Here is a 72,089-nt window from a genome sequence, read left to right on the forward strand (position 1 = left end):
TACTTTTTTGGGGAAGTAATCAGTAATTAGTTACTGATTACTTTTTTCAAGTAACTTGACCAACACTGATCATAACTACTCTGTCTGATACTTATTACAAATGGTTGTAATCTTTAAAGCACCAATGATTTTATTTTCCTTTGGTTCAGTTAGGATATTTTCAGGGTTTTTTTTTTTTATATCATATTTGATGTGTATCAAAAGTTGATGGCCAGAACTAAAACTGAAATGTCACCTGAAAACCAGGAGCCCATCCTTAAAATTTAATTATATATTAAGATTATGTTCTTTCAAACAATTTCAGTTTCATTTTTTTAATGAAGACTGACCTACCCTAAAAATATCTCTGTGAGAACACTATGACATTTCCCTCAACTCTTGTTATAAATATGATTGAGGCAAACCATGTATAAAGACTATATTAGACTAAAGAAGACTGGAGCACCTCAGTGGCCAAACAAAGCATTGTTCATTTCCTGTTTCAAACCTAGGCTGGCAACAGCTTTGGACAGAGCTATGGACAGGGGCTCATTGTGTGTCTTTCCCACCCAATCAAAAGTTTAAAAAGGAGAGAGAAAACAGGAAAGGAAACACCATTACCATTTAACTGATTGGGTATGAACCATACACTCTGTTTCCAAAGTTGCTCACTGCTCACTACTTCCCATTACGGTCAAGTAACATAAGATCCCTGAAGCCGAACTCATCTGCCGCACAGAATTAAATCTGATGCCTCAGACTGCTCACACACTGCTTACGAAAAATCACACAATGAAATGCATGGAGAGAATTAGTGTTTAACTAGTGCATTTTTGGGGCATTGTGCAAAGTTGTACCTTGAGAAATGGGCTCTTTTCTCTGGGCTAAGGTAACACATACCTTCCGAGTTGCTCACCTATTATTTTTCCAAGTACATCGTGATAACTGGCTAAAAGCAGCCCTGTTTCAAACCAACAATAATGCTGACTTCATTTTCATCACACATAAAAGGTATAAAATATGGTCAAGAAATAGTGCAAATTTATCAGAAACTGGACATTGCCTTCTGATCAGAGAAACCAAACAGCACTGCTATGAAATTATTAACCATACTCATTTCCAAAGGAGGTGCCACTCTGACACTGCAGTTTCTTTGTGATTTATGTGTTTCTGAGGGCACTGATATCTCCGTGCTCAGATTTTGATGGGTGTGATAAAACCAGGCAGTAAAGTAATGTCAGCTCTCTATAACCACAGCTGGTGTTACTCACCGGAGGGCTGCTTTGATGTTCTACAGACATTTGGAGAAAGTCTTTGGGATCAATGTTGTGACTGACAGGGCAGACAGAAGAAATATGTACAGTACATAACCACAAACAGACGTCACTGCAACCCTGTCAGCAGTCATCTGCATTGTAAATTCCCATGAACACTATTCACATTATTGTTAAATCAGACGTGACTGATGGGCCGTTGGGCAATTGAGTAAAGTTATTCACAATGAATATGTGGTACTAAATTGAAGAAGAAGAAGAAGAAGAAGCAGAAGAAGAAGAAGACGAAGAATCCTTGTCCCACAAGGGGAAATTTGGGTGTAACAGCAGCAAGAAAGACACATATACAAACAAACAGTACATAAGACACAGAACAGAAACATACACAATTTTTATATATTTACATCAAAGACAAATAGGTAGCATGAATAGGTAGCATGCAAATGTACCACACTGAGAACTGCATGAGCATTAACCTCCTAAGACCCGAACTCTTCCGCAGCATGCATTTTTAATTTCTCTTTGATATTTGGGCATATTGAGGCCCGATGAATGTAAAAACAAAAAATTACCAGATTTTTTTTTACCCAATTTTTGTTTCTAAGAAAAATGAGAGCCACAAATGAGGATATTCGTTTAAAATTTTGATAGAACAGTGGTAGTATAATGTCCTCATAAGTGGATATCTGGCCCTTGTAGAGCAAAATTGAGTATTTGGGTCTAAATAAACAAAAATGTGATGTCCACATATGTGGACGCCAGGTCCTAGGAGGTTAAATGAGAAACCATAAGTATGACCTATCCTTCATCAGCATTTTCTGGTATTTGAAAATAACTAAAAAAAAAAAACCTTTAAGAGGTTAGGACCCCAAAAATGCTGCTTCATATGTTAGACTGTACTAGTGAAAAACGTGTCCTTCTTTGGACAAGTGGGTAGTAAGGACATTTTGCTTTTAGGTCCAGACTTCTCATAACAGCTGTATGAGCAGGCCTGGTGGAGCAGGTCCAAGCAAACCGACTGTCTAAGAAAATCTGATTTGGCTAAAAGGAACAAACTTTACATTGGCTCCAGGCTAGAGGGTTTCAGATGAAATATTGGATAAGGGCTTGAGTGTTGGGGGTAAACAAGATAAATCCACAGTGGAACTTCTCAACATCTGAACATATTTGCTGAATAGAGCCGCTCCCACAGAGTGAAACCTTTTGAATGTGAAGCAAGTTGTTGCTAGGAGGAAGAAAAAACAACAGACTTTTGGGTAAAACCTGGTGAGTCTGAATAGATGTCCATAGATTTATGAACTGATAACTGCTCTCAAGCAGTCTGCTGTTGTCATGGGCTACTAGAGTAATAGAGTAGTATAAGATACTGTACAAGTTTCACAATAGTAAAGTTTAAGTGTCACAATCACTGATGCTGTGTGAATACATTCATTTAACTTAGAGTCAAAAGGGGGTTATTCCATTTGTCATGGCAAATATCTCACAGATATTTTACATCTGCATTTTAATTGAACAGTTTTTACTTAGACCACAAAAACACAATTCTTCTGCAGTTTGGTTATAGAACCAATGCAAGAAAAAAAGGTGTTTTATTCCTAGGCTTTGCTGACAACTGTTTGTATTTATCATGGTTTGAGCTGAATCTTGATACTGCCTTGCAGTGTTCATCTAATCTGAGTAATATTTGTGTTACTAGTCCCACACCAATATTTATAAAATAAATCTCTGCACTTTTAGGAGAAAACTGTCTGCTGTTTATTTGCTGTTCCAGCACTTTCATAACTACACAGTCATGTCATCATCATGCCCTGTCATATTAAGTAATAACTTTTTAAAAAACTGGTAATTATCTTAGTGAACACTGGATGGCATTGTTGCTGTTCAGTAACCCTGCAATTTGCAGCAGTGTCTCATTTTTTCTCACTATGTCAGTGTAAAAGGGTAAACTATGCACTGTCGTGTATTGTTATTTGATATACACGATTAAATTTAAGTATTTCATGCATTAATGTCTTGGTTTCAAGATGTCTTTTTAATATTGGAAAGGCTGATGTACAACACGCGAGATTAGATTAAGGAAAATACTTTTTCAGTCAGATAGAAGAAGCTATCAAACATGTCGCACCCTGTTCTCCTTCTAAATCTAAGGGAACAGTATAATACAAGTAAATTGTAAATTACACATCTTTTTACATTTGAATGTTGTAAAAAAAGATGTGTAATTTACTAAACAAATTTTAAAGGTCATTATTGTAACTTTTTAACATTTTCTTGATCAAATTTTATTCTTAATTTACAGCTAGAGTTAAAATTATAATATACTTGTAGTGTTTAACTATATGTATATTATTGTTAAACACTACATAAACACTATATAACTATATATATAATTAAATATATAGTTAAGCAGAAGACTATTTGACCAAGGCATGTCATCTTACCATGCGTTTGAAGTGAACTGCTATGTGTACACACAGTATTCCTATAGTAATGCGGGATTGTTATGTGGAAATTATCCTGGGATAGTAGACAAACCAGATTATCCAGGCTAGCTCTGACACACCTAGTTCACCTGTATGTTGTTCCGGATTCCCAAGAACACGGGTCAATGACTCACTGAGGAACATCACTGGCACTGTAGACAAAAAGAGGAGTTTCAGCTGTTCCAGTGAGGAAGGTCAGCAGTTAATTAATGAATTAATGCAGCACTTATTTTTGGCTTTGTCATGAGCAGGGATTGTTAGTTAATATTATACAGTTAACTTAAGTAAATGGGGGAGAGAAGATCATTACTTATCATCATGTGTGAGTCTGCTGGTTCTATTTTTCAGTCAACATATTCCCAGTAATACTTTGGTTCCTTTTCTGAAACCAGTTCCCTTTTGTGTAGTGTATTAGTCTGGTTAATAATGATGCATATTGGTGCAAAATATTCATCTGAACAATGAAACGGTTCCAAAAGAATTGATAACACTCAAAATGCAAAACATAAAGAATTTAATGAATTTCCTCAAATGTAATTTTCGCTCTTATTTTTACACAAATGGCTTCGATGATTTCCTGCAGTTTTGTGATTATGGCAGAAATATTTTGATCAAGCCTCATTATTCAAAGTTTTATTTGAATACGTCTATGTGAAAGTGCATAAATTAATTACTTTTTTCTTTCACTGAAAATGATCTTACTTTGAAATGCAAATGAGACTAATGACTAATTGTAAAACAACTTTTTTCCATCAGCATGTGGACCAAGACTGGAATGAATATCTAATGGCTCAATGCCACTCTTAAAGTAAATTTATGTTTGTGCTCAAAAGAAAAGACATTTTAAAGTGCAGATAATGTATTAAAAACAAGCCACAAGTCATTATCAAGAGTTTGTGTAGCAGGACAAAAGGAAAAAAAAAAAGAAAAACGGTGAGATATCAGTCTTGCTGATGTAGCAAAGTCAGTGGCCTCCCCTTGTTTGCGACCTCTGTCAGATGACAGTAAGCAACAGTGTTGGTGAGTAGCACTCACAGAACTGTCTCTTCTAATAGCAGCCGCTTCACACCTTCTTGAATGAAATAGGTGCCTCCCATACCAATTCTGGCCCATTCCCCCTAATTGGTTTCTATGCTCTGTTGAATCTGTCTTCACTGTTGCTCTGTTCAACAGCCAAAAGTTCAGTACCTTTCCTGTCACTTTAGCGGTACTGAAAGCCAGTGTTACTTACTTCCAACAGGTAAAATGAAGTAAAATCAGTTTTCCAATAAGCTATGATTCAAATTATTCTATGTATTACAAGCAGCATCGCCATGGAGGGCAGCAGCAACAGCAAAGCTGTCGAATTGGGTTCCTCTTCTTATACCTGGCAGCTGCCTTAAACTTCTCATTAGATGCAACCACGTAATCCTGCGTCATCTCTACATTGGTCTGAATGTGTTCAATAAAGACCCCCTGTTCCTCCACCAGCATGAAAATGTCCATGAAGAGGTCCCGAAGCTCCTTCATATTGTTCTCCAGGCTCAACAACTCCTGTTGGTGGAGAAGGATAGTGGGATTAATACTGCAGGTAAGAGAGACATTAGTCAGATGATGGGAGAAAGGACCAGAAGATTTAAGACGCAATGAAGGAGCAGGCTGAGGAAGACCATGACCTGAGCATGGGAAAATGCTCAACATTCTCATGACTTTTATATACTTAGTGATTAATGTCCTGTTTCACTAACACATCTCTCTGTATTCAACACTGGCTGTAAAGGTGTTTGTTAGGACAGAGAGCACTACTTCTTTCTATTCTCAAGGAGTCAATTTTATTCACCTGGTGTCCCAGGTCTACACGAATCTCTGATAAATGTCTAGAATAACAACCAGTACAAACCTTTTCTGCTCCTTTACCCATTTGTGTCAGCTGATGTAGTGTATTTGTAAAACATGCTAAAAATGACACTTTTTTATTACCTCCCTTAAAGAGGATATGTGTTTGTTTAGGTTTGACTGTTTGTTAGCAGGGCTAATCAAAAAGCGAATGAATTTGCATGAAAATTTTACCAGAGGTTGGGTTTGGGCCAGATTCAATGTTATTAGCTTCCACAGTTGATCCAGATCTATTTCCAAGAGCCTTTTAAAGGATTGTTTAGCATTGCTGAATATTGATATATTATCTCATATGCATTCTCAAACCGCTCTTGTTAATTTTTGTTATTAAAGATTCTCACATTCACAGCATGAACAGACTGGATATCTAACTTTAGCAAGGAGCAAATTTCTATCAAATAAAGAACACTGAATTAGTTTATTTGCCATGAATGGCTGGTTGTTTTAGGTGCCTTCAAGAATCTATTGTTACCTTTGTGTTGGTCCAGTGAGTTACTTGTGCTTCCCTTACCTTGTGTCGCTGTTCGATCTCAGATAATTGTGTCCGCGTGATTCTGACATCATTCAGCAGGTTCTCGTTGAACACCTCCCAATTTCCGGTGGCCACCATCTCATCCACCTCCTCCTCTGTTACAGGTTTTCCTGATACCTCCAGCTGCCGGATAATGAAGTGCTTACAGCGCTCTTGCTTGGTCAGCAGGCCTTCATTATACTCTCGCATTACCTGAAAATAATTACAGCCAAAAGAAATAAGAGGAAGACAGTGTATGAAGAATGAGAGGCGTTTTAGTCCCATGTTTTTTATCATCAGTAGAAAACATAAACATGGTCTTCGGTGCAGTGACAGTTTTCACAGTGTTCACAGTGCATTTACTGCATTTCTTTTCACGTTATCAAATACAGATAAATGTATACATTTATTTATGTATGTATGTATGTATTCATATATTATATATATATATATATATATATATATATATATATATATATATATATATATATCGAAGAATCCATAGGTCCCGCATCCTATTCATGTAGCCCCTTCCGCCGGGGTGCAAGATGCTAGCAGGCAAGGCATACATGGAACGCCATAACCAAGTGGCCGGCATAGTGTACAGGAACATCTGTGCCGAGTATAATCTGGAAGTCCCGAGGTCAAAATGGGAGATGCCCCCAAGGGTGGTGGAGAATGACCGAGCTAAGATCCTGTGGGACTTCCAGATACAGACGAACAAAATGGTGGTGGCTAACCAACCGGACATAGTGGTGGTAGACAAACAGAAGAAGACGGCCGTAGTGATCGATGTAGCGGTTCCGAATGACAGCAATATCAGGAAGAAGGAACACGAGAAGCTGGAGAAATACCAAGGGCAACAGCTAAGATACTGCGCAGGACCCTCAAGCTCCCAGGCCTCTGGTAGAGGACCCGAGCTTGAAGGATAAACCACCCGCAGGGGCGTGCTGGGTGTTTTATATATATATATATATATATAACACCCAGCACGCCCCTGCGGGCGGTTTATCCTTCAAGCTCGGGTCCTCTACCAGAGGCCTGGGAGCTTGAGGGTCCTGCGCAGTATCTTAGCTGTTCCCAGGACTGCGCTCTTCTGGACAGAGATCTCCGATGTTATTCCCGGGATCTGCTGGAGCCACTCGCCTAGCTTGGGAGTCACCGCACCTAGTGCTCCGATTACCACGGGGACCACCGTTACCTTCACCCTCCACATCCTCTCGAGCTCTTCTCTGAGCCCTTGGTATTTCTCCAGCTTCTCGTGTTCCTTCTTCCTGATATTGCTGTCATTCGGAACCGCTACATCGATCACTACGGCCGTCTTCTTCTGTTTGTCTACCACCACTATGTCCGGTTGGTTAGCCACCACCATTTTGTCCGTCTGTATCTGGAAGTCCCACAGGATCTTAGCTCGGTCATTCTCCACCACCCTTGGGGGCATCTCCCATTTTGACCTCGGGACTTCTAGGTTATACTCGGCACAGATGTTCCTGTACACTATGCCGGCCACTTGGTTATGGCGTTCCATGTATGCCTTGCCTGCTAGCATCTTGCACCCTGCTGTTATGTGCTGGATTGTCTCTGGGGCATCTTTACACAGCCTGCACCTGGGGTCTTGCCTGGTGTGATAGACCCCAGCCTCTATGGATCTTGTACTCAGAGCTTGTTCTTGTGCTGCCATGATTAGTGCCTCTGTGCTGTCTTTCAGTCCAGCTTTGTCCAGCCACTGGTAGGATTTCTGGATATCAGCCACCTCCTCTATCTGCCGGTGGTACATACCGTGCAGGGGCCTGTCCTTCCATGATGGTTCCTCGTCTCCCTCCTCTTTCTTGGGTTTCTGCTGCCTGAGGTATTCACTGAGCACTCGGTCAGTTGGGGCCATCTTCCCAATGTATTCTTGGATGTTCGTTGTCTCATCCTGGACTGTGGTGCTGACACTCACCAGTCCCCGGCCCCCTTCCTTCCGCTTAGCGTACAGCCTCAGGGTGCTGGACTTGGGGTGAAACCCTCCATGCATGGTCAGGAGCTTTCTTGTCTTTATGTCAGTGGCTTCTATCTCCTCCTTTGGCCAGCCTATTACCCCAGCAGGGTACCTGATCACGGGCAGGGCGTATGTGTTGATGGCCCGGATCTTGTTCTTACCATTCAGCTGACTCCTCAGGACTTGCCTGACCCTCTGCAGGTACTTGGTGGTTGCAGCCTTTCTAGCGGCCTCTTCATGGTTCCCATTTGCCTGCGGGATCCCCAGGTACTTGTAACTGTCCTCTATGTCTGCAATGTTGCCTTCTGGTAGTTCAATCCCCTCAGTTCTGACTACCTTCCCTCTCTTTGTTACCATCCGACTACACTTCTCCAGTCCGAACGACATTCCAATGTCATTGCTGTATAGCCTGGTAGTGTGGATCAGTGAATCGATGTCTCGTTCACTCTTGGCATACAGCTTGATGTCATCCATGTACAGGAGGTGGCTGACAACTGTTCCGTTCCGTAGTCGGTATCCGTAGCCAGTCTTGTTAATGATCTCACTGAGGGGGTTCAGGCCTATGCAGAACAGCAGTGGGGACAGAGCATCTCCTTGGTAGATCCCGCACTTGATGGTGACTTGTGCTATGGGCTTGGAGTTGGCCTCTAGTGTTGTACGCCACATCCCCATTGAGTTCCTGATGAAGGCTCTTAGGGTCCCATTGATCTTGTACAATTCTAGGCATTCCAGTATCCAGCTGTGGGGCATTGAGTCATAGGCCTTCTTGTAATCAATCCAGGCAGTGCACAGGTTGGTCAGTCTGGTCTTGCAGTCTCGGCTGATTGTTCTGTCTACCAGTAGCTGGTGTTTTGCGCCTCTGGTATTCTTGCCAATTCCTTTCTGTGTCCCGCTCATGTATTGACCCATGTGCCTGTTCATCTTAGCCGATATGATGCCTGACAGGAGCTTCCATGTAGTACTGAGGCAGGTTATTGGTCGGTAGTTGGAGGGGACCGGTCCCTTCTTGGGGTCCTTGGGGATCAGGACCGTCCGGCCTTCAGTTAGCCATTCCGGGTGTCTCTCGTTAACTAGCAGCTGGTTCATTTGTGCTGCCAGACGCTCGTGGAGTGCAGTCAGCTTCTTCAGCCAGTAGGCGTGAACCATGTCGGGCCCTGGTGCTGTCCAACTCTTCATACTGGAGACCCTTTCTTGGATATCTGCCACTGTGATGGTTACTGGACCCTGTTCAGGGAGGTCGCTGTGGTCTGCCCTCAGATCCACTAGCCACTGAGCATTGCCGTTATGGGTTGCGTCCTTCTCCCATATGCTCTTCCAGTATTGCTCCGTCTCCAGCCTTGGTGGTGCTGTTCTCTTATTGTTCCCTTGCCACTGAGAGTACACCTTTGCTGGTTCTGTGGAGAACAGCTGGTTTATTCTCCTGCCTTCTATCTCTCTGGTGTACCTCCTCAAGCGGCTGGCCAAGGCTGTGAGTCTTTGCTTGGCAGTTTCCAAGGCCTCAGGTATGGACAGCTTGCTGTATTTCTTAGGCACCTTATTTGTCGCACCTTTCTGCAACTCCGTTAGTTGGCTAACCTCCCTCCGTGCTACTTTGATCTTGCCCTCTAGCCTCCTTCTCCATGGAGGGTACTGCCCCTTGTGGCTGTTCAACTTGTAACCAAGCATCTCACTGATCACTGCTGCCGTATTGTAGATCAGCTTGTTAGTGTCGGTAATTGTGGTTGTAGGTATTGCCCGTAGTGCTGCATTAACATCATCTAGCAGACCTTCTGAGGGTACTTCACGTAATCTTGGTAACCGGCTACGGGGGATCCAGGTTTCAAGCTTGGCCATGATCCTATTTTTCAGGTCAGTTCCTCTCGCACTCAATGATCCTTCTCCTATCGCACTTGGGGCTATGTACCCAATCTCGGGTGGGGGTGATGATATCTCCCCCCTGACCTGGCGTCCTGACTCCTCCTTGCCGTAGCATTTGTGTTGTACCTCGTCAATCTCTAGCTGTGAGAGCAGTCCCTTCTTTCGAATGTTGGAACACTGAGCTACTAGTTGTTTCGCCGTCATTGTGGATGTTGGGTATCGAAGAATCCATAGGTCCCTCATCCTATTCATGTAGCCCCTTCCGCCGGGGTTACTTGCGTAGTAGCATTCCAACAACGCCCTGTTTTCGTCCCTTGCCCACCGATGCCTTCTTGTTCCAGTAGCCCACTTTTCGTCAGGGTGCCCTGGTTCCTCAACACCTGACGCGGACCTTGTTGATCCGGGCGACGTCCGAGCCGGCATGCCTTCATATTTATCTGTCTCGCTCATGTCTGCGGTAGGCTTGCTTAGCATAGGGGGTCTAGCCTTAGGACCCTTACTGGATACAGACGCCCCAGGCAGGAATCGAACTTGCGATCCTCTGTTCCAAAGGCGTGTAGTTTAACCACTACGCTATCCAGCTGCTGGATATATATATATATATATATATATATATATATATATATATATATATATATATATATATATATATATATATATATATATATATATATATATATGTGTGTGTGTGTGTATGTGTGTGTGTGTTTGTGTGTGTGAAACTTTAACTCTTTTCAAACTAATCTACCAAAGAAAGAAAAAAAGAAAGAAAGAGTTAAATATCAAAAAGAAAAAAAAAATAGTAAGAATATACTCCAGACCTGCTGGAAGCGGCGGAGTAGTGCTGCATGTTGGGAGCTTTGTATTCTCGTTAAAGCAGCAGTAGGTCCCTGCTGCTCCATAGTTTTCTGGACCTGTTTCGAAAGGTTGTCTAAACGACGGTGGAGGCTTTCGGCCCTGAGCTTTATGTCTCGTGTTATGCTGCTCTCTTTTTTCATCACACTAAAACGACGCATGGTTGCCACCATGGTCTTTTGCTGTTGAGTGAACTTAAGGACCTGTTTGTAGGTAAGATTTGGAAACACACGTTAATAACATAGTAAGTATTATCCTGCAAATATCGTGTAATAAATAAATAAACAAATGCTAAATGCAAGTCTAGTTTAGTCATTTTTACCTCTGTTTCCAGCACTGCAATGTCATCTTGTATATGCTCAACCTCTGACAGAAAGTCCTGAATGACTGGCTCCTCCTCAAACACCACAGCTTGTGGCTTTATGACCCCAAACGCCACAGAGTCGTCATCATCATCCTCCACTGAGAAAGGATTGGTATTCTCAGTTGCAACCACAGATAACTCTTGAGCCTTCTGCTGCAACTCCACCAATCTGTCTCTCATTATGAAAAAGCACTCCTCTCACAGTTATAAGTTATTACAGTATGTAAAGATCTTGCCAGTGCTGATGAGAAAATCCTGAACAGAATAAATAAAAGAAAAATTATTCATTTTGACACACTGTAGTAAATAATAACAAAATATACAGTACAAAAGTATGAAATACTGACAGTAAAGCTAGAATGTGTCAATCAGTTTAAAAAAAGTGTCTATGACTATGCCCTTTTTTTCACCAAAAGCACGAAATAACATTTTGTAGTTCTAATATGGATATTTTTTAGAGTTCATGTCTGGATTGTTTCTAAATTTTAAGAATGACACTAAATCAAGAGGTTTGAGTATCAATTATTCTAAAGGGAAACAGCTGAGACAATAGGGTCATGGGCAATGAGCTCTTTTTACTTCTGTCAATACTAGATGATTTTAAAATATGAAATACAATAATATTTTTTATTTTTAAAAAATATTTTCTTTCTTAGTTGTACTATAAAAAAATCCATAACTGGTGCTCTGAACATTCAATGAGTATCCGCAGTGAAGAGCTAGACAGCACTAAGCCCTTATATGATCCAAGCCTACTGTCTGAAGACACTAAGACCACTTCATGAATACGTGGCAGCACAAATAAGGTTGCTGTAAGATGGCTGCGCTATCCCAGCTTTTGTTCTGTGTAAGCCTCAACTTAGCTCATCACTAAAAGTGAATATGGACATAGATTCAGGGGTGGATTGACCCTCACTCACCTCCCATATGATGACATCAAGCTGTATGCCGGGAGTGAACCAGCCGATTAGCTCGCAGGATCTACTGCAAGGGCATTGGGGCGTCATTCAGATTGGAAACGTGTGAGGCTTCTCAAAATGCATGGAGTTCTGCACCCAATGCCTGAAGTTCTAAGTGCAATGGGAAGAGAGAAGGTAAGAATTAGTGAGGTTCAGAGCCACAATTCAAGAGGAAACACAAAGCATCCACAGTTAATTCAGGAAGATGGTCCACAAGATGAGCTACTCAGAGGATGGCTATGGCAACGAGGAACAGGAGGAGGAACTATCATGAACAACCAAGCCCCTGCATACATCAACAGAGAAAGTGGCTGACATCAAGAAATCCTACTAGTGGCTAGAAAAGGCCAGCCTAAAGGACAACCAAGACACTCTAATCATGGCAGCACAAGAACAAGCCCTAAGCACCAGATCTATAGAGGCAGGAGTCTGCCACAGCTCACAGAACCCGAGTTGAAGACTATGCAACAGGATGTAAGACGCAAGTTGGGACAGTGTACACTGACAAGGACAATCAAGTGGTTGAGACAGTGTTTAGCAACATCTGTGCTACATATAGACTAGAAGTCCCCAACTCCCAATGGGACACAGCACCAAAGGTGGTTGAGAACAACAGGGCTAAGATCCTGTGGGACTTGAAGTTCCAGACAAACAGCTGCTGACCAACCAACTAGACGTAGTGGTGGTTTAATCGATGCATTATATATATATATATATATATATATATATATATATATATATATATATATATATATATACATATATATATATATATATATATATATATATATATATATATATATATGTATTATGTAAGGCCTTAAGTTTTCATACAAAGGCTGTCACTAACCACCTAAATCCCTCCCTTAGTATATTTACAGAATACTTGTAGGTAAAGCTTGTAATCTTGCAGTTGACTCTGTATGTATGTAATGACTTTATTTGTTCTGATGAGTATAAATGATGAGTCATATTGGGATTCTGCTTAGTACAGAGCATTTTTAACTGTATATATAAAAAACAAGAAAGAAAAACAGGGAAAAAGTTTATCTGTGGAATCAGTCAAACAGACTTGAGCTCATTTTCCCATGGGAACTGACTTGTTTGTGTTTAACTCTACACACAACAAAAACAGAAGACGGAGAAGGTTGTCGCCAGGTTGTCGCATTCTAAATAATTCAGAGAACAGATAACGTCACTTGGATAAACATCTGATTATTTAGTTGGAAGTTTATTAAAACAATATCTCAAGAAACATTGTTAAAGAAAGCATTTAATTTGATGTTTTTTTGGTTTCCTGCATATTGATTGAAGTCATGAGATGCTGACTTAGATTTTCTACATGCTTTTGACCAATGAAGTGCACTCAACTGCATATTTCTGTCATTAAAATGGTCATACCAACATTTTTAAAATGCTTTAGCCAACACAGGGATTTGAGTTTTAGAGGCAGTAAAATAATCTTTTGCAAGCACATGATTGTGTGGGGGGGGAATGGAGCGTTTCAAATCACAGAGTATCCCACTTCTGGATAGATTTCAAACAGGAAAGATCCTATGTGTGTGTGAGTGTGCATTGTAACTTATATAAACTTCACAGGAGTTCAAAGAATGTACAAGTATAGTTTGAGGTGAACTCTTTCCCTCTCTCTTTTTCTTTCTTGCTCTCCCCACCTGCTCCGCATGGAAGAGCCGATTAAAAAAATTGCTCAAAGGATTTGAGAGCACATTCTCCTGTGTTTAGCCTAAAAACCTGGAACAGAATAGAGCTTAATTCAAGGAGTTCAGTCTCACTCTGTGAAAACATTTTTGGTCTGTGAAAGAAGCAAATATTTTCCTTCCACCCATCCATCTCCTCCCTTTCCTGTGTTTCTGATGACATTCTCCTATTTCAATGCAGGTAGAGAAGGAGGAGTTCTCAATTGTTGTAGCCTATTTTTCCTAGGTCAGACAATTGTATGTTGTAAGCTGGTCTTGAAAGAATTCATTTACAATGTAACAGATAAAGTAGTTGGTCCAACTTTTTCTCTTTCTTTAGCTGGAGTTGTGCTTGCTATTAATAAATAAAAACACTGAACATACACGGACATTCAGCTTCTTTTTCTCTTAGTCTCGTTTTCTTGCCCTTCAAATACAAATCATAGTATGTTTCTAGAAACAAAGTTCTGAGGCTATAACAATCGTTTGATCTGAAATATGTATTTTACCTTAATGTTGTTAGTTTTCCATCATAGGCTGCCTGGTAGGATTACCCTTCACACCAGGAATGTAGTCCAAGACAAACAGTCTTTGATGATATCAGATCACCTTTAGATCTCCTTACATTTACCGGATGGTCATCAGAACGACACTGCAACAGTTATGCCACTATCAAGACAGTTACACTCGCAAACCCTCACAGGAAAGTTTTGAGGAAGTGTGGTTGAGTTGGCTTCAAGGACCTCCCCTTCTTTAGAGAAAGTCCTGGGTAAAGCCAATAGGAACGCAGACTGGAGGCTTATTTGCTTACATACAGAAACAAGTGAAGAGGGAGAGACAGGATGGTGAGTACAGAGAACACACAAACCCTACCCTCAGGCTTACTCCTGGGCAGGAAAATAGAGCAGAGCAAACAGAAGTGTATTGTGTACACTGCTAAAACCAAACAAAGGGGACTGTGGTTAGGGTGTCAGCTAGGGCGTTGAGCTTTTGATTTGCTAAGTTAATTTCTTTGTGAAGTGTCCAGATTCCTGGGGTAAGCCCTCATGGTCTTTGGGTATTAGTCCAACAAACCCAGCTGAGTACTTTTGACAGATTTCTACTGACAAGCTCCCTGAAACCTAGGAGCCTTTTCAACACAAGAAGGGACACAGTCACTTTGTGCTATGCAGCATAACACGCTGTGCAAAGCTGTTTGATCTGCGCTGTCAGAGAAAGAGAGGGGAGAGAAGTTTTGAGGATGAGAGAAGACTTCAGTGGGGACAAGAGTTCACTCTTTTTGAGATGAAACTTTGGATGCTGGTTGCATAATTACTGTCTTTTTTCAAGAACTGTGGCAACTGTTTTTCAGAATTCAGATTGGTAGTCAAGCAATGATGGGGAAACTATATATGAGCGAGAAGGAACAGAAATAATGAGATATACTGACTCACCATATATTCCTGTTTTGTTTTGTTTATTTACTTCATCTGAGACAGCTTTAAAATGTTACCAAAGGACAAAAGAGACTAAAATACTAAAAAAGGCAGAGGACTTATAATACAGCACTGTGTACTACAGTACTCTTTTTTTTCTTTTTTGTTTATTAGGACAGAGTACTTGGATATTAAAAACAGACCTCTTCCATAATGTTTCCTACTTTTGTGATACAAAAACAAATACGTAAAAGAGGAAGAGCAAGTACCAAAACTAGACTAATAAGCTCTACTTGATTTCTTCGGATTTTACTTCCAAAACACGTATATTGCTTGTAATTGGTCTGGTTAAGTGGTCTTGAGCAATAGTTCTCCAGCCTTTCTGAAGGTTTTTCAAAGGTTTTCTTTGGACAGTGGCTGCTTATTTTTAGCCCAGTCCTTATATCTGACCATTTTCAGGGGAGTAACTTTTTGTTTGTTTGTGAAGTCATTTAACACTGACCTAGGAATCATATACATGACACACAACTTAGCCAAGAACCCATTTTACCAAAGATAACACAGTTTGACCATCATAATATAGCATTTTTGCACCAACAAAGTGATTCCAAAAGAGACAATAGCCAAAAACTTGATATATAACTTGGTATGGTGTGAAGTGTATTCTTACAAAACTGATGAAACTGGGCAAATGGAAGACAAAAGTAGAAATGGCAGGCCTAAAGAATCTATTTAAAGTGGATGAACAGTATCTGAAAGGCATGTCCTCAAGAAATAGAAAACAATTTCAGCAGAGACCAATAAAGGATCTGAAAGACACATCTGGTCCTTCAGTTGAAGCCCCATCAGAAATGGTCTCTGTGGAAGGGTAGCTGTCAAGAACTTATTCTTAAGGAAGGAAAACAGGGAGAAAGGCCGGGAGAAAGGCCAAATTACACAAGAACTGGTCTGAAGAGGTTTGATGGAGTGATGATGCAAATTTGAAAAATTGCATTAATTATTACTATGCACAGAGGATGTCAGGAGAGAGGTACAACAGTTAGTGTCTAAAACCACCTGTAAAACACAGTGGAGACTCTGTCATGGTTTCGGCTGCATTGATGAGATGTTGGAGATTTTGCCAAAACTGCTAAAATGATGAGCACAGAAAAGAACAATCAAATTTTGAGCCACCGTGCAAGACCATCTGGAGAGCAGCTGATTACCAACAGCTTCATTCTTCAGCATGATAATGATCCCAAACAAAATCCCAATGCAGTAAAAATATAGACAGATAGAAAAATGCAGTGGAACACTATCAGTCATGGATTGGCCTCCCCAGAGCCTGGACATCAACGTTTTCACAGCAAAATTTTGAAATGAGGGATGATTCAAAGCTTTTACACAGTTCTATACTTCACTAGAGTGACTGAGCTTTTCCATAGACATCAAGCAAGCAAGCAAGCAAGCAAGCAAGCAAGAAAGAAAGAAAGAAAGAAAGAAAGAAAGAAAGAAAGAAAGAAAGAAAGAAAGAAAGAAAGAAAGAAAGAAAGAAAGAAAGAAAAACATTAACCACATGATGACTACAAAAATGCTGTTGTTAAAGTTTGATCACCATGTGTGTAATAACTCTCTGTGTTGCTATGGTGTGTCAACTGTGAGTCATCTATTCCTAATGGCGAGATTGTATGACAACAACACAAAACAAGATTTCTGAGTATTAGAACTCACCTTCATCAGCACCACAGAGAAAATGTTGCTGTATAAATCTGTTTCCTGTTCTTTTTTCCTGATTATTTGCTCTTAAATATCTTCTTCCATCACTGATTTTGTTAGGGTTGATTCAGATTTGTGCTTGCTATTGTTCTCACACACACATTCAAACCACATCTCATTATTAAATCCTTTCCATACCTTTGGGCAAAACAGATCTTATCTCAACCTTTAATTATGGCAGCTCTGTGTAAATTAGTCTAGAACCAAAACACTGGAAGAGAAATCCCAACTAAATCTGAGGAATACTTGTTTGCCAAGATCATTGGACTCACAATTATGCCTTATCACTGTCGGGAAATGGATGGAATCAACATAAGTTTTTATGCATCAGCACATAATTAGAAATGATCCAGTCCTTAGCAGGTCTTAAACGTAGGTACATACACCCTCTGTTGAACAACAACAATGAAATTTTACACAGTGTCATTATTTATTTTACAAAAAAAGTAAAGCTATGTGTGAAAACCCACGTAGACCCATTCAACATTTTGCAAAACTACAATGATCAGCAATACGTTAAAGTAACTGTTGTTTCTATAACTTTATCAGTTTTTTACATCTGTTCACACCTGTGTCCAGATCAGTAGGCATATAGGCATGTACCAATCAAGTTTGAATGGGCCAATAGGTGGAGGCCCTACACCAGGAAAACAAGAGACAGACAAACAACAGTTCCATCTATCCTTGCATATAACAACATTCATTTTTTACAATGCTGCTGCAGTTCACTGAGACTCGTGGTCATTCATTTATGCATAGCTCTCTTAAGCTTTTACCATGGCATTGCAGGTGGGTTGGGTTAGGATTAGCACTTTGACTGGATCACTGAAAGCCTTTGATTCGGTCTAATGTAGACTTTTTGGTGTGTGGTGTGGGATCATTGTACTTTTAGCTTATAGACAGATGGCCTCAATTTCAGTTCATAATCCTTCAGTATAAAGATGAGTTTGTTAATTCAATGGCTGCAAGGTCCCGGGGCTGCAAAACACAGCCAAATCATCGCGCATCTACCACTGTGCTTGATGGTTAGTATAGGGTTTTTGTGCTTATGTGCTGGTTTTGTTCCAGATATCTTGTGTTTTCTTTATCTTGACATTTGTTTTGAGTTTTTTTTCAATACTTTTAAAGTCCTTTTTGTAACTGTACAGTTAAGCATTTAAAATGCTAACTGAGGCCTGCAGTCTGACATTTCACTCTCTCTCAGTTTTTTTGTTTTTTGAGTGTATATATATATATATATATATATATATATATATATATATATATATATATATATATATATATATATATATACCCAAAAATATGTCCAAGTCCAACATAATTTTTATATTAAGAAACTAGTTGTCAAGTATTTAACTAGATAGATAAACCCTTTATTAATCCTACAAGTGAATTTTATGTTACAGAAGCATGATAGGCAGTAAAAAAAATAGTACACTCTACAATAAACAACAAATAAACAACAGAGTTAAAAAAAAAAAGTGCCACAGTCGCCTGGTAATGGCCTCCTCATACTATGTGATAGTGGAGGAATGTATGTATTTATAACAGTAGCAAAAACAGAAAAGTAAAAATGAAATTAGTTAAAAACAGTAAAAGTAAAAACACTGTTTAAGATAGTAAGTGCAAGTTGCATTAATAAGCCATATGAACCCATATAAAACAGCTGCATGAAGATATAATGCAAATACATCTTTGGGATCTCATACCTTACAGGTGTGTTCACCTGTCAGAAAACGAAGAGTTATTATACAGTTTAATGGCGAAAAGTAAAAATGAATTCCTAAAACATTCTAAATCAATTTGGTGTTAACGTTGGCGCAAATGAGTGGATACTTTGAATGGGTCACTTTCTTGGTCATCAAATTACTGCTCAGCTTTCACAAAGTACTCAAGTGTCTTCCAGCTCATTGTTTGGATTTATGGGTTTTCAATACCATTGCACAACTTATGTTTGATACAATTTTTAGCAGTTTATGAGCAATTTGGTGAAAACTTCACTAGAAGCACATTTATTGAGCTCCTAATGAGTACTAATATAATTAAAGTTACAGCTCTGTTGTTACTTTTTAGTCATCTGCATGGCCAGTGAACAGAAAGAAAAAAACGACACATAAAAGACACACAAATCTGGGTTTTTTTCCTGCTGAATTTCGCTACAATCTACTGAATACAGTTAGTGTAAAAATGGTGTAGCAGTCTAAAGTGGAGATATAGTTATTATTTTTAATTTTTCAGGACAGAAGCACTATGGTAGAAAAAACTGTGTCCAGGACAGAAACAACCACATTTTACTGCTAACAGAATTTAGCATGCTAACACAAAGCTAGCCAAGAACCCAGAGTGAGGATACAGCCGAGTGACTGCTGACTTTATCACAGAACGCCAGACCCCGAATTTCAACAGGTAACAGGTAAAGGCATCTGAGTGCCCTTAAGTCTCTTTGTGCTGGTTTTCACATTTGCTTTGTGTTACTGGTTTTGTGTTCTTACATAAATACTAAAAGAAAGATCATATTATCATTAGGATAGGGATTGGTATTAGTGTGAGGGACTGTAGTCTAACGTTTATATTATTAACTGGTGATTATGGCACAATGCATTTCAGATAATTTTACAGTGAGAAAGCTCTGCAGCAAATAGTTTAACGAATTACTTTCTCCTAAGAGTAATTAAGTAACGTAGTGCATTACTTTTAAGAAAAGAAGTGTGTAATATATAGCTTTTTTTGAATAACGACTCCAAAACTTTTAGAATGTACGATATCTGTGCATACTTCTTTATTTTTATTTTTATTTTTATCTTTATTTTATTTTAAAAAGGCAATGAAATTGGCTACTTTAAAAAGTGATACAAAAATATTGGCCTACAAAGGAAGATAACAGTTGTTAAAAAATATGTAAATGTGCTCCTGTAAAAAAGGTTGCAGAACAGAGAAGATTCAAAAGAAAAGGAGCTGAACAGGATTGACTGGTTGTGTAGTATTAATACCAGACAGCATACAATCCGTCAACATAAACAGGAGTTTAAGAAAGATAGTGTAAAAGAATTTATTTGGAAAACATTGAAATGCAATATGTCCTTGAAGCTTTATCTGAAATACTCTCGATATGAAAAAGCGTGTCAGGTTGCAATGTCACTGTATCAAGCAGAGCTCCCCTCACAATATAGCGGTATGAGAGCTCTCTGGGTATTTCTGTAATTGAAGGAATGTCACAAGAAGTGCTTTGATATTCTTCACTCTCAGGTCCACAGAGCCAGGAAGAAGAGAAGGAAAGACAAAAACTCCCAAACAGCCTCTCGGTCACAGTCTTGACCAGTGTTGTGTCTCTAAGGAAAGCATGAAGGAAGGATGACAAGGAACTGGTAGGGCTTTCGAGGGAAATACACTGAAATAGCGATTTCTTGTTAACTTAATAATATGTCCCATATGTGTGAAGTTAAGTATTATCATAAGAGAAAACCAAAATAGACAATCAAAAATAAATAAACTCCTGGCCTTGGTGTGAGTGAGAAGCACTTAACCCTTGTGTGGTGTTCATATTTTTGTTACTCAGCCAGTGTTCATGGGTCTGGTGGACCCGCTAGAGTTTTGGCTTTCCAAATTAACACTATCAAACAATTTTATGTTAAATTACTAAACAGATGTTTACTTCATCCCAATTACAAGACATATGAACAGCAAACATGGTTAATTTTTTCCCTTTACCTTTGTTGGATCACATTTATGAATTAATGTGCTTCTCGTTTTTGTTTTTTTTATATAAAATGTTATAAAAAACATAAATCAGTTATAATCAAGTGGAGTGAGTGGAAAGACACAACACATTTACACGTGAAGCAATATGTTTCACAACTAAATGGGATCAGCTGCTCATCAATGGTGACATTAGGCCCAGGGTTGTAAAACAGGGGGAGGTGGTGCACCCACTTATCCCACACTGTCCTGATGGCAGCTAGCTTGTCTCTCTGCCGTCGAGCTGGTCTGTCGTCTCGGTTATCAAAACGGATAATCCTGGAAATTTTGTGGAAGTTTTCCAGAGACATTGATGCGTGGAAAGGTTTCTGCATCCCACAGGGATTCTGTGGATTCCCCTTTGGACCTGAAAACTCCTGCAAGGATAAGAACCCCAAAGTAGGCCTTTGGGGTTCTTAGATGAATTTGGTCCATCTCCTTCCACCTCTCTCCAAAAACACACCTTCCTTCTAGATTACTGCAATCCAGAATAATTTTCTGGATGGAATCTGGGATGAAAAGCTCAAATGAAGAATTGATGTCCTGCACATGAGTAACTGTCAGCCGTGTTGGCCCTGGCTTATCACAGGAACAGCTCTGCAGGGTGGCTCATTTCTTGGGCAAGAAGACCATTCAATTTCACCAGTTATTGACATCCATATTTCTTCACTTGCTGTCTGGTGGGCTTGTTCTGGTCCTGGAGCTGGCTGCAGATGGGGTAATCGTCTTCGTTTTGTTACTAAATGGTGCTCAACCTCATCCTCTTCTTCAAAGTCACTGTCAGACTCTGAATTTTCAGAAATGTGAAATATTCTGAAACCTCTTTGTCAACATCATCATCCGAAGCCCTTCTCTCTTCCAAAATCAATTGGATGGCCCTCGCAGCAGATAATCTTTTGCCATCTTGATCAGTTGTGATAAAGAACCACACTAGCAAAGTCTTATTTATAGTATTATGCCCCTAATTTGCAGGTGGGACAGGGTATGAGAAAATAAAATTTGGATACCTCAAGAAAGAGGGTAAAATGTGCAGGAATGTCAGAGCAGACGGTGTTGATAGTTGAATTTTCAACAATGTTGCAACTTTGTGCGGAGCAGGGGGGGAAGAAAACACTATCAGCAGCACCAGAAAGGAGGAAGACAGAGTGTGGGAACACAGGACCTACACTTTCAACACTTTTATTAGACCTGGGTCCAGTGGACCCGAACACCTTGTATGTAATGTAAATGCGTGGGGGGAGGTACAGTATGAGGTCATTGAAAATTAGTTTGGATTTATGTTCTTCACAGAAAATAAGCCAAAGCCAATGAATTTCAGGTTGAAAAAATAATTAATTGTTTAATTTTTCTTTTGAAAAAAAACTGAAAACGGGTCTCACAGACCCGAACACCATACAAGGGTTTTAAACAAACCAGTTTTATCAACAGATCCCAAAAGTTCTCCACTGACAGGGAGGACAGTAATATTAAAACACCTTGTATTGCAAAGACAATATTTAAGTCAGTGAATTAAAATGGTAAACTTGTATCATCAAATGCACATTTTAGTCACTTCATGACTTTGCTTTGCAAGCATAACTGCAATTGGTCCATGGTGTAAACTTGAATTACCAGCAGCCACAAAGGTACCTCCATCACATCGTATGAGAATTACATGACAGGGCAATATCCGACTTTTAATAAAAGACCTGTATCACTCTGATATATGGGTTATAGATGCACAGAAAGAAGGAAAGAGAAGGGTGAGATAAATGAGTGAGTTGAGAGAGAGAGATGGTCAGAGGGGCAAGGATAATGAGGTCAAAATCATTGTCATTAAGCCAATCGGAGAGATTGATACTGGGGTCGTGGCTTTCCCTTCTAAAATGAGGCAATCAGTGATCTGGATATTAAATGTTCCCTGTGGGAACTGTGCGGTATTGTGCCTTCGGTCGTTTGGGGTTTTAATTCACAGCTGAGCAGCTTAAACTTTAATTGCTAACTGTGCTAAAATTCTCTTTGCTACACAAGCATTACCAGTTTTTTAGTGTTCACTTGTTTTATTTTCAGTATAGCTACTTGATCTCAGTGGATCAACCATATACAGAGGATACAGAGAACAATAGAAAAGGACAGCTTTATCTTGTAATTGCCTGTTGACTTCATTAAAATGAACAAGAGCTTGTGTAAGTTTGATAGATGACAGAACAAAACTGTACAGATGTGTGTAAAGATAAACATGATGTGACTGCATAGTACAGGGTGCTGGGCCACAATGTCTAAAGATTGTCTTTGTTTCTGGTAGAGGAGCTACAAATTTAAATTCCAAGAGATGCTGTTACTCGTTTTTTTAAAAAGAAGACAAACTGAACAAAAACATGAACTGTCTTCAATTGCTTCATCTAATTAACTGTATCACCCTTAAATCGGCACCTACTTTGGTTAAATGGCTGAAAGCAGTCAGCTTCAGTACACTCATGAGTGCCTGGACATTTTATGTCAGTGTAGCTTTGGACTCTCCCCCTCTGCTTAAGTTAGCACTTCAAACATGGGTCATTTCACCCCCTAGTGTCATGAAGCAGTTATATCATTCTCTGCTTTGTGTAGAAAAGGGCAGACTGTTAAAAGCACTGCATGAAGTTAGACCAGAAGGACACATAACCTAGTTGTGCTTTCATTCTCTATGCTTTACTGGTGCTGTGTTTTCTTTCAATGAAAACTATTATCTCTGGTGTTGTTTCTGGTTTTATATTCTATTAATACTTATTACTCCAGTTTACCTTTTTCTTTCACCATAAACCCTGCACCTCTTCATGAATAAAAAAAAAGTATCTCCAATTAATGTACAATTTCATGCAATGTTGCAAAGATCACAGAAAAACCATGTCAACATTTTATAACAATTACTGTAGTGGAGTCAGCGAGTTCTGAAGGACATCAATATGTCAGTACACTATTATGTAATTTATCCAGGATGGACTGCTGAGATTTGTGTCCACCTGATGAGATGAGCAAACATATTTAATCAGGACAAACAGAAAGTGGAGGTTAGTTCAGCGTTTGTATGTGTGTGTGTGTTTGTGCCTGGGTCCCTGTATTACTCTGCCTCTCCATACTTTCCCAAACGGCGATTTAAACAAAAATAAAATAAACAGCAGAAATGGAAAAAAAAAGCACATTTCTGTAAATAAGGGTATGGTCCACGAGGATATGGTAAAGCTAAACCGTAAACTAAAGCTTAAATAAACAGCTAAGATCTCCGAACACGTGTGTTTTATGCTGTGGTTTTCAAATCCGTGACCTTTAATCATTTCTAACGTGGTTAAATTCTTTAACCTTCCCCTTAACTTGAACTTCCCCTAGATGGAGTTGTTGACAAAACAAACTACCCTCCCCACTCCTACCAAATATACAAATGAGTCATACAATTTCATCACTTATGAGAAATGCCAGATTTGAGATTGACTTTTGTTGGCTGACATCTCAAGGGAACAGTAAACTTCATTTTGGTGGTTAAAGTGGAAATGTTCTTCAGGTCTACGTTATGACAATGATGGTGGCTTTGACAAGTGGCTGACCAGAAGAAGCGAGAGGCGGATATTGTGGTACAGGCTCAGTTACAGACCACATGCCCCTATTTCCACAGTGCGTGCACACACATACACAGACACAGAGCTATATAAACATGCACATACATATCCACAGGCTTGTCTCCCGGCTGCAGGACACCCCTAATCGAGATGGAAGAGTGCTGTGGCAGATCGAAATGCCTGCAGATGACAAGGTGGGAATGGATTGGCTCCTGTGCCCTTGTCATGTTGCTCCATCTGCACCAAACAGAGAGGAAGACAGATGGATTCCAAGGCTGAAAGCTGGGTGGCACAGGGAGACAGGTACAGGAAGACAGACAATGATTAATGAAAAATATATTAGGTAACAAAATAAACGCTGCTTTTGGAGAAGAAGTGCATAATTCATAAATCCATTTGTTTAGTGAAAGTATATGTAGTAACAGCTTTTTTTTTTCTTGAGCTGTCTTTGAAGTCAATTTTGAAAAAACAAAAGGTAAGGACTAAAATGTTCCTGTTGAGACTCTAGTAGAGTCCTTTAACAGTCAGTTAATGGGAAATGTCATATCTTATAGCACAACCCTTCAAGGATCCAATTCAGTCAGTCAGATTTCACTCTGAAGGATGAGCATGACTGCAGGACCAGTCAAAGTTAAATTTCAGGTGAATGTGACTATATATTTAGGCAAAACATTTATTGTTATATTGTCCTAATTCTAATTGTCTTTTGTGTTCTCTGAGTTTCTTTTAGAGTATGTAAAAGTCTGAAAGTAAGACATTCTGGCTGAAGACACAAGATGATTGTCCTCAAACACGACAAGACATACAAACACCACATCTGGTGGTTTGATGGATGAAGTAAATCTTGTAGGTTTTTCACTCAAATCTAAAAAGGCTAAAAGCACATATTTTTCAAAGCTTTACCTTTACAAGTGATAAAGTTTTAAGGTCCAGGAGCAACTTGTTAGTAAGATGTACATGTAGTTTAACTGGCTTTGGTCATTTATTGGACATATGACTTTCCCTTCTTTATACTTTTTTATTGCTCTTCCAGTTTTTTTCTTTGTTCAAGTTCTTTCTGTTAAAATACTGGCCCTAACATTCCTGCCAGTGGAACAAAAAAAAGCTGTGTTAACAGTGAACATATCACTGCAAAGGCCACTCCAATCTGCCACCTAAGTGCAGCACGTGCTCGAAGGCATACTTACCGTAGAGGGTTTATTCTCTATCTTCCTGGGCAGACTGCTCTAGTGAAGCCTTTCTATCCCTTGCAGTCTTTTACAGGTCACTGATCTCCTATTACAGCTTAGACATCTGAACCATGTTTCCTAACAATCCTTTTCCTTATTTAGCTGTGCTCAAGCAGCAGATAAGATATTCCCCTAAGGGGAAAATACAGCACTTAATATTAGAAGAAATCATTCATAGTCACAAGGTGGCTTTTAGCTTAAACATTGCATGAAAAAAAAATCTGCTATGCTGAAAGATGATAAAATCCAGTTCTCATATTTAGGAATTTTCTTATACAAGTCATGCAGTGATTGAGCTTAAAGGATGAAAAATGTTTATCTCGAAAATTAAATCAATTTAACAGCTTACAAAAGTTTGGGGACTATGTGGGAGTCACTCACTCAGTCTTGGTAGTCTAATTGTCACAGGTACCCAATTCAAGAGCATTAGTTTGAATGTTTTAATTATTTCAAGGATTTCATGGAAAACCCAACCCTTACTGGAAAATATATTGGACTGGTATGTGTTTTTTTCTAAGGTGATGTGGTGGCAAATGCAGAGAGGCAGGTTAATGTTGTTTCCCTCCCTTGGGGGATTAATCACCTGGTCTCATAACTACCTGCCAACATAATCATCCATAAGAGATAGGGAGACTCAGCCAACAGTAAACCTGGAGACAGCAGGGAAAGACAGAGAGAACTGGGAGGGAAAACAAATAAGCCTATGCATTTTGCTTTACTCGGACTGCATATTTTGTAATGCAATGCCAAAAAAAGACATACTGGGGATACCGCGTCGTTCTGCTTTCACTTTCTTAAATTAGATCAAAATGTCTAGAAATGTGTGTTTTGATTTTACTACATAACTGTCCAAAAAATTCTGAAGGGAATTGTCATTTATAGGCCCTTATATTTTGGATCTCTCTTGTTAGCTGTCACTGAAACAGACAAGTTGGCCTGCTCAGTAATATACACAGTGGATGGATGTCAGAGAAAAATGAATGAATGCAAAACAGAGTAAAAAGCTTTCTGAAAATGCCATGTCAAATTGAGATCGAATCAAGCCTATTTATTTTTGTTAGCCCAGCATCTCTCATTGACATCTGTTGATGAGGGTTTGTCTTGGATGATGTCCTTCATTTCACCTCCTAAGGTCTCTACCACTACTCCTTCCTCTCCTCCCTCTTCTACTCCTTTCCCTGCATTGAGACTATAAATTGCTGAATATAAAGCCTTGTTTCCAGTCCGTTAGACCCGCCAGCCAATGCCAAGGGCCTTCACATCCCCTTCTGCACCTCTAAAGGCACTTATGTGGAAAAATCTCTCTCTCTCTCTCTCCGTTTACCCTTGTCTGCAATATGTGCATGCATCATTCAAGCACCAACCAACACAACCACTAGCAACACCTTTCCACCACAAGGCCAAGTTGTAGCTTTGCTATTTATTGCAAGGGAGGACATGGTTGGAAACCCAGATAAAAATAAATAGCTTCTCCAAAAAACAATATATATCTTTTGTGAAGATTTCTCCTCTAATGGCCCAATGTAGTTTTTTTTGTTTGGTTTTTTTTACAATTTAATAAATAAATTAGATTTGCTGATATTTCCTAATGAAACCTGATTGTTTCTGATAACAGTAAAAAAAAAAACCCTTGTAACTCTTGCACCTTGAAAGCCTCATTGGACGTCAGAGGTGAACATCATTAAAGTTTATCAGAGTCATTTTACTCTTTTGCAAACTATTTAGTAGAGTTTTTAAATCGATGATAGTTTCTAGAGTTCTTTGGTAAATCGCCTGTAGAAGGTGTGATCATAACGTTCTGGTACTTTAGTCTTTAAAGTCATTTATCATATGTGATTTGACGTCTGTCAATATTTCCTCTTTAAGTTTGGTCTTTTTTATACTGTTACCCTACTTTTATTTCTGTGTTTGCTATTTTGCCACATTCTTAGTATCACTTATGATTTGTCTGTCTCTTTCCTATTAGTTTCCTTATACACCTCCTGCTTTTCGCACCTACCTTAACAGTTTGACACAGTTTTCATGTTTTTTAGCTATATGGTTATATTTTCATTTCCAGTTTTCTTGTTCTTTAATTTCTCCTTGCGCCTTGCCTACAAAGCCTGGCTTCTCTAACTGCCTTTCTGTGATTGACCACCATCTGGATTAAAGAGATTAAAGACTGAATTTTGGATTTTAAGCTGCCTCTTTCTGTTTGGGTCCTCTTCCTCTGTCATTGCTGTAAAGTTTTCTTCAAGATCATTTTGCTGTGAGTCTGGGAACCATGTTCAGCACCGCTATTTTTAGATTTTTGGAAGACCTGTTCAGATAAGTTATTTAGCACTGCCTAGTAAATATAGTTGAATTCCCAACGTCTCGCTGGTTATGTACAAAGTCAAAGATGGAACCATAGATGGACAAATGTGAACATGATTTCAATGTAGAACAGAGGTCTAACTTTATTCTGTGTGGAAACGTACATTTGCATTTTTTTGTCTTTAAAACAAATCTGAAATATCCATCCATCCATCCTTCAATTTTCTTCCGTTTATCAAGGGGCAGGTTGGGGGGCAGCACCCTAAGCAGAGAAGCCCCCGGCCACCTCCTCCAGCTTGTCTGGGAGAACATCAAGCTGTTCCCAGGTCAGCCCAGGGATATAATCTCTCCAGTGTGTCCTGGGTCTCTCCCAGAGCCTCCTCCATATGTGATATGTCTGGAACACCTCACCCAGGAGGTATCCTTGTCAGATGCCCGAACTACCTCAATTGGCTCCTTTCGATATGGAGGAGTATCAGCTCTACCCCCGCCTGGATGGCCAAATTCCTCACCCTATCTGATGCCAGCCACCCTTTGAAGAAAGCTAATTTCCACCGTTTGTCTCCACAATCTCGTTCTTTCGGGACCATAAGTGAGGGTAGGGTCGTAAATTGACCTGTAAACTTTTACTTTTATGCTCGCTGCAGCCACAGCACCAATCTGTTTGTTAATCTTCCGCTCCCCTCTCCCCTCAGTCATGAACAAGACCCCAAAATACTTAAACTCCTCCACTTGGGGCAATAACTTTTCCCTGACCTGGAGTGGGCAGTCCACTCTTTTGTGGTTGAGGGCCATTGTTCCTCCTGCATGGTCTCCCATAGAGATCTGATACGATTGCAAAATCAATCATCGACCTTTGGCCAAGGGTGTCCTGGTGCCACTTATGGACACCCTTATTTTCAAACATGGTGTTTGTTATGGACAACTGTGGTTTACACATTAGTCCAGTAACAGATAGATATTCATATATTTCCCCCCGCTGGTAATGCAACTTCTTCATGCAGCAAAGCAGTTCTGGAAGCATGTACATTTTATGCTTTGGAAATGTAAAATTCATGATTTGCCTATTCTATTCAACCCTGTTGAATAGAATAGTTGAACATTCCCAAAAATGTAACCTTTTAAAACCTTGCACTTTTAGAAAAAAACTGTCTGTGTGACAAATTATTTTGCATATGTAGCGCTCATGTAACAGCTTTGCAAGCCACTTTGTTTTTTTGCGAAGCCATGATGCGTCACAATGCTACAGAGTAGTTGTAGTCTATCCTGATAACAAATTGTTATCATATCAATATAATTAGCTTTAAATGCTACAATTCCCACATTTCCTTTGTGATTTCCGCCGGTCCACTGGTAGCTGGTATGCGCAGGCAGCTAAGAGGGTCCAATGAAATTTGAAGTCAGTATTTCTACACTGCAAGAATGTAGCAAAATTTTAAACCTTTAAAAGAAAAGGGAAGAAAATTAACCCAACAGGGCGAAACAAAGACACACAAGGTATGTCTCACAAGAAAGGAAAAGTTTCTAAGCACAACAAAGAGTGGGAAAGGACTTTTTATGGCTGATCTACTATGCAAAAGCGCAACTTTCATTTTGCCAGTACTGCTCAGAAGCAGCGAAAAAGGGTAAACTTACAAACATAATATGTATGTAGGGTTGCCAAATGACCCGCTTCAGCTGGGACATTGCGTGTAATGAGCACTGGTTTGTCCCTTATTCTACCCGTAAATGTTTCGTATATTGATTGTTAAATGCAATGTCACATTCTGACCAGGAGATAGCACTCTTACAAATACCAAATTAGATTTGATCGCAGTTGTATCAGACGAGTGCTTGTGTCCAGTCACAACCATCAGTGACTTAGTCTGTGTAGCATAATAAACTGCGCAGTTGAAGCCTGTATTTACACTGTTTTATTTGAAAAAACATTTCTTCTTTGCCTACTTTTCAAAGGAAGTGCCGATGTAATTTTTGTTATCCTTGACTGTATTTTTCTTTAATGTTTTAGATGAGGTATTGATTAAACTGAATACCAACATTTTACTGCATTTTTACTGTAATGTGAACATACAGTGCATATTTACACAATGCCCAGCTGGATGTGCATTGTACTTTGTCCCACTTCCATCCATCCATTCGCTTCCGCTTATCCCTCGCGGGTTGCGGGGGGCGCTGGAGCCTATCCCAGCTGTCATAGGGCGAGAGGCGGGGTACGTTCTGGACAGGTTGCCAGTCTGTCGCAGGGCCAACACACAGGGACAGACAACCATTCATGTTCACATTCACTCCTGCATTCACACCTATGGGCAATTTGGATTAACCAACCTATCCCCACTAACTGCATGTCTTTGGATGGTGGGAGGAAGCCGGAGTACCCAGAGGGAACCCACGCAAACACGGGGAGAACATGCAAACTCCACACTGAAAGACCCCCGGTCTGATGGTGGAATTGAACTCAGGACCTTGCTGTGTGGCAACAGTGCTAACCACCATGCCACCGTGCACGAAACTTTGTCCCACTTGAAACTTTTATTTAAAGTGGGACACACTTGACTTGTGTCCCACTTTAAAGTTGCTCCAAGTAGGGTCCTTTGGGAGTACAATAGTTAAAAAGTTGGCAACCCTAAGTGTCACGGAGGAGCAGGGAGGACTCGGCGCAGACTGAAATCTCAGAAAAACAGGTTTATTTACACACTCCAGGTGCACTATATACAGGTGAAGGAGAAGGGGGCCAGGGTTCCCAGGGGTGCAGAGCGGGGTCGGGAAAAGCGTCCAGAGTCTCCAAACCAAACACGAGAAATCTGCATACAGAGAACAAGGGTTAGCACGGAACTTTCACGGACAGAGCTCAAAACTGGCTGAGGCTAAAGTAGCACTGACGAGCGTTATTCAATAGTCCAGCGGCGAGGTGCTCTCAGTCACTGCCTTAAGTAGCGGGAGCAAACAAGGTGAGGAGCCACAGGTGATTGCCTACAGGTGGTGGAGGCCGGGAGCTCACAATGAGCTCTGCCCAGGCAGCGAGCAGAGAGAGAGGAGAGAGAGAAAAGACAAAACATAACATGTAGCCACACAGGGCCAGCCGAGCAGGCACGGGGACCATGACACTAAGTATGTTCAACATGTTGAACATTCTAACTTTACTAGGAAGTCACAGTAGCTAGCTCTGTCTTTTACTATATTCTGTGTGCCAACGCACAGTATATTAAAAATGTTTTTGGTCACAATGGCAGTTTTCATAGCTGTTCACCACCAACTTGCCACAGATGCTTCTATGCAGCTTAACCCACTTTCTGGAAAAAATTAAGACTCTTTTTTTTGATACAGCAGAGGAGAAGGACTGTGCTTTGCGGAGACCAAGGATAAATGGTCATGTGGATTTTCAGGCAAAGGTCTGAAAATAACGGCAGTACTGAAATAGGTCCAGGGGTGTACCATTATTTATGGTAAATGGCCTGTATTTGTATAGTGCTTTACTAGTCCCTAAGGACCCCAAAGCGCTTTACACATCCAGTCATTCACACACGGGTGATGGCAAACTACATTGTAGCCACAGCCACCCTGGGGCTCACTGACAGAGGATGCCGAACACTGGCGGCACCGGGCCCTCTGACCACCACCAGTGGGTGAAGTGTCTTGCCCAAGGACACAACGACCAAGACTGTCCAAGCCGGGGCTCAAACCGGCAACCTTCCGATTACAAGGCGAACTCCCAACTCTTGAGCCACGATCGCCCAATGCCAAGTATCAGAACTTTTTGGTTGTACTTTGCACCACTTATATTTTATTTTTTCTTCAACCCATTTGCACATAGTGGTTGGATCAAACTAGCTTGTCAGATGTGCAGACTTTTATTTCTTTTTTAACAGATCATAATGCTGGGTCTCTCAGAGCTCAAAAGTACCCACAACAACATTCTTTTTATTAGTTTAAATAAAAATAAGCTACTGATATTAGGAACTTTTCAGTAATATCTAATGAAACAACAAACTTAAGGGTTTCCTCCTTATTTCCTGAGGTTCTCATAATGCCCGTAATTCCTTTAATGCTGGTACAAACTCATGGTCCATGCAGACAGATGTTTTTACTGTTGTATGAGTGAGTGCAGACTGTGCTCAGCTGAGCACCATTTATCCTTTTCCAGTATTCATTCTTGAGTCCAATTTACTTCTGGTACAGACATACCTGATATCAGGTCATTTAACTATCCACATTCCTATCCGTAGTCTGAGTTGACGGATACAAACCTATTGCAGGCTGAGTTTACAACATGTGTTTTTATGGGTTTAATAGCTGTTAGTGAATTACTGAAGTGACCATGTGGACCTTTTGCAAAAATAATTGTTCAGTAGTTGAGATGGATGAGTATTATAAAACACAGACAGAGAATAAGAGCAAATTCGTGTGTTATCAGAGCATATTAACTACGACTGAAGCATTATTTGCTAAGACAGTTTTCTTTCTATCATCCCCCTGGAAAGAATGCAGTTCACTTCTATATTATCACCATGTAGCTAAGTACCCCTTGATGGCTCCAAAGACTGCCAAACGGCCAGGTCATTGTACTCCCAAAGGCCCCACAAGAGCTGACGTTTTTTTAGACCTTCCAGAATAGTGAAACTTCAAAAATCATGAACAACACTGAGACAGAATTTCATACTTGGAACTTTTTAATAACACTGCACAGAGAGATATAGACAATACTTAGAGAGACAATGAATATATTTACTTGGAACTGTCACAACATATTGATCCAAGCATAGCATGAATGTGGTTTGACTTCAATAAATAAATTCATAGTGCATGCACACTATAAAATTGCCCTGTTTGAGTAAATATATATCAGTTCTCTTTCCGTAAAGGAAAAAGTTTTATTCTATCATTGTCTCTATTCACTTTCCACAGGAATACTGGTGATTAGGAAATGTCATCCTATTGTTCTGTAATTGTCCAGGTTAATGACAATGGGAAAAATACTCAAAGATTGATTATTTTATTTCATAAGCACTTATTGAAAACCAAAATAGTACCATCTCCACCCAAAGAATGCCTGTCTGTTATTTATTAACACAGCAAATCTATAATGTACTTTTTCAAAGTTTGGTTCCTTTTTTTGTATGTTTGTTTTTCCTTCCACCTGTAAAACTGCTTTTGAAGAAAAGACTAAAATCTTCCAGCACACCTATTTATCTTACAGCCCCTATAGACATCTTTCTTCTTGCCATGAGTCATGTCTGCAGATTCCCGAACAGAGCAGCAGGTGAAAAACAAATGTTGTGTAGCAGGCCTCGTTTAACCCAGGTAAAAAGGCTCATCAGCAGATGCCTTAAGGGTGTTTATAGCTCCTCTGCAGTTGGCAGCAGAATGTCTTCTGTGTTGTTGCCAGGTATTGATAGCTTGATATGTTGTTGTTTATGTCTGGATAAGTTGTCATGCCCTCCACATGAACTCTTGGTAAAGTCAGCTAAAGAAGACAGCTTCTTTGAGCTTTAAGCCACCACAGGTGTGAAGGGATAAAAATAAATCCAAAATCATGATATCAGTGTGTAAAACTATGAACTGATGCAGTGTCGGGGCAACTACGATCTTTTTTATTTTTTATTTTTTTTTGGGGGGGGGTTCACCTCAATCTGATTTGTGCTTAGTCATCGCTTTTTCTCTTTTGTTCATTAAAGTATGTCATGCTGTGCCTGCTATACGACTTTAACCATTAAGGCTATTTCATTAGCAATCCCAGAGGAATAACTCATTTCCTATCAACGTTAGCCCCACTGCTGGCATAAACCCTCGTTCAGAGTCTATTAATGTCATGTAGGACACAGGTAATTTAATTCATAAGCCAAGATTACATCGGAGTTGTAATGGCCTAATGATGAAGCATGATGTTTGAGTTTCAGTTAATAGGATTATGTAACAGATGACAGAGACCAGTGTAATGTCCTCTGCCTCTAACGCCTTGCTAGAGTCGACATTCAGACTAAACTCCTCTTCAAAATGACCACGCAGACAAGAGGGTTTGACTTCACTCCCTTTACTTAGGCCAGTTGAAGTAGGGTAAAACTGAGAAACAACATGACATGAAATGCTCTTAGAAACCATAGATGAGGAGAAATACACAATAACAGTACAATGACTTGTTTAGCCGAAAGCGTTAGCTAATTCCCTCTTTACAAACGTTTCTATTAAGCAAACACTGCAATCACATTTCTTCAAGTAGATTGTTCATTAGTAAAGATGGAACAGAATTACATACCGACAATGCCCTTAAAGACCGTCTTAAGGGAGACAAATGCCACTACAGCAGCGGACGGGAGAACGGGAGAAGTCCTTTCCCCAAACAATAACATGCGCTTTCTGATGACATCATAGAACAGAGACGGATTTGAGCACGTTACACCAGGTCATGCCAAAAGGGGGCACTAAAGAGTAACTTTCTCAGGGAAAATCTATTTAAACAGAATACGGTTACATGGTGACAGAACACTCCCCGTCTGAAACTCAGCAGGTTTCACCTATTAATATGACAAGGTCAAACACATTTCAGTCATCTGGAGGAATGAGCAAGATCATCTCATTCACGGGTCGGACGTAAAGCTTTGGTCCCTCTTTCTTAATGACCTTCACTTGCACTTTGCGCACCCTTCCGTCTTTACTGGGATACACATCGACGATGATACCTAAGGGCCAGTCGTTCCTGCTACACTGACTGTCCTTAAGAAGCACCACACTTCCTTGCTTAAGGTTTGGCCGGTCAGAAGTCCACTTTGTTCGACACTGTAGTGTTGACAGATACTGTTTCCGCCACCTGTCCCAAAATGTGTTAGACAAGCTTTGGACCCTGCGCCACTGTTGCTTCAATAGGTCTTTATGTCCAAAATCTCCTTCTGGTACTGGGCATGGACCTACTTTCTGAGTAAGCAATGAAGCCGGTGTAAGAATGAAAGGATCTGTAGGATCATTTGACACGGGCACCAATGGTCGACTGTTCACTATGGCCGAGACCTCAGCCATGAATGTTGTGAGTACCTCATGCGTGAGTTTGGAGGAGCCCATCTGAAGAAGCATCGAGTCCAGGATACGACGTGTGATGCCGATCATCCTTTCCCACGCTCCTCCCATATGAGAGGAATGTGGTGTGTTGAAGGTCCACGTACATCCGTGTTCTGACAGAAACCTCTCCATGTGTTTCCCATCAAGATTCGAGGGAATCCCCATATCCTTGCAAGCTCTGGTGAAATTAGTACCCTGGTCGGAGCATATGCTTTTCAAAGGTCCTCGAATCGCCATAAACCTTCTGAATGAGTTTATGAAACTGGAGGCATCCAATGACTCAATTACCTCAATGTGTATAGCTCTGACACACAGACAGGTAAAGAGGACAGCCCACCTCTTACTTTCGGCGTGGCCTCCTCTCGTGCGACGGGCTGATACAGACCAGGGCCCGAACACATCAATGCCGACGTTGCTAAAGGGTGGTTCCATGCTGAGCCTGTCAGGTGGCAAGTCTGCCATCTTTTGGACTTCACACCTCCCTCTCAGCCTTCGACAAGTGACACACTCGAAAACGAGTCTATTAATGCATCTCCTGCCACCAACGATCCAGTAACCTGCAGCTCGGACAGCCCCTTCAGTGAAAAGACGTCCTTGGTGACGTACCTGCTCATGAAGGTGACGCACTATGAGAGTGGTTACGTGATGCCGTCCAGGCAGGACCAGTGGCCGTTTCTCGTGGAATCCTATTTTTGCCTCAATGAGGCGACCCCCGATCCTTAACAGCCCGTCTGAGTCAATGAAAGGATCCAGGGCAACGAGTGGGCTGCTCTTGGGAATGTTGGCGTTTGATGCAAGACACTCCAGTTCTTTCCTATAGACCTCTTGTTGAACTGCTTTGATAATGACTAGCTTACTCTGTTCAAGAATATCCCTGGTTGGGGGTGTGCTGCACTGGTGCCAACCCTCACATTTCTGAGCGACACACTCCGTTCCTTTTTTGAAGCTCTGAACAATGTGAATAAGGGTACCAAGAGCCCTTATGAGGGAACCCCAGCATGAGAAGCGATTGAACCGCCCAGAGCCGAGATGTTTGAGGACAGTGACCGACAGTGTTGTGACTTGAGGCCTGATTTCACTGTCTTGATCTGGTTCCAAAAGGTCAAACCTCTGTACCACCGGTGACGCCCCTTCAAGTCGAGACAAGAATGCCGGTCCAGAGAACCATATTGTGTTCTCAAGGTGGTCTGCTGTGATAGACCGTGAGGCGATGTCTGCGGGGTTGTCTTCTGAGCAGACATATCGCCACTGCTGTGGCGTAGTGCTTCGTCTGATCCTCTGGACTCGGTTGCTCACGTATACATAAAACCTTCTCTTCTCATTGTAGATATATCCGAGCACCACCTTACAGTCTGTGTAGTAGGTGACTGCGTCAAATACAATGTCTATTTCGGAGGTGATGACCTCAGACAGAGTCACTGCCATGACTGCTGCACAAAGCTCCAACCGAGGTATAGTATGCTCTGGACGTGGGGCCAGTTTGGCTTTACTTGCAACCAATCTAGTGCAGCATCCCCCATCTGCATCCACAGTCTTCAAGTAGGCAACGGCAGCTACTGCTTTCTCTGAGGCATCTGAGAAGACACAGAGTTCTGTTAACTTGACAGTAGATGGTGACATGTTTGAGTATGGTCGGGGGATCCTCAGATGTCTTAACTCCTGCAGAGAATCTCTCCAACTTTCCCACACCTTTTCCTTTTCTGCTGGTAATGGGGTGTCCCAATCTGAAGATTGTGAGGCCAGTTCTCGAAGCAGCAGTTTCCCTTGAATTGTCACGGGGGAGACGAATCCTAGAGGATCGTACAGGCTGTTCACCGTTGAGAGAACTCCTCGTTGAGTGAATGCCTTTCTCTCGTCCTGGACGCGGTAAGTAAAACAGTCTGAATCCAAGTCCCAGTACAGCCCAAGGCTACGCTGCATTGGTAGAGTGTCAGCGGTAAGGTCCAAATCTTTCAGGTCTGTGGCATGATCTTCACTGGGAAAGGCCTTCATGACCTCCTTGCTGTTCGAAGCCAGCTTATGCAGCCTAAGGTTAGAGCGAGCCAGCATTTTTTGAGTTCTTTTGAGCAGGTCGATAGCTGCGTCTGTTGTGGGCAAGGACTTTAACCCGTCATCTACGTAAAAGTCACGAGTGACAAACTGTTCTACGTCCTCCCCATACTCCTTCCGGCCTTCCTGTGCTGCACGTCTAAGACAGTAGATAGCCGCAGCCGGCGAAGGACTATTTCCAAAGACGTGCACGTTCATACGGAACTCCATAATCTCTTTCTCTGGGTTGTTCTCTTTAAACCAGAGGAACCTGAGGAAGTTCCGGTCTTCAGGACGCACCTTGAAACAATGAAACATCTGTTGCACGTCCACAGTGAAGGCGATCTGTTCTTTCCGAAACCGAAGGAGGACTCCTACCAGGGTGTTGTTGAGGTCTGGTCCCGTTAGGAGTACTTGGTTCAGAGACAAACCTTTGTGCTGGGCACTGGAGTCGAAGACGACTCTTATTTGGGAGGGCTTCTTGGGATGGTAAACCCCAAAACAAGGTAGGTACCAATGCTCCTCATTAGGCTTCAGAGGTGGGGCTTCTTCAGCGTGCCCATTCTGAAAGATCTTTGCCATGAACGAGACAAACTCTTCCTTCATTTTAGGCTTCCTTCTGAAGGACCGCTGTAGAGATTTGAGACGTTCAAGTTAGTGCTGTCAAGAGATTAAAAAAAAATAGAGATTAATTAATTATGATTTTTAATTAATTGATCTAATTAATCTCTTTTTTAATCTCACCTAAAAATAGCTGAGGAAAGCCCTCAACTTATTGTGGCAGACCAAAAGACTGATATAACAAAGAAAGTGACTTTATAAAGTCATTTATTGTTTAACAAACGTTAAACAGATGCAACCATTTACATACTGTTGTATTCTTTTGTAAAATAAGTGGAAAAATAAATACAAATAAAATCAAATAAATTAAGTGCTGCAAGTTAGCACATCAGAGTTGCTCTTTTCTGAGCAATACAGCACTGAAATTCCTCTGCTTCAGATAATGAAAAATAAAACTGACATTGCAGTGCTGCAAGTTAGCACATCAAAGTATTCTTCCATCACAAAAAAAAGTGCTGAACATCAAGCAATCTATTCTAGTAGGCTACAAATGACACAGCAGCTATGCTGACCACATGTGTCTCATTTCTTCTTCCTCAGCCAGTCGCTAAGACACACCAGCCTGGTAACATTTTCTGGAAGCAAGGCTGCCCTTTTCTTTTGCACTATGTGGCCTGCAAGGCTAAAGAGTCTCTCACAGGGTACAGAGGTAGCTGGGGAGGCCAGGTACTTTTGTGCTAGGACTGACAGCTTTTCATAGACTCCTGAGTGAGCATACCACCACTGCAGGGGACAGTCATCAATACTGATGCTGGGTTCTGCTCTGTAGCGCTGCAGCTCTCCAGACTCAATTCCATCTTCTGAGTCAGAGTCAGACCCCAGAAGGAGTTCGCTCCTCCTCTTCTTCTGAGCTGGTCCATCATCCTCTGTGGAGGGCTGGAGACTATCTGCTCTTCTGGGCTCTGCTGCCTGGAGCATATTCTCCAGAATGGTCCACACCTGAATGAATGAATGAATGAATGAATGAATGATTGTGATTAAAACTAAGTGCTTTTTTTTATTTTATTTAATCTTGTAAAGAACTTTGTGTTCCATATAATAAATAAAAGTTTGATTTGATAATGAATTGGACTCATTAGTCCAGCTTAACCTTATTGTCCTACCTGTTCCCTCTTTTCTCTTGGAAGACATTTCAAATCCTTAAACCGTGGATCCAATGCTGTGGCCACCTCGAACCATATCTCGTTGCCATTAGCTCGTCGTGCTGCCAGATCCTTCTGGAAGGCATTCTTGAACTTCACCACGTAGGCAGGATCATCATCAGTAATGTCCATGACACGGTACAGATGGCGAAAAGCAGGCAGCACTACAGAGCAAGAGACGTAGGCCTCACCACCCAGCAGCTCTGTCACATACCTGCAGAGGTGGAGAGGTTTGCTAAATAAACCTAGCTGGATTCATTTAAATCAAAGTGTAACTGATTTCCAATTTAATTGTCCTTAAAAGTTCCTTGTTATGTTCATTAATTTTGATTTTACACATGTAACAGTAGTTTATATAATTAAAATGGGAAGGTGTTTATTTGAACTTACTTGCATGGTTCAAGCAGGAGCTCCAGCCTCTGCAGTTTCGCCCACTCAGCTTCGGTTGGCAAGACCAACCTGTGGTTCTGTTGGTCCAACGTAGCCTGGACAGCCTCTCGGTTACATAGGAGGCGTGAGACCATTGCGAGAGTCGAGTTCCACCTGGTGGGTACATCCTGTATAAGTTGATCGCTCTTCTTTCCGAGTGCTACTTGTTGTTGGTTAAGTTCTGTGGTACTCGCAGGGCTTTGTTTAAAATGACCAACAATCTTGCGGCACTTTGCCAGTACACCGACAAAACCACTGCTATCGAGACATACCGTGATGGTCCTCTGGAGAATGTGAGCATTGCAGGCGATGTGCTCATATGGAAGTGCTCTCATAGCAGCCAGCATGTTTGCTGCGCTGTCTGTGCCAATGGTGGATATCTTGTTTTCAATACCCCAGTCATTTGCTACCCTTGAGGAACTGTTCGGCGCATTTATCAGCAAAGTGCCTGGTTTCTGTTCTCATGACGGTCAGTGCAAATGAGTTGAGGTTCCACTCACTATCAATAAAGTGTCCAGTCACCCCAAAATAGCTGTGGTTGCCAGCTGAGGTCCAGTGATCTCCGGTTATAGCAACACAGTTGGGAGAATCCTCCGCCAAAATCTCAAGTTTGTTTTTCTTTTCGCCGTCGTACATTTTGCTGATTTTGGTCGTTACTGTAGTCCTGCACGGCGGCTTGTATGACGGGTCATTGGACGCAATTTGCAACACCTCTGTCAATCCTTCGTCCTCTACTATATTTATCGGCCTACAGTTCATCGCTATCCACTTGGCAATAACATTAGTCAGCCTGTCGGTCGCAGACTTGCTCATACGAGGGGTATTCTCTAGTTTTGTTTGGCGAAAAGCTTTGCTCTGGCTTGCTATATTGCTAACGTCTTCACTGCTAGCTGTTGCTGCACTCGCGGCTGGGTGCTTTGCGTTGAGGTGATAGGCCAAACTTGAGCTGCTTCGGTGGTAAGCAAACTCCTTCTTACACTCTAGGCAGACCACTTTACCTTTGTCAATGGTGCCGTCGGGGCGTTTATGAAATACAAATTTCCCGTTCATTGGGCCAACAACTCTCAGATGCGCCTCCATATCCACACTGTAAGCTAATCACCACTTCTCACCTTGACCTCACGACGTGACTCCACCCCCAACAAGTCAAGCACAAGGAGCCCAGCACATAAAAACGGATTTTATAACATAGCAACTCTCATACAAGATCAATGACGTCAAGAGATTAAAAATTAGATTAACGAGATTAAAAAACATAACGCGCTAAATAGCATTGTAATTAATTAATCGCAATTAACGCGATAATTTGACACCCCTAGTTCAAGTGCTTGCTCGTGGTTATGAGGGAGCTTTGGTCGTAGAGATCTGAAAGGCAGGGGAGCCACCCACCTGTTTTCTTGGTCCTTATAGACCTCTTGCTCCATGATGTGGATGAACTGTCCGTCCTCTGTTGAAGGAGCTTCTTTGTCGTCGTCCTTTGTTGTCTGGAACACATTACAGTCTAAGGTGGCCCATTTCTCACTAGCAGGGAGATGTTTGCATGTTAGGGGAAATGAGGGGGAGCTATCACTACTATACTTCTCTTTTACATAGTAATCGTTTGGGCATGGCTGAAAGAGAGAAGGACGTCCATTTTTCAGTACGTTAGTGTAGCAAGAGCTGATAACCGTAGGTCTGTGGACATCTCCAATGCACACATCTCCTACAATAACCCAACCCAGATCCAACTTCTGGGCATAGGGTGCGTTTTGTGGGCCATTCACTTGTCTTCTGACCTTATGAACTCTGATGATATCTCTGCCTAGCAAGAGCAGGATGGAAGCTTGGGAGTCCAGCTTTGGAATGTGTTTTGCAAGGGCCTTCAAATGACTGTGGTTTAATGCTACCTCTGGTGTTGGTATTTCTGCGCGGTTATTTGGGATCTCGTTGCATTCAATCAGTGACGGCAAAGAGAGTGTGACACTCCCGTTAATGGGTTCGATCACAAAGCCACGTGCTTGTCTGCCTTCTGTCTCTTGTGTTCCGGCACATGTCTTCAAAGTGTATGGTGAAGGAGGCCCTGCAATGTTGAATAGGTCGAAAAACTCGGTACGTGCAAGTGATCTGTTGCTCTGATCATCTAATATTGTGTATACCGTAACTGCAGCTTCAGGGCAGTCGGTTGGGTACACCCTGGTCAGACATATTTTTGAGCAGGAACGCCCTGCGGGATAATTTCCGCAGACCTCAGTACATGCTGTGGAAACATCACCTTCATTCAGGTTGGAATTTCCCTCCCCGCCCTGATCTGGTGCGGAATGTGCTGTGTTGGTGGACCATGGGGCAGATCCAGGGTGGAGGGCTGCAATGTGGCTCTTGCTTCCACACTCTGAGCAGGAGATGTCGTCTTCACAATTCCTTGCCAAATGTGTGGCTCTGCAGCACCTGTAACATATTCCGTACCTTTTTAAGAGTGCTTTCCTTTCTTCCATTGGCTTCTCTCTAAACCCGCGACACCTGGGTAAGGGGTGGGGTTTGTTGTGTAGCGGGCAGCGCTCTGCTGGATCATCTCTAGTGGATGACTCGCTTCCAGATTGGGTGCGAAACGATGCAGTCCTTGTACCGTTGAAAAGGGGCCGAGGATCCGGCGAGACCCTCGTTTTAAAAACTGCCACAGCTTTGTGACCTTCGGCTTTAGACGATTGCTTACTGCCTAATAACTCACTACTGTATGCTGTCTGTGTGAGGCCAGGGTCGTTGCGCATCCGTGCTTCCCGACACACAAAGTCTACAAAGAAACCGAATGGGGGATAGGGAGCCCCGCGATCTTCTTTGTACTTAAAGCCTAAAGAAAGCCATTTTTCCTGGAGATAAAATGGCAGCTTCTGGACGACAGGGGTAACACCACGAGGGGTATCCAGATAACTAAGCCCAAGCAAGTCACCATCTTCTTTGGCAGCCTGTATCTCCGACAGCAAGTCTCCCAGCTCTCTTAGTTTACGACCATCTCTGTTTGGAATCTTGGGAAAGTTGTCTAATCTTTTCAAAAAGGCACCCTCGATGACCTCTGGTGCACCGTAGCACTCATTAAGCCTGTCCCACATAGCTCTGAGTCCGTTAGCTGGTTGGTTCGCATACACGGATCGTATTCGTCTGGCATGTTCAGCTGAGTCCTTACCTAGCCATTTCACGAGGAGGTCAAGCTGTTCACTTGGTGAGAGGTTGAGACCTCTGATGGCATTCATAAACGATGTTTTCCAGGCTCTGTAGCATTCGGGACGGTCGTTGAAGTGAAGGAGCCCTGTAGTCACCAGTTCACGTCGAGCCATAAATCTAACAAGGTCTGACATGTTCTGCTCCATTTCTAGTGGAGTGTACAGTGGGCCCCTTTCCCGGCATGTGGTCTCATGTGGGTGACCGGAGTTGTCTGGGGTTGTGATATACGCCGCGCCGGTGTAGCCGCTGTCCAGAGGCTGTCGTGCATAATTGACCGTTGGTTCTTGTTTAGGGGTGTAGGTCTCACTTTGATCAGCTTTGCCTGGGAAATGATCCTTTAGATTTGCTATTATGGGTGTGGTTTGGGTTTGGATGTGTGGTGTCGCAACTGGCTTGAGGCTTGGTCGAAAATGTACATCAGATCCTGGCGTAAAGATCTTGGAGTAGGAGTCTATGGTCGGTGAATGCTGAAGGAGTTTCGTCTCCGTGTTATCATTGGAGGTTTCTAGAATGGGCGTGGTTTGGCTGCCGTGTGAGGCACCCTTCACATATTCTCTTGTGCGCGTTACTGGGTCGTCAGCAGGAACATCTATCTCACTAAGACCCTCGCCATCATCTTGGATCGCTGCAGCCTCCAAAACTTCTGCTTTTGCTTCTGCAGCTGCAGCCCTTTTTTCCATGCGTACTTTATCTAATGACGCTTCAAGACGTATTTTTCGAAGCTGCATAGAAGCTTCCAGTTCCGCTTGCTGCAGCTTCAGATCGTTCTCTTTATCCACAAATGCTGCTTCAGCCTTAGCCGCCTCAGCTTCTGCACGTGCTTGTGCAGCGGCTGCCTTACTTGCAGCTGAGCTCCTGGTATGCCTGGAGGAGCCAGATATATTAGATCTGGTTTTCATTGATGCGCTGGTTCTCTGCGACATGTTGCTGTCGATTGGATTTCTTCCTACATCTGAGCTGTTTCCGGAGGATAGCTCTAATTGCTGTCCAGTTCCCCACGAGACTGGTCTTTGAGAGGCTGTCGTTTTACTGTAATGTCCTCTGCCTCTAACGCCTTGCTAGAGTCGACATTCAGACTAAACTCCTCTTCAAAATGACCACGCAGACAAGAGGGTTTGACTTCACTCCCTTTACTTAGGCCAGTTGAAGTAGGGTAAAACTGAGAAACAACATGACATGAAATGCTCTTAGAAACCATAGATGAGGAGAAATACACAATAACAGTACAATGACTTGTTTAGCCGAAAGCGTTAGCTAATTCCCTCTTTACAAACGTTTCTATTAAGCAAACACTGCAATCACATTTCTTCAAGTAGATTGTTCATTAGTAAAGATGGAACAGAATTACATACCGACAATGCCCTTAAAGACCGTCTTAAGGGAGACAAATGCCACTACAGCAGCGGACGGGAGAACGGGAGAAGTCCTTTCCCCAAACAATAACATGCGCTTTCTGATGACATCATAGAACAGAGACGGATTTGAGCACGTTACACCAGGTCATGCCAAAAGGGGGCACTAAAGAGTAACTTTCTCAGGGAAAATCTATTTAAACAGAATACGGTTACATGGTGACAGAACAACCAGACTATTATCAGTAACTAAGGAGAACAATATACATCAAGTAACACATCTTGCTTTCTCCAGCCGCCATGCGCAACCATGTGCACAATTTACTTTTTATCTCAAACAAACCTGACATTAAAATATATATACTCAACACCTGATCATCTTCTTTGAAAGAATTCTGGACACAGCTCAAGAGCAGTGGATGGTGGGGGTGTTTAGCAGGAAAGCAGTTTGCGTCACTGGCTACATTTCCCCAGGCTTGGGAATGAATTGCAGGATACAAGATTCTAAGGGGACTTTTGTTGGGCATAATACTGAGTAGTTGAATCACTGAAATGAATCACAACCAGATTTTTCAAACAAAGGTAATGAGTAAATAATTTTTCTTAGGTAGATCCATGTTCAGCCACTGGAACTGTCTTTAAATTAAAAACATAAATAAATAAAATTAAAATAATTATTTATGATGTATATGTAGTAATGCAATTTTATATGCTTTTTTTCTTCTGTTATTGCCTCTCAGACTTTAAACACCTCGTTCTCCTATGAGACTGAACTTAGATTTCCAGACTTCCAGTGTTGGTAAAAAGGTGCTGATGAACAGATTGATAAATTATCTCTCTCTCTCTCATTCACTCTTTCTCTGTTTTGGCTGGATGCATATCAGCAGCTTCCTTTCTGTTTGTCAAACATATGAATAATAATCACACACCATGCTAATCCATTGTTTCTTTCTACCTGTATTCTTTGGAATTCATGCATACTTAAACTGCTATTATTCTGATATGGGTCATTTCGTGATAACAATAGAGGCTGCATTCCCAAGTCTGTGGTATCGCCTTTGTCTCCTCTGCAGTTTAATTGCCCACATGTACCACAGATCCTGTTCACTGTATGATATCAGCATAGAGATTTTCAGAAATATGAAAAAAATGTATAATTTTGTAGTTCAGACATGTCACGAAAACTAAACGTTGTCAAACTACAGTTGACCAGAAAAGTTATTTAGTATCATTTGTTGTGACCAAAAGCTGTGTTTCTCAAACTGCAGAAATAAAACAATGAAACAATATGAGAATTGCAAATTGATGATCATATTATCCTTTACCAACTGTTCTACCACAGCCAACATTGCAAAGGAATGGAGTATTTCCCCCTTGTATTGGTCCTGGTAATTGAACTTTGATTGCAGCAATTTCCATCCACCGGATAATTGGCTTTATGGCTGTACCTCACCATATTGTTGGTATTTACAGTATGATAAACAAAATTTAGGACATGGAAATACAGGGATACATTCAGAGGGGATTTGCTTTAACAAGAATATTAACATGCAGAGATAATGGAAAAACAGCAGTCCAGACTGGCAACAAAACAGACCAAGTGAAAAAAGAACAGAGAATGGTAGTAGATGTGCAACAACCTTGAAGATGTGGAGGACAAGAAAGGCATGAAAAAGTGTAGCATTAGTGTAGCATTACACAAAATATTCAGTTTATTGAGATTGACATTCATTCACAAATGCCATACTAAACACAGTATAAAGAAATGAACATAAATTTTCCATAGGTCATTATAAAATCACAACTTTACAGCCCTCTGTAACACCACCACTCAGTGGGCCCATGCAGGAGTCTCTTTTTCATGTCATTAAAGATACTATTATTATTTATTTAGTAAAATAAATCCAGGAATTATCGAATGATGAGCCACTGTGGTCCAAATACAAACTATAAGCAGGCAGGGATCAAATGAGTACAACCTTTCACTGAAGGTAACTATAATTGTATATGTATATAATATTATGTTATATTATGTAATAAAACACAAAACTACACAAAAAGCACTATAGTGTAATCGTGAAGTGCAAACTGAGTCCACGACAGCAGTGTGTTAGCACTCACACACACACACTGCTAACAAAACTTCGGTCTTAGCAAACATCTACATAGACAGCATGCTAGCGCAAAACTAGCGTGTGATTAAACAACACAATTGAATTGGTAATTAGCTGTTAACTCCCAATATATATAGTGCGTCTATAGTGTGATGGAAAGGAACAGGTGCCTTAATAATAACAAGACACAGTGTTATTGTGGCAATGTGTTTATAAGGCACCCAATCCAGACACTTTTATCGTGTCTAGGCATTTTAAGCTTTTCATGTATCTTTTTGCTGTCAAGCAAAAAGGTTAAGGTCAGGTCTAAAGTCAAGGATAGTGTGTTTTCTATGGTGTGAAATTACGTGAAAAGCAAGACATTGTCTTGGCATACCATTTGTACCTGATTTCATCACATCACGCTGCATCAAAGGCTCTGTACTGTGAGTTGTTCCTCTGATTAGCACAACCCATTTTTAGAAGCTTCATTTACATCATATAAAGTTTAACTTTTTCTCCGTGTCCTCCATCTGAACCCTGTGTTTATCTCTGAAGCAAACCATCCTCCTTCCTCATTCTGTACATTTCAAAGGAAACATGAGCTACTAATTTGCATAATCCAGAATGTACTGTGTCTGTATGTGTGTGTGTGTGTGTGGATGTGTATTGGAATGAGCACTGACTTATTCTCTGCATTCCCACATCTAATTATCCCAACTGGCCTGGGAACAGGGCCCACTCAATGAGCAAGAGAAAGAAGCTGGTCACACATGAAAATGGAACAGACAAAAACCAGTAGCTCTGCAGAGAAAGGCATAGAGTAAACGAAATATAAAGAACTCTATTCAGAACTGGGTCAATGTTTTCTATAGCTCCATCCATTTTTTTGGCAAGCCTGACAAAAATATATCCAAAACTGGCTGACCCAGGCAATTATGAAACCACAACTGCATAGTAGGTACCTTGCAGTTTTGTGAGAATTGAAAGCCTCACTTTTTTGGCTACACTTGATTAGTTGCACATGTAGCGGGTTTGCTGAACAATCAGTACATCATACATTTCAGTCATTTTAAGTAAGGTGACCCAGAACATATGGCCTAGATTTAACTATACCTTAAAGAAGTCTTAAAGAATTAATAATAGTATTGATTGTAAAAGGAACACTGGTAGCAACATTACACAATTACAAAATCCAAACCTTTTAAATTGTAATTGATTTGAAATATTACGTGTAACATAAGTTCTGTCTTTTATATCCTCAGAAATACAAAGTTTATTAGTGGATTTTGTTAGGACTTTTTCAAACTGTAGCTGCAGTCTCAACTCTTCCTAGAAAGTTGAAGGAAAATGCAGTACAAGCGATTCACCATACAAGAACAGTAAGAGCCTTTTCTGGGATGATGATAAAAGAACATCAGAAGTTTTTTTCCACCAAAAGTCTGTCAGTATCTTCATCTTTGGTTCAACTGAGTTACAATAGAGACTCCACAAACAGGGCAAACAGAAACTGGCAGAAGCAGACAGACAGGCTCTCAGACTACTGAGAGCCCAAGCTTGGCAGAGATCCGATCCACATGAGAGCCTTCTTAGATCAGAATCCTGCCTTCACTTAGGTATGCAGATCCACTACCACCTCCCCTCCTCAACACCCCTCTCTCCATCATCTCCATGCCTTCCTTCATCTTAGCCTCCCCCTCATTAAAACTCTTAATTGACTCATTCACACCTGCTCATGCACTGACTCATTTGGGACAAGCTTCCACCACCAGAGCAGATTTTCTCATCAACTACGAGTTCACTCCGGTGCACACTGTCCTTCACTCACCCTACAGGGCAAGACAATGATCTGAGACTGTGTGTGGGAGTGGGTGAAGGTAAATGTGTTTAATGTGGTCAATATGAGAGACACATAAACAAATGTATTAATTTAGGACGTATCTAAGCCATTCATTCAGAGGCCAATCTAAGGTGAAAAATATAATTCTAAGTTACATCATGTGTTCTAGTTTCTGGACTTTTTAGACTGCTTCATGGCCGGACATACAGAATTTTGTCATGGCATCCTTGGACACCCAGCATACAGTATAAAATAGTGGACATACGAACACACAAAGATGATCTAGTTATAATATAAAACAAACTGATTGCTTAAGGCAAAGTGGGGGGAGAAATGGAAAATATAATTTGAAAAAAAAACCCCACTATATTATAAAGATCACAGGTTCACTTTTGGATGGGATAAACTTTCAAGTCTTTAATTTCTGTCATTTTCCTTCTCTCCCAACCTTCCTTTTTCCTTTGTCCTGCCTGTACCATCACTAATAAATGCCTAATCAAAATCACATTTCCTAAATGTAGATGGTAACCTTTTAGAAGCAGCAGGAAATGAGATTTCCCAAAATACACCACAGAAGCAGGTCAGTGGAAGTAAATGGCCAGTTGTTAAGTGTCCAAACTGCCATCCGTCACACAAAGACATATCCTGTCCTGCCAAGGTCTGTGTCACAAGTACATCATTCTATCTCGCTGGTAATGTTCTTTCTTTCTCTAGGCAGCCTGTAACTGTGTCTGTCCTCACTGCTGCATTTACCTTTTAAGTCTTCAACTTATTCAGTTCCACAAATTAGGTCCTGGAAACTGCACAGAACAGTCTCAATCATGATGTAAGCTCACTTCTTAGCCTCAACTGTTGCTGCTTGCCATCTCTTTTGGTGCATTTAGCCTTCTTTGTTCCTTTTTAACCACAATGCCAGTGAATTCTGTAGCTGTTTTAAGGCTTTAATATGCCATCTTTGTGTAAGAGTTCACAATGCATGGTAAAGTATGGGTCGTAGCAGGGTAAATTTGATTTATTTTCATGGGCCACTATCAGACATTGCAAACCATTTTTAGGGACTGCAAACTGTACACCACATAACACTCTCTATATTTAGACTTTTGAAATATGTAATCCTCAAGGTCAATAACGTATGAGGCCCCCTTCTAGAGTTTATAAAGTATAGAGAGATTTGTATGTGACGTCTCTAAAAACTACTTGATGGATTGCCATAAAATACTGTACAAACATTAACTTGTTCTTTAGGTTGGAATGTTGTCTCCTGACTTTCAACCAGTATCAGGTGAAATTTTATGTTTATCCAATCCTTTACTTTCTGAAAAAAAAAACTAATGGAATTCAGCTCAGTTTCAATGCCTCACAGAGGTGCAAGCACAACTGCAAACTCAGGTTTGCATCAGAAATGATTTAAATCACAAAAACATGAATTTGATTTGCAGATCTATTTCATATATATTTGAATTTTCATATTATATTTTGATATATTTGAAACGGTTAAACCATTGCAGGTGTTGTAACACCTGCAGAATTGAAGATAAACTTAATTATGTAAATACACACTTTTTAGGACATCAAGATTAACAGGAAGTTAAGAGTTTTGTATGTGCTCTTTGTGCTTTGACTAATTTGATATACTTATATTTTCATACAATGGGAACATTTGGATTGTCTCACATTTTGCTTGGGACTAAGTTGCTTTATAGTGGGGTTAGTGTTTGTGAGGTTACACGTATGTTTATGTGTAAGTAAGAGTTAGGCAAAGGTAGAGTTTAAACCAGAGTAACGATTATTGTATATGATGCAAATGTTAGTTGTAGGTCTCTATTGGATGAAAACTGCAGTCAGGAAGGTAAAATTCACCACCCCTCAACCTCAATACATTTAATATTGGTAAAAGTTATTAACTCTGAATTGTAATATTTCAGCAATTGTTAACACTACCCAGCTGTCATGCCATGACATCCAATAATGTCATAGCACAGGAAGCAATAGCTGTTACTTCCTGAAGGTTCCAATTCACAGTCCTTCTGTCATGGTCCTGTGTTGGTGACCCAGTGTTTCTGAGTTTTGTACATTTTTTGTGTTTAGATTTCCACTGTAGTGTTTTTTTCTCACTGTCTCTTGCTCCCTTGCCCTTTAGTATTTCCTGAGTCCAGTTATAGGTTTTGTCATGTGGCTTCCCTGTGTTCTGTATTTCCTGTTCCTTTTATAGTCCCTGTCCTGAGTCTAGTGTGTCTGGTTTTGCTCCCCCTTGTCTCGTCAGCCCTGATTTGACCCAGCAGTGTTTCCCTCCTGTCATCCCCTGATTGCTCCCTCTGTATATTTAAGGCCTGTGTTTCTCTGTGTCAGTGTCGCGTCGTTAACATCTGCTCGCCCTCATACTACGCTGTGTGTACTGTTTACCTGCTTGCCTGTCTGTTAGTATAGCTAGTTTTCTGCCCAGTCTGCAATCCACAATAAAGTTGTGCATTTTGAGTTCACCTTGCCTCTGTGAGTCCTGCATTTTGGGTCCTTTCCCTGCTTTTTTCCACACAGCCATGACACCTTCAAGGTCTCAGTAAGACCCATTTGAGAATACCACAGTGTTATTTTGTACTTGACCACATGGAAATAATGTCAAGTTTCCTCACATGATTGCAAATTTTAAAAAATGATTTTGACAGCATAATCCTTCTGTTTGATGTATCATCTGGAATTATAATTTATTATTGCATTTCACAAGGCATGCCACAAAACTATGAAGCTCAGTTTAAACGGAAAAAACAAACGGAAATCTTGAGGAAAAAAAGGGAAATTAAACATTTCATCCTGCAAAATCTCGAATACTAAACACATGCATGCATCACACCTATGCTATTAATGACAGCATTTGCAACTTTCAATATTTGATGTTATCTACAATCCTTAGATCCTCCTGACGACACTGATATAAGAACTTCCACCTCCCCCTCCCCTGAGTTCAGTGCTGTACTCTGCCCCCTCTGTAGCCCCTACTTCACACCACTCAAAGATTAGTTCTCCCTGAGTGGAGCTCACTCCAAGAAAATTGACTCATTAACAGCCAACGAAGCCACGCTAAGGGCAATCTGACTCTGTCTGCGATTAGGCCACACAAGGCCCTTAATCTGCCTAGTGGATGATGGACACTGGTGGAGAAATTGAAACCGTCTATGCCAGGACAGCCCTGTGTTATTATAACATAAAGAACAGTTATTAAAATGTCTGCAGCATGGGGGAGTCAATCCTAATAAGCTCCACAGTGCTGCCTCTGCTCTCTCTGTACACTTCCTCATTTCCTTGTCATTTTATCTCTCTTTTTTTCACATACACTCTCTAAACTCTTATTTCAGTCCCTCCCCCGTGTATGTCCCATAAAAGTGCTGTGAAGAAGAATATTTATCCCTGGTGTGATGTTCTTCATTGACAATGAATACCAAATTCACCCTTCTGCTGGACAGATGCCATACAATATAGTGTTCAAGCTGTTCAATGTGTTCAATATTGTACTGCAGTCATGATTCTTTCTTTCTTTTTTTTTTGTGATATTAGGTCCAAAGGGCTTTTTTTTTCTTTTTATAACAATAGGGACAAGTTAAACCTTACTACAGCATCATTTGTGTCAGCAGTGTTTTGGCCAGATTGTTGTGTTTTATAAAAGTGTCAAAGATAACTTTGGCGAAGATTCAAACCAAGTAGTAGTAGTAGTAGTAGCAGTTCTTAGTGGTTTAAACACTAGCACAAAAGCATACATCGAAGGGTCCACCAGATGTTCAATTTAGACATGGCGCTCCGGAGCCTCAAACTCTTTTCAATATCTATAAGGAACTCTTGAAAAATGCTGGGAGAATAGAAAAACTTAGCTTCTATATGCAGACAACCATTTTTGCATAGTAAGTTGAGGAACTATGGACTGAAAATGTAATACGCCAAAACAGAAATTCGTCCAATACCTAGATAGACTCCAGCGAGGACACACAGATCCTGCGGTCAAGAGAAAAAAGGAACAACCTTAAACATGTCCTTAAGTGTTTACACCGATCAATTTATCACCGATCTAATGTTCGCTGACGATAGCGCCATTTTTGCCGAAGACGACACCGAGGCGACTCGCATCCTCTATGACATCGCCCGGCACTCCAAACCGTACGGCCTCAAGATTAACACAGAGAAGACCAAAGTCCTGACCACCGACGGCTCACCAGCGATCGTCCACCTCGACGGTGTGCAGATCAAACAAGTCCAACAATTTAAATATCTGGGGTCTCTCGTCGAGGAGAAGAAAGTGGCATCATCAGTGGAGATACGCTCCAGAATTGGGCAGACGGCGGCAGCATTCGCTTCCCTGCACTGGTGCGTTTGGAAGAAGAACAACATCTCATTGTCTTTACCGAACCCTGATCTTGCCCATTCTACTTTACGGCGCAGAGACGTGGACAATGTTTAAACACGACCTGATATACCGCAAGCTCGAAGTTTTCCAAATGCGTTGCCTTAGATGCGTTCTCGGCGTTTCCCTTCGCGACCGTCATTCGAATGACACCATCCTCATCAGCTGCGGTAGCCAACTGACGATCGGCGACCTAATCCAGGGCCGCCGACTCCGTTGGTTTGGCCACATTTGTCGAATGGACCAGAGCCGCTACCCCCATGGCCTACTCTGGTTGATCCGCCCCACCGATTGGAGGGTGCATCGAAATGCACCAAAAAAGACATGGATGAAACAAATCCAGGATGATTTGAAGGCCCTTCGACTTGACCTCGAGCAGGCAAGAACCATCGCCTTAGATCGAAAAGCGTGGAAGATAATCGTTGGTCAAGCAACAGAACCTGTGGCACCTACAGCACCGTACTGGTTGCGCAGCCGACCATTGATTACACCACCAATTGAAATTCCTAGTGCATGTCTGCAGGATAGATTTAGGAGACATAAGGAAACTGATATTGTTCGATGAACAGATAAGATAAGAATATATCTTAGATAAGGAGAATGATAATGGATAAGACAAACTTTCAGTTTCTTTCAGCATCTATGATGATGGATAGACAAACTCAAAGGTGTCAAATCTCCAGAAAAGGTAACATGACAATGGTAATAATAACTACTTCCAAAGAACTCCAGCACAAACCAGTTACATCTATTATTATTACATCTACATTTTTAATATAAACGTTAACTTTTCCATTCATGTTTTAAACTGTTTTAATAAAAACATTTTGGAGGGACATGCAGATTCTTTTTTTCATCCATAATGCTAAGGAAGTGACACTCAACAGCTAACTAATGTTTCATTTTTCCTTTTATTCTTCATGCTCCTAACTTAAAGACCTAAGAAATGTCAATCTCCAGCCCAACAAACAATCATGAACAATCATCATAATTAATTCTATATTGACATGAAAGGAACCTATAGGGATTATACATTGCATGCTAAAGTCCAAGTTATCTGTTAATGGTTCATTTAAACCCTTTGCATTTTGTTGCCTCTTCAGATTGCTTAATTTGTCAACATGCCAGGCCGTTGCATACAATGCATAATTATCAAATGATTTATGTGTGGGGCGGCTAGAATAAAGAACTTTTCTCGCCGAGCACAGTATCATTGATGAAACTGCGAAAGGCATCAAGCTGTTAAAGATTTGTTTAAGGTTGTGTCACTAGGCATAGCAATGACTTATTTGCAGTAGATCACAGAGAGTCTTATACTCTCTTGATCAGAGTGCGTCACGATGGTCACACTCAGTGATCATAGATGAGTTATTGACCTCCCACAGAACAGAGGCTTTAGTGGAACTGCAGCAATTCATCACATGCCTCATGGCTAAGGATAAAAGGCTTTTCATAAGACACAAATTTATGAATTGAGGGAAACTCTGGCTTCCATTTTTCGTCCAGTACAAATGCTGTTTGCACTTCCACATGTAGTACAGCAAATTGCATTTAAGAGCATGACCGTTTTACATGCATTGAAGCTGAGAATCTCAACCGCCAGATTGACATTTGATTGATGTTGCTGATGTGAGTGCAAAACCAGCTCTCAATTCACCTTCCCATAAACTTCTAGGATTTGCAAAGAGACATTTTAAAGCAAAAAGTTGAACTGCAGTGCACATTGCATGTTAGAGGTGAAGTGTGACAGACAGATCATCAATTGTGACGAGTTTGTGCTTGGGTACCCTTCAGACTTACAAACATCAGGTCTCTGCTACAGCAACAGCTCAGTTCAAAAGAGGTTGAACTTGAAGAACTAATTTATCAACTTGAACTTTCTTGGCTTCATTTGACAGAAGTGTTTTTATCTCACCAAATGTAGAGGCAAAGCATTACCTGAAAACAGAGTCAACACTGTCAATCACAATGTAGTCCCAAAATGTATAGAGCTGAATGGGATGTGGCTAGAAGCACAATGCCTTGAAAGTTTTCTTTGAAATCTGCAGTTGTGATGTCATATCTATTTCTCTGTCTGTCTGTCTGTAGAAGTGTGTAGGGAAATTGCTATCTGTGTTGCCCTCTTGATGCACTTACCTTTTGGGTTAAATTGAATAAAAAATATATTTTAAATTCTATGTATTTTAATATATTTCAGAATGGAGGATTATCTCTGCCTCTTGTCATAGCCATTTTTTTGCAACACAAATGGGAATGGCAGCAGAAACACCTATCTTGAGGCTTTAGAACAGGACTTACAAACCAATGCGTAATATCACGTTAGCGACGCCCATCTTTTATACTATCTTTAGTCTTAATGATCCAATTTAGTATTAATGGCTTTTTTTCATAGCCAGTTTACCACTCCAAATGTTCAACAAAAATGTTGTCACATCAGGAATCCATAGGTTTTATTATGTCTAGAATTTCCTCTGCATCTGTTTGCAGTTTTCACCACAGAGAGTTCATGCAGTCCATCTTAAGTGAAACAGTTGCACATTCACCCACTAACAATTTAAGTACATCACCTGTTATTTCAAGTAACAAATATATGTGCCAGTGATTGTGTTTTTGTGTACTTTGATTGTTGTGTAAAAGAAGAACTTATTCTGACTTGTAGCTACATCTGTACATGTAAGATAAGATAAGATAAGATAAGATAGAACTTTATTAATCCCTCGGGTGGGTTCCTCTGGGAAATTCGATTTCCAAAAAAGCACAGCACCGACAGAAGTTACAGAGTTATACACACACACATATATATAAATACAGAGACAATATAAATAAAATATACGAAGGGGATAAATAGAATAATTAGGAATAAAAATAAAAATACAAGTGAATTGCACATTTCAAGTATTGAGTCTATTGCACCGTTGACTATTTACAAAAGTATTGCACAAAAGGTATTGCACAGTGAGGTGAAGAGGCACTACAGCTTAGTTGTTCCCTCCTTTGTCCTCCTGTTTCCCCTCCCTCTCCCCTCCAGAGAGGAGTTAAACAGTCTGATGGCGTGTGGGACAAAGGAGTTTTTAAGTCTGTTAGTTCTTGTCTTTGGGAGAAGCAACCTGTCACTGAACAGACTCTTCTGGTTGTTAATGGCCGTGTGCAGAGGATGCCTGGCATTGTCCATAATGTCCATCAGTTTCTTTAATGTCCTTTTCTCTGCCACTGTCACCAGAGTGTCCAGCTTCATGCCGACCACAGAGCTAGCCCTCCTGATCAGTTTCTCCAGCCTGGATGTAGGAGGACTACCCACAAGGTGAACCTGCTCAATTAGGTAGTACAAACAAAATGTGTGTATTCCTCACTGTTGGAGCAGGGACAGATCCTGATCAATAGCTGCCTTTCCAGGCAGAGCTATTAGCAAACAGTGCCATGCCTAATAACTGAGGGCTGACCTTTTGGTTTAATGCTTTCTCTCCTCGACTTCAGGCCCCAGCTACAATGCAATGGTGCAGCAAGGAGAAAAGGTGAGTGTTGTTTTAGTAGTTTGTAAATGTAATGCAGATTGATCACTGTCTTCCCAGTCTTGCAGCTGTTATTGCTATCGTCAAGGCTGCAGGGAATAAAAGGGACACGGCTGAAGTTCCATAGTGAAGTGATTCATGGACTTGCCTGTCTTTATTTATATTCAGTCATGGTATGTGTCTATAGAAGACCTGGTATTTTTACACTTGAAGTCATTTTCATCTTTCACACATAAGAATTTACGTGTTGCTACAGATCTCTTACATTTTGCCGTGGACAGGAACAATGTTTACCACAGGTGTATGTCTGCTACTGATCTGAACAAATATTATAGCAAACACTATTTCAAGAAGTTACATTTAAACACAGGACATAACAGACTCTTAAAATATGAAGATCTTGTTTTCTGAAACAAAAGTGACAATGACATAACATCAATCTGACAAACAAGATTCCAGCGCAACATCCAGTGACTGTCTTAGTTGAGCAGTAGTTTATCCGGTAATTCATACCCTGTACTGCTGCTCTTTGAGGATGTACTTTACATAAAGCACCAGATGGACATCTCCATTAGGAACCCTTGGCTAGGCTACTTGATCAGACTGTCCATCAAACTCTTTTCTCTCTGATCTCTGCTCTTCCACAGGCATGACCACTGACAGTAACTGCTTCAGCCCCCCTACAGTGAACACTCCTGCTGTGAGAAAAGCTGATATTCAATAATGATATCACTTCCACGGACTCTGTCTTGTTGGGGTGACAGGATGACGATGACTTGGAAAACTCACATTTATCTTAATGATAAATTGGCACATGGTTGGCGTATGACAGCTGGCAAACATTCTTGGAAGTGTGTGCATTTTTGTGTATTTGTGTCAAGTGAGCCAAGCAATGAGTATTGTGTTTCCCGTTTGGCAGCAGCTGCTCTTCTACAACACTGAGGGATTGTCAATAAACATCCATTTCTAGATTAGTCTTCTCTCCCACTTGGAACAACTAATTCCACACTATTTCCCAAGTGAAAAACATGTTTCGTTATGATTGCTCACAGAAATAATATAGCAAGAGGCACTGACTGTGAATTAAGTTGCAAATTACGTCACTTAGTCTACATTGGAGCAGTGTACATTCAACAGGATATTGAATCCAACCCTGCTATTAGTTTAGATAAATTATACTGTACATCAAGTCTTGGTTAGGGCATCCATAATTTGTGACTAGTTTGCTACTCAAGAGACTGACAGCCTGCTAATTGAGAGTTAATCAATCAGTATCTTAGTATCACACCCACAAAAGAAATTGTGATTACTGCTTGTATGCTTGTTGTTGGCTTCATTGCACTTAATTCTACATACAACGTTTCTATCTGCTTGGCGCAAAACTCATTTGTATTCAGTCAAATTGAAGCAGGAACACGAGAGGCGAGGCTCAAGCAGGATTAGGTTTGACAGTGCCCCTGAGACAATGGCAGGTAAACAGGCACTTCACAAGAGTGTACACAGTCATTTACAGCTTTTTGCCATAGAAAGATCCTAAGAACTCGCTAATTCAGCATTCTTACTCAATGAATGCCTTTGTTATTTTCCATTTTCTGCAATAAAACTGTAGAACTAAGGCAGCGATTCAAAAGGAAAATACAAATACACTAAAAGTTGAGAAGAAGTAAGGGCACTGATATATAAGCATGAAAGAAAAGAAATAGATTAATTCAATGAACAAATAGATTTCTCATGAACCTAGGCTGTATTTTTATTCATACTTTAAGGTCGGTCATACTTGTATGTTCTCCGTGAATGTGATGGTAATTTGCTCTCTATTTATTCCATGTATTTACCTAACTATCCTACTATGTATGGTACTATATTTTTTGGTATTTACAAAATAAAAATCTGTTACATATTAAGCACTTCACGATATATTAAAAGCTGATTGAACAGTGTAGATCAACTTCTTTCCACTTTCAACTCAAATGCACTGTCACAGTTTAAAAGGTGTTGAAGCCGCATCAATCAGAAGTGATGTCCTAAAAATAAACAGTCCAAACACAGCTGTGATCTTTGTGAAAAACTCAGTGTGTGTGTGTGTGTGTCAGGAAATAACAGCCAGTGAAGTGGGAGTGTGTCAGCTCAGCTGTAGTGTCAGCAGATGGAGAGGGAAAAGCATAGATAACACAGCTGGTCTTGTGCTGCACCACTCATATTGATCACTGGGAAGTTTAACATAATTTCCTACCTCAAGGTTTCTCGTGTTTGTCAAAACACTCAAAATAGATTTGTATGGCTTTGATTATAGAGATATTGCTTATTCTAACAGAGAGGACTAGCTACTATAAGCCAGTTTAGTATGCATGAACCTTGCCAGCTAAGTTTGTTGTTACTATTGCTTTCCACGAGGAATGGGGAATGTATATTATACAATTCATATAAATCCTAATAATACAAAGCAACTCTCACCTTCAGCTCGTGAAATATGTTTTCATTCTTATAATCCATATCCTGATAGTGACATTTTTATGAGGCATCCAATATTTAGTGCCCTCTGAATTGGCACTGAATAGACATTCACAAAAACACACAGTGTCCTGTTTTCTAGGTGGAATGATATTCTTGCTTTGTCTTCCAGGACTTTTTCAAGTTTTCTAAAAGAGTGTCATAGCCTTGCCTACTGATTGAAGCTAATTTAATTCATTACCTACTGTATGCTTCACCGAAACACCACTGACACTGCTGTGAGCAAATGACTCACTCAGCTGCGTGATAGCTGAAAGGTTCAGTGCGTGCAGAGCATAGACTTGCATCTGTCTCAGTTTCACAAGTTAACAACACCTCTTAAGTTGTCAGTATTGTGATAATTCTGTAGCTAACAATTGTCTAATTGTGTAGTCACGCTGTGCATGTTTGCCTCGTTTCATGCTTGAGCATGATTGTCCTCCACTCCAAACTCACAGCTTGCACTTACATTTATGATGAAAGCACAAGTTTCTCCCTCCGTCTCAACTCCTCTCTCTTTCTTGCTCTGCTTCTCTTCTATGCACACACACACTTTTTTAACACGCACTCTTTCAGAATGCGAGGTTCACTTACAATTTTATACATTTTGTGGTTTAATTATAGAAGTGGTGACACACTGTATACTCACATATTTGTTACAACAAAGCAAGTTTTACAAAGGCATCTGTCTTTGAGGAAGTATTCTGGATCTGTGCTGGAGCTAGCTATCATACATGCATACTGCGTCCAAGTCCAGCTGAATCACACTCGTGCCCAGGGCACAGCTCCCAGTGATCAGCTAGGCTCTGGGGTTCAAACATACTCTGGCTGACAATGTGAGCACACCATAAAACAGGTTCATGCAATTGTCCAAACACTGTAGCAGATATCCACTGACGCTCTTTGAAGATTGCTGATATAATTAGAATATGAAATAGCATATGAAGCATTTTTTTAAAGAGAGGTATTGAGTGCTAAAGCAGCTTAGTAGCCCTAAACTGTGAATTGTAAGTGGTTGAATAACGAAACTTGTAGTCAAAAGTAAAAGTGCCAAAAAGTAAGCAGATGAAAAACAAATAAATTACTATTATCTAATATTTATTATCAGCATGATTTAAACTAAATAAGCCAACAAGATTTCATGTAAAGCTTCTCCTTGGTTTGGATGATGTGATGCAGAACAGATGTTGTGTGAAATTAAACTTACAGTAAGTATTCTAAAAGAATAGTAGGCATTTACCTATAGGCACCTAAATGCCCAGAAACAGTCACTACAGCTAATTGTCAATCATATTTGCAAAATCTTAACATGACCAAAATACTTTCCATCTTCTTATAGCAAAATGACCTGAGAATCTTACATTCATCAATCAGTGCAAAAGCTCATCAAATAATTTTGTGTTGGTCTCATGAAAATGTAGTTTCAAGAGTCCACCTGGACTCTTTAGAGACCACCTTTTGAAAGTCTGCTGCTGGTTAGAAATTGCACCCAAGCTCCTCCAGGAACCCTCCACTATCCAATTACCTCAAGTTTCAGTCCACAGCATGCCATACACACCCAGGAGAACACTATATCAAAATCTGAGGAACTCTTAACTGGTCTGCATATATTTAAATGCTCCTCTCCAGAGAAATTATTTTACTGGGAGCATATATTTTGATGATTCATTTTTGAAAGTTTTACACTAGTGAGGGTGACAGTGGTTGGCAATGTTGCCTCACAGCAAGAATATGATGACTTTACAACTGCTGTTTTGAATCCTAAAACCTTTCTGTGCAGGCTCTACTCTGTATGTTTCCTCCCACAAAGTTTGCAAATGTATTCCAGGTGGAATGGATAAATTATTTGCTGTATGTTCAATTTTTTATCTTATGTATTCGTCTACATATCAGCCTTTCTTCTGACATCGATATGAAAATAATGCACTTTAAATATGCGGACATGTAACATGTCTGTTTTTTGAGAGCAAGAAGAAAGGAATTGGCAGTAATCTTCCTAATAATAATTTCCTACACAGTGTGCACCAGTCATTGAAGTGACAGATGGCACGCGGTTGTGCGTTAGAAGGTTTGTGTAGGTGCAGTGCATTTATATAAGTGAAATATGCAGATGAAAGCGATGTCAGCGCACACACCCACACGCACACACACTTAATATTAAAGCTTCAGTTGAAATATGTTTTCTTTCTTCAAATCATTGCCCTGCGGGAAAAAAAAGAGAAAAGAATCGATGAATAAAAGTTCAGTGACTTAATTGTCTTCTGTGGAGAGATATCAAACATGAATATAATTTAAAAGTAAAACCCTAACAGGATGAATACTGATATAATACAAGGGCTTTATTTTTTAGTTGTATAATTAAAATTGCTCCAGTTAAACAAAAGAAAGTAAAAAAATAAAAAATAAAGTCTGATAAACACTATGCTACTGTACAGTTCCTTTCATATCTAAAAGAGACAAGGACCCAGGTAGAATGGTTCAGACATTTTATCAGAACTTTTCCAGGAGTCTTCTGGGAATCCCTGGCTGAAACTGTGGACAAGACCCAGAACCTACTCATCTGTGTCAGAATCCTGCAGGAAAAACCAGGAAAGACTCCTGTGGAGAAAGATGTAAGGGGTGCCCTCCTTAGCCTTTTACCCTTCAACTCAACTGGGATTGTATGGCGGTTTTCCTGTTTGTGAGAGGAGTTCCAGATTTCCATCCTCTGGGGTGGGGATTCCAGCACCTCGCCTGCTCCCCATTTCATGTCAATCAGCAGGAGGATTTTTAAACCTGCCACTCTCCGTCAGTTCGTCCTGCTACCGTTGGTGGTAACTTGGCCTCCTTGTATTAAGATTCATGCTCATCTGTTTTGTGTTTAACATTGGTTTCATACGCACCCCGCTCCCTTGCCTGCCCTCCTGCTCGTCTTGACTCTCCTGGATTCCCCCTCTGGACTTCCTGGAACCAGACCATCCCCCTCACCATGCTCATCCCCCACAGGACACTCACGGCCACCTCTTCCAGGACTAATCGGTCTCATTCACCTCCAGCGATTCTCTTGCCTTCCTGCCCAGTAAGCTCTCTCTCCTCTGTAACAGAGTTCCCCGTTCCATCCCTCTCCTTGTGTTCCCAGTGTTCAAACGTTTCTCTGAGCTCAACCTTCCTCAGTTTGAGTTCACATTTTTGTAAATAAACCTTGTAAACTCAATACATGTGTATTGAGTCTGCTTTTGAGTCCAAAACTCACACAAGTTTTGGACTCTTGACAGAAATGGACAAACGTTGATAAAATGAGAAGCTCAGGACCTTCTTTTTGTGCAACACAAGAGGTTTTGACAAATGTGCAAATTTCTGCATTTCCTTTTTAACCATTGGCGTCACAATATTATTAACACCACATGATAAACATTTGAGCCACTCCACCCACCTCTATACAGATGGATATGTTTAAAACCAGCATATGTTGAAAGAGGTGCACAAAGATTGTCTGGCATGCAGAAAATATGCACTGAAACTGTTTTTGAGCTACAAATGTCATTATTCCAGTTTTACTCCTGGATTTCCAACACTAAATTGACGGTGCTTTATTTAAAAGTTGTAGTGGAAGTTTCACTATGACTTTTGTTCAGCTTTTCCAAAACAATACCCACATATAAACAGTACTGTTTTTGCATCAGCCAACTGATGAATAAGAGTATGAATTTTGTTGAAGTTATAGCAATTCCCATGGCCTATTGATTCAGCAGTAGTTCTGCATGGGGAGGTGTATTGACTGTAGAGGGCTGTTGTGTGTTGCAACACTAAGGAGAAAAGATGAGCGTGTCTGTCCTGTTATGATGGATGGCCGTGGGCTGCAGAGGAGCTAATTGGCTCTTGATGAGGCTGGTGTTGCAGAGAGAAAGTATACCAGGCTAGATTAGCACATTAGTAGGGTTAATCAATGAGGAAATTAAGGTGTGCTGTTACCCTCTGACTGTTTCTTTTTTCCCTACACTTCTTTTTCTCCATTCTTGCTCTTTAGCTGTTCCAAAGTAATGCTCATTTTGTTTTCTCTCCTTTCAGCCCACTATTCATTCGCTTTGTAAAAATGCTTGGCATATATGCGTCTAAATATTAAAAGTTAAGCATTATAGATACATGAGTAGATACCAAGTTGCTTTTTCAAGATAGTAAAATGCTTTAGTGTTTGTTTTGTTGTCTTTTTTGGTCACTTTTCTTTCCTTTGGAGTATTTTTTAATTAATAATAATAATAATAATAATAATAATCTATACTTTAATAATCCAGCCCCCAGCGGAGCAGTAGTAGCTTGCTCAAGGGTACCTCAGGGTAGCTGTTCGGTGGATTTGAACCCCTGACCTTCCAATCATAGACCAATATCTTTGATTAACTAGTGTTTTTTTTTTGTTTTGTTTGTTTTTTGTTTTTTGTTTTTTTGTTTTTTTTTTTGGGGGGGGGGTGCTTTTTTTGGGTGTGGGGGTTACAGAAATGATTTCCCCAAAAAAGCTTTAAAACAGAGAATCAAAATGTTCTTATCTTTGGACAGATCTTTCAAATCTTTCTTCTGTGTTTGGGTCCAAACTTCCTGACTTCCTCAGGAAGTGTTCTATAAACTTTCCCACAAAGTCTTTTAATCCACTCACTAACAGGGTAACAGGCTATTCTCCACCCTGCCTCTGTATATTTAGTGGATATGGTGGTTTACTTATTTTTTACCTTCTCTACACTGTGTCCTTTTAGCTATCATAGGACAAAAGGCAGCATACACCATAAACAGATCGCCAGTCTATTGCAGGGTTAACATAGAAACTGAGAACTATTCACACTCACATTCACACCAACAACCAATTTATAGTCAACAGTTTACCTAACAAGCACGACTTTGGACTGTGGAAGGAAGCGAGAGAAGCCGGAATACCCGGAGGCAACCCATCCAAGTACAAGGATGCAAACTCCACACAGAGTAAGTACAAGAAAAACTAAAATGCAACTGAAAACAAAACATGTTTCAAAATGCAATGCTCCCAAACAGAATATAAATGTATCTTTGATTAACAAACTTCAGATTTTTTTTCCACTGCAATCCTTGTATCCTCCGAATATGGACTTTTTAAAAGACTGCAGTTAACTTGTAGTGTACAATATTGATGGGCCAGTGTGCCAAGGCACAAATGCCAAAAGACATCTTGTCCATAATTTGTCAGCATGAGACAGGGTGGCAGCATTTGATACTCTGGGATGAGAACGCACTGTTCTCCTTGCCTGCAGGATCATTACTACTTTGCTGAAAGTTTGGTTATTCCTCCACCTGTGTTGGCCTTGAGTAAGTGGCATCTTAGGCAACTAAAAATTATATGCTGGAGGCTTGAATTTGCATTTGCGGTATTACAGTGGGGACACTTTCTTAGGCACACAGAAGGGTTTGGTCTCCGGAGCTGGGAGGGTGTCAGATAATTGATCTGATTAAGAAATTGTTTGTAGCTCGTGGTATTGCCAGAAAATCACTTCACAATGCGTCTCTGTCTCTGTCTTCCCTGAGGATATCTTCCTGCCTTTTTACAATTGCCTGCTTCTTCAGTGCTGTTCATGTTAGTGATAACCACTTTCAAGCTGAGGACGAGAGTTTATGTAGAGTCCACATGATGTCTCGGTCTGCTGTTTGGATGCTTGACTGCTTCCTTTCCACTTACTTCCTATTCTAATGTGCAGGTAAGTGCTTTCAGTCTAAACATCTCAAAAAATATTTTTTTCCTGATTTCTGATTTACCAACAGCTGTACATGCACGATTCCTAGTCTTTGAGCATGGTTTGCATAGTAGAAATGTTTTTTAAATGTGATGACTGTGTTGGATTTGCAAAGGTACAGTGAGTCGCTAAGTCAGCCTGACTTTCAAGATGGACTTTCAAGCATCCAAGACTTGCATGCAACTGTTTGGTGTATGTGTTTAATACAGTCCATGTAGCTTTGTGCAGTGGCAAACTCTTTGCAGACTGCAGTGTTTGGCTCTCACCAATCATAAAACATTTAGCTGCTGTAAATGGGAGAATCAAACAGTCTGTTCCAATGCCCTTATCCAACAGCTGCCAGGGTGTTACCTGCTAGGTGGCATAGCAACTTACGAAGTCTTCAAAACACTTAATGATTAGAGGCCGTCATTAAACATTGAACATGTAAACATGTTTCTGACAAGCTGTCAGCTACTAGGTTTAAATCTTATTTAATAAAAGATTTCCACAGTTTAAATGATGGTGCTAATTTATTATTTAGTGTATGTCTGCCTTGTGGTTGACAAGTCTCGAGTTTCTCAGTTAGTCTCACATCTGTTTTTCAAAAAACAAAAACAAAAAACAGACAGTGACAGTGACACTCATAATACTTAATGAGATCCATATAGGGCCTTTACAAAGCAATGGTCATAAGGGCGACGCCTGTCTTTTATAATCTACCCTAGTTGTGGTTGCCACTATTAACATACTTTTCAACTAAGTGGTTGCAAAATAGTATACACCTCAGGAATAACCTTGAGTACAGGTATAGTGTCTACTTTTCCTATAGTACTTGCATATGTATTTACCTGAAATCACATTATCTGGCTCCATTTCCTCAGTACTCATCGGTCAGGCACCCATAATCCTACTTCAGCTTCAAATCTGTAACGTTTTTTTCTGACTACAGCAGGTGTTTCCACCACCTCATTTTGCCATGATGACACATACAAGCACACACACACACACATACACACACCAGCCGCACATTTATGGCTGGTAATACATATTCTCAGGTTTTAGAAAAACTAAAAAAACCCCACAGTCTTTAGGGAATGACTAAAGAGATTATTGTTTCCTCACATTTCACCACTACTGAGCAAAAAAAGGAGTGAAATGAGCAGCGGCACAGTATTCTAATTTCAACTCTGGTTGAACCCTGAATTTGAATTCTTTTGAAATGCTCTGCAGTCCTGTCATACAATTTTGAACACTCCCATACAATGGCTGCGGTCTTTCATGTCTATCAGTGTAGCCTGTTTTTCCACATACTGTAGAATATCTCAGAAAAAAATTTGCTGAATTTTTCATCAGGTTTCACCTCAATTTAGTGATTTTTTTTTTCATTTTTCCTTTATTTTATCTTACATATTCGTCCATCCGTCTGTGGTCCACTACCACATCCTCATATTCTGTTTCAATCATCCACCCACATCTACAGTATCTATGACTCTATACATATTTTTTCTTCATGCCATTAAATTGTAAAGCTTTCCAGTCATCTCAATTAACTGTGCCAAAATAATGAACTGGATTTCTTTTATAGGATGTCAGGTTGCTTTGAAGACACAAACCTACCCTTAAAAACTAAACACATTCACATTTAGAAATTTCCTTGTTTATGAAAGAGAATCAAATTTGCTTAGAGAACCAGCAAATCAATCAGAAGGGTAAATGGCAATTACCTATTTATTTACAAAGCGCACCTGAATATTAGCCGCACAAGCTAAAATCAGGGGAAAATCCTGTTTTGTACATACATTAGCTGCACCTGACAAAAAGCCGCAAGTGTTTCAATGTTGACTTATCATATGTAAGAGAATATGCACAAAGGGAATTGTCAGGAAAGAGATAGACTGCTGAAAGTGGCTGTAGTGAGCAGGTCACCATCAGGGATTGGACTATGGTCCAACAGAAGGTCGATCCTCAGCATCCTGGGGAAGGCATGCACATCCTTTTCCTGGAAAAAAGATGTCAGCAGAATATAGTCTTTAGTATACTTTTGAATTTTACTTTTGACAGGTATACAACATGATATTATTGCTGATGATGAAATCGAGCAGCAACAGTATTTCATTATGACAGTGACCCCTTTTGGAAGGATAATCTCCCTCTGAAAAGTGGTTTGAAGATGATGGCAAAGAGTTCAAGGTGTTTTGTTTGTATGTGTGTGTGTGAGTATGTCCAAATTTAAAAACCAAGGCAATCAAACATTCCTGGCTTGTACTGGAAAGATCACTTCTCCTTAGTATATAATTTAGAAATACATATATTATTTTTGGGTTAATAAGCTCATATATAATGTGTAATTGTATCTTTTAGAAAGTCTAAAGAAGTGATTAACAAAGTATATAAATGCACATTTATATGTATATATGATGATTAAGATGTGAGCTCACTGTTTGTAAGCAGGTTAATATAAATTTTATAAATACTTGTCTCATACTGCAATTCGCGGTTAATTCAAGCAGTTACTTAGTAAGTGTGTAGAATATGTAAAATATGTGTTACAATAATAGTAAGTTATACAGAGCTCAAGCCAATTGTTTGTCTTTTCTACCTTTTCACTATCTTGATAAAGTGTATGTGTTTTCTGTTTTGTTTGATCTTTTTTTCCTACCTCCCATCACATTTTGATAGGTTTTACAGTCTCCCAAGACTCTTTGTTGATTGACAGATGGGAATTAACCACGTGTAAACATTTTATGCATACATTTGCATACCATCATTCCTGGGATCCCAGATCTCAAACATCATACACCATCACTGATCCATTGCACATTGCCTTTTCTGTTGTTTTCTGCATTTTTACCAGACAGATGCATGCTGTGGTGAGTACTGAACACAGTTTAAGATCATTTTAGATATGAAGGAAATGAGTCCTGGAAAAGGTGCAAAACAAACATCTATACAGAACATATATACAGTATATATGTTTGTTTTAGTATATTTTTAAGGTCTGTAGACGTCTTTAGTTAAGTAATTCTAATGGGAATGTTGGGAAGTTACAGTTACTACATGGTTCACATGGCTGTCAAAGAAAGGGGTTAGCTTTAATAAGCATCTGGGAAGGAAATGTGAGCTGGGTTGGCTGGTAGCAAGAAGGTTCCAAAGTTTCAGAACCACACCAATTTAAGAACCAGAACTTTAGTACCCTGTAATGCTGTATAAGGTCAAGTCAAATTAAGTTCATTTTATTTTATAGCTCAATATCATAAATCCTAAAATTTTAAATATAGATTGTATACAACACTGCAAGTAGCTAGATTATTAACTGTTACAGAAAAAGAAAATATGTGATTGAAATACCTAAGAAGGAAGATTAACTTGGTCATGCTGGCTTAATCCAGGCAACAATGTTATTGATGCACAGTCATTTTTCTCACAAAGAAGAGTAATCTACTCAACAATAAGAAACTTTGAATTCTGGGGGCAAAAATACAGTAAGAAATATTTCCCACATAATTAGATTCTATTTGTGGCAGGAGCTGCCAGGGGGGGATTTTCTATTTGATCTGATATTCCAGCTTTTACTGGCTAAAGAAGTACTGTATGATGGCTTCAGTCTTCCTCTTCCTGTCCTACATAATCTTGTTTGTTTAACTACACTTATCTCTCCATAACCTTTACTTGCATAATTGCCATAAGAGTACTGAATTAAATCTTGACTTATTGAAAAGAAGTTACCTGTCAGATATTTATGCTGGTTGGACTGCTCAGCTTTCCTATGTGTGTTTTTTGGTGATCTGTTCTGTTAGTGTTAACTTTGGACTGGACTGCTCCTGTGCCTTCTCTAGAAGTGGTGGGAAATATTTTAAAATATTCAAATTCTTCTAATCTTGTCAGCGCAGTGTTATACTAGGTAATGCAGCCAAGTATAGTCGATACGTGTCTCTGAGTAAGACACATTAGTTACTCTCAGTTGCATACTTTGTGTTTATTAGGACAGTGTTTCCCAACCTTTTACAGCCACGGCATATATTTCACATTTGACAAATCACACGGCCGCCACCAAACAAAAATGTCACAAAAAGGATATTGATATTTTTCCCTGCACACCAGCCATAGCAGAATTGGCTTGGTTTGCCCTTTATACCTTTTTTGCTTTCTTCTGACCAGTACTCATGCTAGGGCCTTCATGTGGGTCAAAATTCTCTCCAGGACCCAGGTCAGATTAACTACTTTTTCTTTTCAAATATTTATCTATTGCTATTACAAGCTGTGTCCTATCACAGCATGACTATTATGTAATTTATTCTTCATCTTCTTCTATTTTACTGGCAGTTGGCAACCCATTTAATTAGAGCAGGTAGTTGTACTGCCCTCTAGTGGAAGTGAATGCATTGTCCTGCTCGTTACTCAAGCTGCTCGCTTTGAGCAGCAGTCCCCAACCCCAGGGCCATGGACCTCTCCGTGAGTCATTTGGTACCGGGCCGTGAGAGTTGAGGCTCAGGTGTGAAATTTATGGTTTTCAGGGTTTTTGGCGGTTTTTAGCATTATTATTTTTTAATCATTTTTATCGTTAACTCGGTTTCCCCGGGACTTTTCCCATGTCTTATGAATAAATCTTCATTTTTTTTTTTGGTACCAGTACTGGTTTTATTTTGTTGTATTTATCTGCGACACCTTAAAGGCCGTGAAAATATTGTTGGAAATAAACCGGTTTGTGGCGCAAAAAAAGGTTGGGGACTAATCAGGTGAAACCAGATAATCTTCCACGGCACACCTGATCATCTCTCATAGCACACCTGTGTGCCGCAGCACAGCGGTTGGGGAACACAATATTAGGACACATCTGGCAAACTTTTTGCTAATCCACAGGTTAGTTATGTAATATTATATAATTTTAGTTATGTAACACTCCCACATTCCTCTCTTCACTCTTTTTTTCATTAAAAAACAAACTCTTGCAAATTATAATTCTCATGTGCTTTGGGTGCGCTTAGTAGCTCTGTGGGATTATTCTGATTGATTTGGATTTTTCTTTAGGTATTATTGTATTCCTTGGTGCGTATCTACAAATATAAAAAACAAACCCTGACTACCTTTTATTTATAAAATAAACATAACAAACACTTTTTAGTTCTTGTTCTGTTATGTTTTTTTACCGGCATTCTATTCAGATGATTATATTTTACATTATAAAGTTTTATTTTTATTATTCAGTTTATTGCCTGTTTTCCTGGTAGTTTGTCCTTGAATTCGCTTAGCGAAGCTCTTGAAAGAGCATTGAAGGGACAGTGTGTTTACTTAGCTGTTTACATTAAGTATTTTTCATGTCTTACTCAACCTTTAACTCTCTTAGAAAACTACTTGCCTTCAAAAAAAATATACACAGATCTCACTCACAAAATTTCAACTTTGAGTAAGACACAGAAGGTCATTGCTGAAAAGGCAGTCTGTCTGCAGAGTACCTGAACTGAACTATGGTAACGGAAAGATGACTTGAAGGGAAAACTGTGCACAAGCAATAGGGATGACTGTGACCCTGAGAGGATTGTGAAGAAAAGTTGACTCGAGAACTTGGGAGAGCTTCACAAGGAGTGGACTGATTCTGGTGTCAGTGGACCATGCACAGATATCTTCAGGAAAAGGAGTACAACTGTTGCATTCTAATATCAAGCCACTCCCGAACTCTGTTGTTCAAAGGATTCAGATGAGATTTTCAGATGAAAGGAAATTTGGAAATCAAGCACCTAGACTCTGGAGCAGGGGTGGCCAACCCGCGGCTCTCGAGCCGCATGCGGCTCTTTGCCTGGTTTCATGCGGCTCTTACGTTCATATCAAAGTTTATGTTTGTGTTTTGATTTTTTTTATGTTGTTGTTTTAAAATGTGCGCGTTCGCTTCGCTTGAGTTCAATACGGTATTTTTCATCAAATGCGCATGTGTGTGAGATGAAAATACCGCAAAGTTTCCCAGTAGGAGCAAGTTCGCCCTTAAAATGGCAGGAAAAAAATGCACAGCAAAAAGAAAATATGAAGATGAACACAGGACGTTTTTAACAGAGTGGGAGAGTTTATATTTTTTTGTTGAACGCAATGGTAAGCCATTCTGCCTTATATGTCAGACGTCATTAGCGCATTTCAAAGCTTCAAATCTTCAGCGCCACTTCAGCTCACTCCATGCTAACATCGACCAGGAATTTCCAAAAGGGACTGAACTTCGCAAGCACGAGTTGGCCACTTTGAAAAGTCAGGCAGAAAAGCAGATACAGTTTTTCCAAAAATTTACGAAGCGGTCAGAGACCATAACGCTCGCATCCTATCAGCTGGCTTGGAACATTGCACGGGCTAAAAAGCCATACAATGAAGGGGAGTTCGTTAAAAAATGCCTCAGTGATGTTGTTGGAATCTTGTCTCCTGAAAACGACAAATTAAAACGCATGGTATCAGACGTCCAACTGTCCCGCCACACTGTTGAACACAGAATATCGGACATTAACACGGCTATTGAATCACAGTTGCACTCTGACCTTCAAGCATGTGAGTATTTTAGTGTCGCATTGGATGAGAGTTGTGATATACAAGACAAGCCTCAGTTGGCAATATTTGCACGGTCTGTTTCAAACGTGTGTGTGTGTGAGACAGTGCACACAATGTTCATTGTTGAAAATGACTGGCCTGTGGTTTTAGTACTGTAGGAGTCCATTTCTGTCATTATCATGTTGGTGTGTGACATTTACAATAAATCTGGCTGAGCAGAGGTGTGTGTGTGTGTGTGTGTGTGTGTGTGTGTGTGTGTGTGTGTGTGTGTGTGTGTGTGTGTGTGTGTGTGTGTGAGAGAGAGAGAGAGAGAGAGAGAGAGAGAGGGAGGAAAGGATGGGTGATGTTCATGTGTGCCCATGCGTATGATGTGGCTCTTTGCGGTAACACAGTAAAAAAAAAGTGGCTCTTGGTCTCTGACTGGTTGGCCACCCCTGCTCTGGAGAATAGAGAGCCACAAAATCCAAGGTGTTTGAAGTCCATTGTGAAGTTTAAGCAATCTGTGATTTGGAGTGCCATGTCATCTACTTGTCAAGATTTTTTCCGTCCGCTAACGATGAGGATTCAGCACCTGTTTACAGTGCCAAGACTACCACTAACTAGTTTGCGGTCTATGAAAGCACTATACTCAGCACCCTAGCCAACTTCCCTAGCCAGATCCATATAGACAATGAGATACTGTCAAGGGAAAGTTAAAAGTACAGATCAAGGCACCTGGGCTTCAGCAACACTTCAGGAGTGTTACATCGATATAGAATATGTGAAAGAAATTCTACCTTTTTCAATTAAAATACCACAAAAATGTGACTCTTTTTCAGATGCACCAGTAAATGGTGTATCCATTTGTTCGCTTGTGATATTTTGACAGACTGTAGCCATGCATATGATAAGAACAGTGAGCCTATACTTTTATAGTGCTATTATCCTCACTCCTATAATATGAACAAACTATTAGTCTCACCAGCCCTGACATTAATGCCCAAATGAGCAATAATTAACCCAGACACTAACCAGATGCATGAGTAGCTCATAGATGTATACTAGATGAATCATGGTCGGATGTGAATATAACATTTTACAGCCAGAAAAGGAAATGTGCACAAATAAATGTAAAGTGACGCATGAGTCATTCCATTAAGACTAAAGATGCCTGTATTATATGCGCAAATTAGCCTCTGAACTGTTGCATGAATGAACTTGTACACTGAGTATTTCTCATAAACAAGTGAAAATTAAAATATTCACTTGAGTGAGTTTTGTCGCTGTACAGGCAGTGGTGTCTTGTTTTCTCATGTATGATAAGGCTGTTCCAGCCTTATCGTGGTGCAATACAGCCCTATGTATAAATCAAGCCATGACACACAAGCTGCTCTCCTATTCTTTCTCTGTTACACAAGCTTGACTGTGCTTCCTTATTGGGAGACTTCTTTAGCTGCCAGTACGCTGTGAGTTTGAGTGCATCCTAATGACTGACAAGCCAGCAGCAGCTCATGCAAAGCAGGCAATGGTACTAGAGTTGAACCTGTGCATCTGTCTTGCTGAGTTCACAGCTGCACTGCTTGCAGTCTCAATTATAAGACCACTTCTCGTATGCGTAAGTGTATATACCTTTGTTTAAATGTACTAAACTATGGCCTATATGCATCATTGCTATTAATATTTAGACGCATTTGAGGTTAACACTATCTGTTATTATCTTGACAGTGTTTGTACTGTCTGTAAGGAAGCCATAAAAAAAATCACATATATACACATATTCTGATATGTCAAAGTAAGATGACAGTGGTATGTTTATGTGTGGTTAAGCATGACACTTGTCCTTTTTGACAGCTTGTCTCTGCAGCAGTTATCAGGGACACCTAGCAGGCACGGCAACATATGAACAAGAAT

At 40.4% G+C, this 72,089-nt stretch overlaps 3 protein-coding genes across 3 annotated transcripts; 1 reads left to right on the forward strand and 2 right to left on the reverse strand.

Annotated features, from left to right (window-relative positions):
* Nucleotides 1–4,244: 4,244 nt before the first annotated feature.
* On the reverse strand, nucleotides 4,245–14,523 carry stx19 (syntaxin 19). Its single transcript, XM_085384643.1, has 6 exons — nucleotides 14,345–14,523; nucleotides 12,100–12,249; nucleotides 11,138–11,434; nucleotides 10,782–11,018; nucleotides 6,123–6,335; nucleotides 4,245–5,269 (listed from the first exon to the last, which is right to left on the reverse strand). The coding sequence occupies exons 3-6, from the start codon at nucleotides 11,357–11,359 to the stop codon at nucleotides 5,033–5,035; spliced, it is 909 nt and encodes a 302-aa protein (XP_085240769.1). The 5' UTR covers nucleotides 11,360–11,434; nucleotides 12,100–12,249; nucleotides 14,345–14,523; the 3' UTR covers nucleotides 4,245–5,032.
* Nucleotides 14,524–37,971: 23,448 nt separating this feature from the next.
* LOC146651330 (E3 SUMO-protein ligase ZBED1-like) lies at nucleotides 37,972–39,499 on the reverse strand. The gene is made up of 3 exons (XM_085385547.1): nucleotides 39,062–39,499; nucleotides 38,633–38,885; nucleotides 37,972–38,468 (listed from the first exon to the last, which is right to left on the reverse strand). The coding sequence occupies exons 1-3, from the start codon at nucleotides 39,445–39,447 to the stop codon at nucleotides 38,052–38,054; spliced, it is 1,056 nt and encodes a 351-aa protein (XP_085241673.1). The 5' UTR covers nucleotides 39,448–39,499; the 3' UTR covers nucleotides 37,972–38,051.
* Nucleotides 39,500–54,647: 15,148 nt separating this feature from the next.
* LOC146651331 (uncharacterized) lies at nucleotides 54,648–57,486 on the forward strand. Its single transcript, XM_085385207.1, has 3 exons — nucleotides 54,648–55,268; nucleotides 55,442–55,479; nucleotides 56,124–57,486. The coding sequence occupies exons 1-3, from the start codon at nucleotides 55,015–55,017 to the stop codon at nucleotides 56,198–56,200; spliced, it is 369 nt and encodes a 122-aa protein (XP_085241333.1). The 5' UTR covers nucleotides 54,648–55,014; the 3' UTR covers nucleotides 56,201–57,486.
* The last annotated feature ends 14,603 nt before the right edge of the window (nucleotides 57,487–72,089 follow it).

Source organism: Rhamphochromis longiceps, linkage group LG16 (genome assembly GCF_057381845.1).
Source record: "Rhamphochromis longiceps isolate RC_006_pf linkage group LG16, R_longiceps_female_GT1.1, whole genome shotgun sequence".
NCBI lineage: Eukaryota > Metazoa > Chordata > Actinopteri > Cichliformes > Cichlidae > Rhamphochromis > Rhamphochromis longiceps.

Bases quoted from the DNA above. Each gene is read 5' to 3' on its own strand.
- LOC146651330 (XM_085385547.1), bottom strand. From the start codon at position 39,447: ATGCTGGCTGCTATGAGAGCACTTCCATATGAGCACATCGCCTGCAAT. The intron at 38,886-39,061 runs GTAAGTTCAAAT...CCACCTCTGCAG, and splicing joins CTCCTGCTTGAACCATGCAA to GTATGTGACAGAGCTGCTGG. The intron at 38,469-38,632 runs GTAGGACAATAA...TCATTCATTCAG, and splicing joins CAAGAGAAAAGAGGGAACAG to GTGTGGACCATTCTGGAGAA.
- LOC146651331 (XM_085385207.1), top strand. From the start codon at position 55,015: ATGGCGTGTGGGACAAAGGAGTTTTTAAGTCTGTTAGTTCTTGTCTTT. The intron at 55,269-55,441 runs GTGAACCTGCTC...CCTCGACTTCAG, and splicing joins GTAGGAGGACTACCCACAAG to GCCCCAGCTACAATGCAATG. The intron at 55,480-56,123 runs GTGAGTGTTGTT...GCTCTTCCACAG, and splicing joins TGGTGCAGCAAGGAGAAAAG to GCATGACCACTGACAGTAAC.
- stx19 (XM_085384643.1), bottom strand. From the start codon at position 11,359: ATGAGAGACAGATTGGTGGAGTTGCAGCAGAAGGCTCAAGAGTTATCT. The intron at 11,019-11,137 runs GTAAAAATGACT...ACCTACAAACAG, and splicing joins TTGCAGTGCTGGAAACAGAG to GTCCTTAAGTTCACTCAACA. The intron at 5,270-6,122 runs GTAAGGGAAGCA...CTCCACCAACAG, and splicing joins AGATCGAACAGCGACACAAG to GAGTTGTTGAGCCTGGAGAA.